The following is a 72,089-nucleotide window of genomic DNA, read 5'->3' as shown; positions in this document are numbered from 1 at the left end:
TTTCAAAGATAACTCAATATATATGTTATTCCTCTGCATAAACTGCCTGCCAGTTTGCGTTCAGGTCTCCAGGACAGTCCCACCACATTGCAGTCCTCCAGGACGCTGCTCTGAACCGACGGAGTCAGCTGCCTTTGCTTTGGCCGTGCCCCTCCCCACAGTGAGAGCTCCATGGGTGCTCGCCCCTGAGGAGATGATGCTCATTCTCACTCAGTGTTTTGAGGTGAGGTTCAGGGATATCCAAGAGGCCTGCTCACCTCTTCCCTCAAGCAGGTTGGGACCAAAAGCACTGACACAGAGTTAGTGGGGAAAAAGAAAGTTTAATTGCAGCCGTTCAGTAAATGCTGCCGGATCACTATCAGAAGCGACTGCCTCTGTGAGCCCTGAGCTGCACGAGAAGCATTGGACAGCGTTGTGGTTTGCACCAGAGCCCTCTGAAAAGGAGCTCTGTTTGTTTTTCGTTTTCCCTTTCCACAGAAGTTGTGCCAGCTCAAAGCTAGGGAAACAGTATTTTCTTTGGAAATGCCTCAGAGATAAACACGCTCTCAGAAGTGGCTGCAGATATGGCATCTTCCACACGCATCTCCGCAGCGGGCTGCAGGGGAGGTTTGAACAAGCAGCTGAGCGTCCTACAGCAGCACTCTGCTCCTGCTCCATCTTTGGGCAAAGCCTCAGCACCCCTGAGCAGAGCTGAAGCAGTCCTCGTCGGATGGGGCATACCACCCCTAGATGGGTGCTGGCTCCCTTGCTCCTGGCAGCAAATGCTCAATGGGGAGCAACGGACTCTTGTGAATCTGTATTAGAAGATTCCCTCCTCCTGGACTTGCCTCAGAGTAAAAGCGGTTTCACCACATCCAGCTCCCCACTAGCTCGACACAGCGGTGTGCAGGCTGCGCTCGTGGTCATTTCTCTGTCATCACAGGCTCTGCTGTGAGTTGTGCTGCTGTGACCAACACAATTCCCTGCTGAGTCAAGCTCCAGGGTATATTGGGCACCTTTACTTAAAGCACCAGTCCAGAACTGAGCAAAACCCACAGTTTACACCAACGACATGGGCAGAAGAGAGCAGCTGGGAAGAAGGTGCTTGGGTTCCTTCTAAGAGATCAACCAAGAAGGCATTTAAAACCACGCCTGATGACGTGTGACATGCTTGCATACGCTACAAAGGCTGGAACACTGATGCACCTGAGCTCACTGCTCTCTGCTCCATAGGTTTGGGTGTTGGAAACCCCAAAGAAACACACTGAGGAATTTTGGGACCTGGGGACGTGTCAGCACCTGTTTGTAAACGCAGCGAATCCAAAATTAGCTGGGAGAAGTGGAAGAATCATTTGTCAGCTCCTGGTCTCCTCAGCCATCTTTTAAAAAATGTCACAGATACATTGACACTTCTGCTGTTGATTTAAATAGCAGCCACCGTCCAGGATCGGCTGCTGGGCGAGGGGGCAACGTGTAGCTCCTGTCTCAGATGACTCACCAACATGCCTGAGAAACTCCCTTATACCACAGACTCCAGTAGCAACCTCACAACAAACAGTTGTCCGGGGCTTGCAGTCGTCCTTTCGGGGTTTAGGACATAATCCTGCCAGTGCTCAGGGAGTGGGGCGTGAGATGGCAGCGCTTCGCTGCTCTTCTCCTGCTGCCTCATGGCCACGTTGCTGGACCGGAATGCAGGTGACATGGAAACCCCTGCTTTGCCATAATATCCTCTGGCCCTGATAAACTGGTCAGTCTCTTGGTCCTGGCTTTTCATGAGTACACTAGTGATAGCAAAACCTCCTCCCCGGCTTTTCCAGCTGACCCCTGAACTCCTTGAACAAGAGGATGTTCACACCCACATTTAACTGGGTATTGCGCACTGTACTGGCTGGATGTCTCTGGATCATAACTATTGTGGAGCTTCACTGGAGAGTCTTGATGCACAAATGCATCCTCAAAACACTCTGAATTTGTAAAGCGGAAAAAGTCATACCCCAAAGAAGCTAGTGCAGCCGTCCAGTACCCCTGTCTGCAAAACAGGCTAGGAGGAGTTTCTGTTCCAGCTGACACTTTGGCAGCATGATCCGTCAAGCCTGCCTTTTTAACATGAAAATACAGAGCTCCTAGGAGTGACTTGGAAAATCATTTCCCCTCCACCTCTCCTATCATGCTGAGGGCAGGAGCCTTGATTGCAACACTCCCACCCCTACCCCGGGAGAATTGTAGCTCTACCTCCGAAATGCAAGTTAAGTGTTATGACTCTGCCACTACCCAGCTCTGGGGAGGACACTCCTAAACAAATACTTCTCTCATCTGGACCAAGAGAAACTCCAGAGCTTCCTATTACCTCATTGTGATCCGCACCATGACCCTCTGCAGCTGCATCAGACACACCTTCATCCTTCTCTAAAAGCAACGCTTGTGCCCGAGTCCGCACAGCTTCCCTTGCGAGACGTTTCTGTTCATACTGTTTCACCAGGATTAGTGGAGCTGCACATAACAGTGAAGGCAAGCTCTTTAATATGGGTTCACAGGAGCAGGCACTTAATTATTTAAGCTATCCCAGCATGATATTAGCACACCAAATATTTTCTCTTCATCTGTCAAGAGAACTTGACCAATATCCAGACATTTCTCAGCAACACTGGGAAAAAAACTGAGCTACAGATGATGTATAATTTTCAATACGACAGTGAAACTATTACATAAAGGACTTCAGAGCCAATACAAATCAACATCCTGTGAGGTTCTCCTGTATCTTCCAAATGAGATTGTGCTCTGGCCATGCCAGTTCCAAGGTTTGTTTTTTTTTTTTTTTTTGTTTGGGGGTTTGTTGTTGTTTTTCCTTGTAAGATAATAGTTACAGCAAGGGCTTACCTACATTTTAATGAGAAACAAATAATTTCGTTAAAAGCCAGTTGCTGGAATAAACATTTGCAAGTCCTAGAATATAACCACTAGGCCAAGCACCATGATCCTTCTTAACAAAAGAAAAAAGTGTAATCTTTTGTAGGTGACATTCATTTTATACTTAATTTTAATATTGAACTTTTCCTGCTGTAACTTCACTTGAGCCATCTTTCCTCCACTGCTTTTGAAGTTTCTAAACACACACTAACTCAAGCTAATAGAGATTGAAATTTACTCTGTGGAAGTTTTTAATGCTTTGAGGAAAGATAACGTGTGTTTATAGCTAAAGTCATGTCCTTATTCAGAACCCAATTCTTCAAGCACACAATTATGTAAATAGTCCTTGGCCAGGCAAAAAAATTGTCTTCAGGATTTGTAAGCTGCGAGCCGAGATTCCCAATCTGTCGGAGCTCTGCGAGGAGAGAGCCTGCTACAGGCAACAGAGCAGCAAATGGACACGTAAGAGCCAGCTCAGACTGGGCCTCGATGTTTGCCTGTATTTATTCCCCATTCAATGCTCACCATCTTTTTTGCACTGTTAAGGAGCAGTTGTCTCTGTTGGACAGCCGGCCACAGCAATTAGCATCACTCACTGTATCACCTAATGAGCAGGAACTGATGTCCTTGCTGCCCCGGGTCAGAGACACGTCCCGCCAACCCAGTACCCGAGGGCCACCAGTACCGGTGGCTTTGGGAGATGGCGGTCCACAGCCCAGGAGCCAGCCTTGCAGTACATGATATATAATTCATTGTTCTCTCGTACCCATGAGAGACCCAGGTCTGTGTATACATTCAGATGTAACTGCAACCCTTTCCTACTGCTATCTACCACACAATGTTTATCAGGGCTTACAGACCACTTCCTTTTTAAAACCCTTATTGAAATTTGCACAATAAACAATTTACCCAATTGGTTTTAGGAAACCCTCAGCCCTTTTCCTTTCAAGGCAAAAGAAAACAGATTTATTTATTATATAGAAGGAGGCTGGGCTCTGGAGAGGCTGGGGGAGGCAAGCAAGAGCTCTGGATGTGAGCATGGACACTAGGAGGGGAGGTACGTGCCCCATGAGACTGTGAGACCTCAAGAGACAAGGGTATATAGTGCCTACCCTCCAATCTAGACATCAAAAATCATCCAGATCACGGGTTAAAGCCCCATTGCTGAAGCGTGGCAGCAGCATAGGTTTCCTGCAGGTACCAGGGTCAGGAGTCACACAGACAGCATGGCCTTGGTCATTCCCCTCGCACAGCACTGCCACTAATCACGGATGGGGCTAGGCTTAGCATCACTGGCTTTTCTCCCAGCTGAATGCAGGGTCTATATATAGCTCCAGTTTGGATCATGAGAGAGGACCACAAAACTGTTGCTTCACCACCCACCTAGAAAGCCTCTGAGCTCCTGGAGCCCACTGGACCCAGGTTTGCTGCAGCCAGAAACAGTTCTGCCCTCAGTTGTGGTTTTGGTCCCTGGATTTTTGTTTTGTTTCCGAGGAAGCTGTGGAAGGCATCCTCAGGGACACAGGAGCTGCCAACAAATAGTCCCATACCAGATACGGGTGGCACAGCTGGGAGCACAGACACTTTCCCCTTATTGGGTTTGACTTGCAATTATCTTCAGCTTTTCCAGGTGCAAAACACTGTGTGAATGTTGCATCCCATAGGAATTTGACTGCCCAGTACATTAAGGATTTGAAGACCAGGTGCTACAAGCCAAGCAGGCAGTTGTTCTGAGTTCAGGGCATCACATGGGAGGCCAAGAGAGAAAGAAAGAAGTAAAATCTTATTTCTGAAGAGAGAAGGTACATCTTTAACACCATTCCTACAAAAAGAGGGGGACAAGAGAAGCAAGCTTGCTCCTTGGGAGAAGATACCCATCCAAACTAAGTTTTCAGAAAGCCACACAGCTATAAGAAGGATTGAGGTATACTGTTTCCAGCTGAGAGCTACTGAAATGAAACCCCCACCCCAGGTGAGCCAGGCAAGGGTCAGTAATGCAAGTGCAGTAGCAGGGGAAGCTTTGAGCCTAAAGCAACTCACAGGTACAGAGGACTCCCAAAGGAGAGCAACAGCTTCTCCTATTTTTTGATAAACCAAGCATTTCTGTCAGCCTGAAGCCTAAACAGTTTCCTCTCCCTTTTCTACCATGGAAAACCCTCTGTCAGGTTTTTTGGTGGGATTTTTAGTTTTTCCTTCTGAAGCTGCTTGTATTACAGGGCATTGTCATTGCCCAGGAGCAGTAGCTTTAATGCAAGATATAAATAATTTACTTTGTTTTTCTCTTTCTTTCTGAACTGTCATCATCTGCAAGGGGCAGAAGAGCCCGGATCCCCTTCCCACCCTGAGGAGGGCAGGCAGCTGGTTTGGGCAGTAGCTCCCAGACTGCCTGGAGATGTTGACCCTTTGCCCAGCTGCTCTCAGACCCCTGAGCAGTGGGAATACATTTGCTGGGGAAGTGCTGACCTTCCTGCACGGCAGGAATTCATGGCAGTGCTTTGAATGTGAGAAGTGCAGCAGCACTTGGTAAGAGATGCCACATTTATGATATACCTAACACTGACAGAGTGACTTTCTGTTAAAGAGCTCCACACTTTTAATGAACTTTACACCACTTGCAGATCTTGCATGAAATGCAGCCACATCTGGAGGTGAAGGAGTTAACCAGCCAGTACCGGACATGCTGCAGACAGAAGGGGAGAAGTCGGGGATGGATGCAGTGGCAACAGGCATCTATCAAGTGCAAAATCGTTAGTGCTTTCATAAAGTGCTTTCAAAAAAATGAAGAGTAGAGCACAGTTTTTTTGCTGGAGTGCTTGGGGTAGGAAGCATCACAGCTGGAGCTGGGATAGTTCAGTCTTGCAAAATTCTGTTTGTATTCTCTCAAGGCAATGAATACTTGCTGGGCAAGCCAAATGCAATTAATTCATGGTAAGAGCTGGCAAGTACAATTCCGTCCCCAGATTTCCACCCTTCCCCTCCATCCTGACACACACATTCTGCCTCCAAAAAATATATGCTCATCAGGAAAGAAAGCAAGGAGGAGTGCTGTGTCCTGGGCTCCAGCTCTGCCTCCAACACTGAGCTCCAATATTCAGCATTCCCAGAGCCAGTCATTTATTCTCCCTGCTTTGGCTGTGGTTAGCTTCTTTTGGGGAGGGGGTGGCAATTAAGTTCACAATTAATCACAATTTTAAAGCACTTCACTACTTTTCAGAACAGAGATGTTACAGATGGGGAAGTGTTAGAAGTGAGCAGTAAAATGCTGTGATTAAGCACCTGAAGGTCATGGATGTCCTCTACATGAAGGAGGGAAAGCTTCCTCCTCCTCCCTACCCCCATCTCTTCTTGATAGCACAAATTAAAAACAAAGCCAGCTGTTCAGTTGGGAGTGACTTTAGTTTAAATCTTTCGTTTTCTTGCTCAATAACCCTTTCATTATAAGCTTCCTGCTGGGAAAGTTTGTGAGCCAAGGCATGCTACTGAACACACAGCACACTGTCTGCGGAGGACAAGCGCCCAGTGAGCCCACATCCACATCTTTGTTGAATCGTTACAATTTCTAGATCTGATGAGGCAAATCAGAGGGTGTTGGTTCAAAAATAAAAATAAAAAGATTAAGATACAAGCTGTTCTCCATGAGAAACTAATCACATGCTGGAAAGTTCTCCAGCACTTTGAAGAGGAGGCAAGAAACCGAAGGAAGCAGCTTAGGGATTTGCGTGCAGCAGGCTGTTTCTTGCCCTGCACAGATTACATTCGGAACAACCTTTCTAATTGAAACAGTTTGTTCACCTATGAGCTAGCTCCAAAGTCCTTTGAGGTCTGTAGGAAATTCCCAAGGTCCTGGATGGGCTTTTGCTCAAGTTTTCTATTGTTTGCATGAAGGGAAAAATCTGAATATCGATATAAACCCAGCAATTTGGAGGCCTTGCTAGCAAACACTGGATCTGGACAAGGGAGGATGGAGAGAAATAAAACGTGATCAGAAAACTAGCATGGTCCACTGAAAGAGTGTTTACAACAGCTATCTATGGCTCTGGTCTAAGCCTGGAACATTTAAGTCACTTATATTTGGTACATAAATTGCGAAGTCGAAGAGCATCCCACATTGCCTCCGAAATGCCTTCTCTGAAGCACTGTCCTCAGAAGTGAAGTTAAAGTCATTCATTCAGTGGCTGGGTAACATGATTTTGAATTTATGGAAAACACTATTCAGTGCTACCTACCTACATAACGCCAGGGAAATTTGTTATCATGGTGCACAGAGCCCACACAAACCAGCTGTGGGCTGTGATCTGATGGAAACTGCATGAAGGGAAAGCCTGCTTGGTAACACCCACAAAATCCAAATACCCACTTGGGCTGGGAGCATTGAGCTTTCCACCTTTCAAGTACCTCTAGCTCAATTTTTACTTCTGCTGAACTGTAATTAAAGTCAACGATCTCTTGTAAGCTTCAGATCAGTCCATACAAGCTTTGTTTATACAGACTTGTCAGCAATTTAAGAAACCATACTTAACTGGGCTGACTACATCCCTGCGAGAACACAGCGGTCATTCTTTTCTCTTCAAAGACTTCTCAACCCAACACATTACTGAAACCAGAGAGCCCACACCAGTCCTCCTCCCCCAACTGCTTGAGCGTACATTACATTCAAACAGGTTCACCACCTTCATTCCCAAAGCTGTCACTTGCTCTCACTCATTTACTCATTTTTGGTACGTTTATTTGCCCAGTGCTAGAATATCCCGTGTCTGCAGACATAAGTGATTGCACAGCAGCCGAGGCTCTTCTCCCACATGCAGAGTGTGTTTAGGCTCTTTTGGGGTTTGCACAGCCCAGACCTCACAGGCAGCTGGACTCGGTTCTCTTAGTCATCGATCAATCTTTTGGAGCAGTGGCTGACAAATTTGTTTTAACAAAAGTATCTAAACAAAAAAATCCTACTGCTCTTTTACTGCAAGAGTGAAGGGCAAAAAACTCCCCCTCTTTTTTCCTACAATGAAACCTGAATACCAGGTCTGTTTCAAATGATAGACAACATAAATGCTATTATTACAGAATTTAGCATGCAAGTGGAAAAGGATACTGCCTTCTACCTCAGAGTGAGATTCCACTGTGCAGCTACAAAAACACACTGGGAAGGTGAAGTCAATGCCAAGTCCTAATGACTTTCAGTAGCACAGAAGTACACTCAGAGTTTTACTCCTACAGCAATGGTCTCTTGGGAGAGTATCACACCCCTTCGTCTAAGGCCCTCTAAGCTGAGCCTGAGCAAAACACCATTCCCAGGATTTCATCCAGTAATTTCTTTAATTTGCCCACAGCCTAAGCTAGAATATACCTTTTAAGATAAATCAAATCTATAAAAGTTTTAGAACAGTCTGCTTAATCTTGTGTCTTAAAGGCAGAACATTCATTAAACAAGCCAGTAATGTGCTAATTCAGGGGAATATCTTTTTTTCAAGAGGCTAGCGTCACAAAATAGTGTCACTAAATACTACCAGAAAAACAATCCAGTCATCTCTAAAGTTCAGCAGTGTTCATGATGACATTCCTATCCTGAGACTGCCACCGAGATGCTCTCATACAACCCAGTCATATGGAAATCATAGCCCTCGCAGAGCAGCTGTGTTTTTTGGAAGTGACTTCATATTTTTGGATGTTGTCTACCACATGGAATCTAACATCTTCAACAGCAAATAAAGCTCTTCCTTTCATCCCATGCCACGTTTCCTCCATGTAATAAAGGTGGTAGTTGTTTTTTAACTTGACAATGACTTTTTTTGCTGCCTTCCCTTAAAACACAGGGACTGTATCTCTGTATCTATAAATGCCTCTGCAAGCTTCTGGTATTTCTAACATAAATTGAGCTGAGATTTTACACAAGACTGGAAGGATTATTATTCCCACTTGCCTCACATCTGTGCTGATGTGGATCTACTGACTCACTCCAAAATAGTCACTCTTGCAAGTAAGTTCCTTTCCCAAAACTACATGTTTCATAATGACAGTTCCACCACATGTCTGTCTGGCAAACTACAAGGATTGTTGGCTACCATCTGCGGGAGAGGTCCAGACTGTATGGGACATGCCAAAACACACCCCTGGACCCTGCCCCGGGGGCCATGCGAACCAGCAGCTCAGGGGTTGCCGTCGGCCAACGCCTCCGCAGCCTCCTGTTGTTAAAGTGATGGTTGACAACCCTTGCAAGAGAGTAAAGAGAGACGACCCGCCAGGCTGCAGTGACATGGTGAAACGAAGGGCTGGGGTTCACCTTGTTCACTGAGGGAAGCTGGAAGGAACAAATGTGATCAAAAGCAGAATTTTGCTTTTCATTAGTGCCTCACTTTCCCCAGCTGTTCCCCGCAAGCGCAGTCCACGTGGAGGAAGCCCATTCAGACAGATGAGCCTAGGTACAACGCCAGCCTGTTGAGTCACAGCACAGTTCCCACAAACATCAGCCAAGGCAAAAGCTAACTCTCCAGTCATCCCTCCTGCCCTGCTTTGCGTGATAACCAAGTCCTTTCTCAGCCTTCCCCTCTTCAATAAACAGTGCTCAAGGCTCACTACAAACACCACAGACGGAGAGCTGTCCTTTTATCTGCTCGGGAACATACTTGACAAATAAAAACCAACCGTTTCCATTTGAAATAACAACCATGCGCACATACTGCTATAGCGTATCTGCCATTCTGTCTCACCAGTCAGCTGCTCACCCCTGGAAAGCAGCTGGATCTCCACAAGTGCCAAATGGACATGCACCAAACGTAGCTAATGAGGCGCAGGGAATGCTGCTCCGAGACCCTGCAGTCAGGATCTGCCCCAGCTTTTTTGATTTAAGAAGTTGTGCAAGTGACTCCCAGATCTATTGGCGTACGGCTCTTATCAGTTCAGTTCCTGCGGGTCCAGGTGACCATATTTACTCCCTGGCGTGCCAGGAATTGATAAAAGAGCATTTGACTTCAGCATTTTGGGGTAAACTCCAGACATAGACCAGGATGTTCAGCTGTTCCAGACTCAGCTCATTTTCCACCTTGTCCAGATCCCTCAGGCTAATGGCAAATTGCAGATTTCACAGAAGTGCCTGAGGATCCAGATGCTCAAAATGGCACCAGGTTCTTAAGGGGCTTTAGGAAAGAGCTTTTTTTAAATACCTAAAGGCCTTATATGTATTTTAAGGTACCCTTGAAAGTGGAAGGTATCTAGGTGTAAGTAATTAAGGTGCTCATCACCTTCGCTTCAAATGGACAGACCTAGAACATCAGTGTTTTCCCTCAAGATCTCCATTAAGTGCATTTGCTTTCCAGTTTCCTTACACTGAGAATACTGCTTAAGACCAATGTAAATCCAGCTTTATTAACCAAGTTATGAAGTTCTGCATAGAATGGTGGAAAGATGCAAAAGTGATAGTATATATACATTTAAAAAAAAATAATCATACATTAAACATATTTTCTATCTAGCTTAAAATTAAAGGCAGCAAGAGAGCAAGCTTCTTACCAAAGGATAACAACTCAGCAAGGTAAATAAAAGTATCTAACAGAGGCTAGGTGATGAGTCTCAGATACATTGCTTTCATATAACTGCTTGGAGGTTGAGTGCCTGACCTCAGAAGCCTTGGCTGGGGTTCCCACTGCAACGCCAGGTAACAACCTGATTTTGCAACAGTGCTGGCCCACACTAACTTCCCGGGCTTCTTCTTACCTGGGAAGGTGCCCTATGCAGTTGGCCAGAAGCTCACTAGTGTGGGCTTGTACGTCCCTCATCATTCTGCTCCACCCCATCAACCGCTAATTATTTTATGTAAAGCAGAACATTTTTCTTTAGCCTACACAGTAAGGTACTAAATTCAAAATAAGTGGACTAGCAAGACAGGCAAGGAAAAGCAGAACCACTGCTGCTAGGTCAGCTCAGGGCACTTGGACTGCTAACATGCTTGGGGAGCTGTGACAAGGACACCCACCCAATGGGTGCTGGAGCACTCAGCTTGCCAGAGGGAAGCAGCATCTGAGTCAGCCGGGATGCTCGTATAAGGGGAATCCCAAACACATATGCTCCAGCAATCACCCACCTCAGACAGGGGCTCAGGGAACGTTATGGGGTTGACATAAGATGGTTCAGCCCTTCCACAGACCTAACCCTGCAATGCTTTTGGAAGCTGCCCCGATTGTTTTGTTTTCTTGGGTATGACCTGTCTGGAATTGAAAATTTGCATACACATATAAATATATGTGCAAGCTGCTGCTAGCCAGGAGGGAAATAAACAAGGAAGTAGTCAGGAATTGGGAATAGCAGGGTGTCTTTTAGTTATTTAAGGTATTAGCTGAGCCAATGGGCATGCTTTTCCTGTTTTAAATAGACACAATAAGATAAAGGTCAGCAGGGGAATTGGTTACATTTCTCTTTCCCACGTATAGGTATGCTGCTGTGGAGGATGTAGTCCTGCCCAGAACACTTTAAAGATACAGAATAATTTGGAGATTTTAGAAGCATCACATTGGCTTCATCAGCTCAGAGCACAGTGTGCTATAGGTACCAATTCCCTGTGAAAGCCAGAAGAATTTGGGCATTCTGATACCCAAACGGCAAGACTAAATCCTGCTATGCAACTAAGGGATCCCATAGGAAAATTTACTTAGCATCAAAGCTAACTAATGCTTATCCTTATAAAAGAAAACATCACATTGTAGGGAAAATACATTTTCTAATCAGCTTTCTTATGCTTCAGCAGATAATTGAACTGGAAATCAATCTCGAAGTGCACTAAGAGCCTCAATAAATACCACCAAAAATGATAATTGCTTCAGCCAGGCAACAAGATATTCAGTGGTGCTCTTCCAGATCTATTAACATGCAAACCTGATACAGACACTAGGCCATGCACAGAACCCACCTTTATTTTAGTGGCTTAACATCTTAATTTGTAATTAAACCCATATTTTTTTCAGTATACTAAACAATTATAGAAGCAGCACTTTCAGACAAAAAAAAAAAAAATCACAATCTTACAAACCTGCATATCCTACTGAGATCAGTAAGAGCCTTCAGTTTAGTGGGAGTTCAGGCTGACTTGCAATTATATTTAGAATGCATTCTGGTTCATTAGAAACCAATTAAGATCCCTGGCAGCTGTAAATAATTCAGTTAATCAATTGCTAGCTTTAAAGTGCAAAGAAACTGATGCTTCTGATTATAAAAGTACTTTTAAAGATTATATCATTTCTTGAAGGGAGAATATTAAAGTTTGGGTTTTATATATACACACACACATACACATTCACACAGAGGCCTGTACATAAAAGCCCAAGGGAATTTGTTTCATGGAGAAATGTAGAAGGACCCTTACAATGGGTGTTCTGAGTGTTGCTTCCTTAGTCTTAAACATGAAATCTAAGACTGACCATGCAAAATATACAGCAGTCTGTCTGAGGTCTCAAGCACGTATCTTGTATCCAGGTTCCATTTTACAGTTTCCTTATTGCCTCCAGAATCATTACCCTGGAGAACATGCTGTTAACTCAGCAGAAGTCAGAACCCTGCTGTCAAGAGCTCAGGGAAAAGCTATTACAGAAGCCAAAGCGTAAGGTGTGATGTTATTTCAGTGTTCCTGTATAAGGAACTTAAAGCAATCCATTTGTTCTACTTTTGTTTTGGAAAGAGAGTAACGAAATACTACTCTCAGGATGCAAAATGAACAAGAGATCCATTCCCTCCCTTTATTGTAAAAAAAACACATCTTGCAAAATGTGTTTTAATGGCTTATTTCTGCTCCAGGGATTTCAAAACGTATACGGCTATCCTCCAAACCTTCCCTAAAAGACATGAAATATGACTGTTTTGTTTTAACTTAGAAAAAATATCCTCATTGTATGCAAATTCCTTCCCTGGCCTATGGGAAAAATACATTATAGTGACCACGAGTTGTGAAACCTTTATTGTACGAACCATGATGTGTGGTTTGAAAGACACCTCATTTCACCTTTCTGCTTGACCAGTTGAGCTATCACTGAAGGGCAGAGGCACAAGAAGTCGAACAGTGTTTGGTTCAGGAGTTACATGCATTAGCTTAGGCTTGGTTCAGCAGAGCATTAGCACCCTCGTTTAACCTTCAGCATCTCTGTATTCTTTGAATTTGCAACAATAGCAGAAAGTCATCCCAAAGTGCAGTCCTCAGAGTGACTTTTATCTGAACAAATGTATTCAATGGTATCCAAATAAAATATGTAGACCAGGGAATAAGGGGATTTGATACTGAGCTTAATTGCTATTCTTTGGATGCATTCAAATAAGACTAGTTTTTGGAAAGGCTGCTTTCTCAGCTCATTGTGATACTACCAAGAACCTCTGGCATCTGAACAAACAAAATGAGGGTTGAAGAGGAGTGAGCTGGCTTCGTGATGTGGCAATTTAAAGACTAATGGACTTCTAGTGACAAAATCTCCACGTTGTGCTATTATGTTAGCAATTATTGCAGAGGAAGTTTGTTTAGGATTTAGGCCCAGGTTCCCTAAGCGAGGCTTGTAAACAGTGTGGAAGTTGACTTTCCTGTTGGCGATAGAAAGATTGACAGCTAACAGCAACCTTTTGTGTAGCAATGACAACTGTGATTATTTCGCAGTTTCACTGCAATGTGATTAGATTGTAATTAGACTGTGGCTCTGCTGGATTTTTGGATTGCTTAATTGATGGCCCCAAACCAAATGACTTTCACTATGAGAAAAAAAAACCTGAAACTTGAATTCCCTGCCGGTGAATTGGTTTAACGCATTCTAGTGCAGTTTCATGCTTGTAGCAAATGAACTTTCTTTCTTTACGCACTTTGGATAAAACCCACAGAAAGCATGGAAAGATCCACTGACAGATTCTGGACCTGGGTCCAGGTGACTCTGCCAGAGGCATCTCTTACTAAAAAGTTCCTCAAATTTGGTTGAGAAATGTTTTTTTATTTTGATTTAGAGAATAGTACAAATTTCTTTCCTCAGTTCCATAAAACTGTCATGAAGATTAAACTCCTTTCATAATGAAAAAGTAGTTGTCAACAGATAGGCAACTGTGGGTACAACCTTGGTTTTATGGAAATCTGAAAGTTGTGTTATTATCACCAGTGAGACAAAGATATAATCTGGTGAATTCAGAATAAAGGAAGCGCTGTAGTTTCTTTATATTGTATATTTTTATAGGTGTGTTGCTCAGGCCACATTTCTAAATTTGGAGAATTAATATTTTCAGATCATCTACTTTAGTGAAGAAAAGAGTAAGCCATAACAGGATGATTGTTTATATGCACAAGGATAATATGTTAATTGAACAGATGTTAAATGCAAGCAACAAAACAAATAATGTCTGAAAAAATAACTTTGAGAAAAGCAAATGAGAATTGATTTCATCAATTAGGAACAAGTGTCTAATGGGAAGTGTAGCTAACGAGCTCATCTTGGAAATTTTTAAATATATCCAGAAACTTGAGCCACAAACTTATATTTGGCAAACACTATCAAAATGTTCCAACATCATGTGATAAGACTGAGTTATACAAACACAGCCCATGCATGAGAAAGTTGCCTATTTATGCTTCATATATCAAATAAGATGATGGAAACATGCCAGTATTTAAAAAGATCCTCTTAAAAAGTAAAGACTTTTCTTTCCATTCTCCGCAAGAAAGAGTAAGTTTAGATAAGATGGAGACAGGAGCTGAGTTCTCTTCTTGGACCCACTATCAAGGTCTCCATTCAAAAAACAACACAGCTTTTTATTTTCTCCCTTTCTAGCATCTAGGTATGCTCATTGACCACACAAAAGGAGGCCACTTTGTGGATGTACATGTTCATTTACAAACAGACTTAAAAATCCTCTAAAATGAACTAATGTTTTAGAATACTTTCCTCCTCCGTTAGGAGCCTGGAGCGTTTCTCTGCAGTTCAAGGCCATTCATTAGCAGCTGCCAGCTATGCTACAGGCCCCTCTCTAATCAGTCATTCCATCATCACTTTAGGACACTTGTAATGCTTGACAGGACTTTAATATAAAACTTCCCAAGGCAGTTGTCAGATGGCCATGAGTTCTGACCATGATATAATTCACATGTTCAGGAATGTAATTTCATGCTATGCGTGTTGCTGAACTGCAAGCTTTTCGTTCTGACTTCACGGTACTTAATCTCTTCCATGCCAAAAATTGCTTCAATAGCATCTTTTATGTTCAGCTGAACTGCTGCACTAGCCCAAGGGAAAACTTTGTTTCAAGGTGGATTTAAATTTTGCTGGGAAAAAAAATCTAATCAGACCATTTAATACAATTTACACTGTTGGTCCTTCTGCCTGTGATGTGCAGGGAATGCAGAACAGCTCTGCCCACCTCGCCCCTATCAACGACCGGCACACAGCATCTCTCTGCTGGAAATGAGGATTTCTTCTCCTCTCCTGTCTGTAATACTTGTTCTCCAGGGGCTCTTGAGCAACTGGCCTCCTGAACACCTTGCTGGTCTGCTGGAGCTGCATGGGCGTTGGAGCACTGGAGACGGCTGCTCACTGCTGCGCTGTGCCCTGCGCACCTACATGGGGAGAGACAGCCCTGCTCCAGGGAACTTGCAGTCTCACCAGCAAGGCAGATCAAAAAGCACCGTCTGTGGTGTGTTCCATAACACAAAGACTGGAAGGGCCTCACTCCAGGGCAGAAATTAAATATAAATCTCCAAGCACCACCACGCCCACAGAACAACCCTCCTACTACCACTTTTAAGCTGGAAAGGAAGTGAAGAGTGACTTCGCAGGGTGTCCTTCACATGGCTCCTTCTCAGACTTGTCCCTGTGACTAAACGATCCCTCTGCACAGCTAGCCCGTCCCAAAGCAGCTAAAATGAGTGGCTGAATGAGATGGAAATAGCGGTCGTCCCCCACAGATGGTGCGTCAACAGCAGGAGCTAACAGTGCCTGAGCCTGAACAACAGCCCTCTAACTCCTGGGAAAAACTGGCCATATTTTGCAACAGTTATTTGGAGAGCAAGCTGTGACTACTACTTCTCTCCCAAACATTTTTCTGTCTCATTTGCTCCAAACTGTTCTTCAGCCCAACTTGATGTCTGTGTCCTGTGTTCAGACTATAGCTTTCTGCAAAAGGGGCTGGCTTCCTAAATACCTGATGTTCAGGGCATGATGCTAGGGAGACCTGGGGAGAAGATTTTACTTCTTTCAAACGACAGATCTGTGCAAATGAGAGCTCTCTCAAAGTACTCTGCAGAGCTGATGCCAGCCACATTTGCAGAGTTCCAGCGTTTAACAAAGACTTCACTCTGGGGACAAGAGCATTGTCCAGCAAAGGAGGTGACAGAGACGTCAAATCTATATGCCAGATGTCGGTGTCGTAACTTGTGCCGAGACTCCTTTCTCTTTGTACACTTGGCCTCGCTGCCTGCAACGTGCATTTCCCAGCTGGAAAGACCTCGCACACTTCTAACACTGGGAAAACGAAAATTGCCCAAAGGGAAAAAGTACAAAAGGTTTGCCTCTGCTACAGGAAACTGAAACTGCCAACAGTCTGCTTTGCTGAACTGAGTAGGTCGGCAGAATTAGGGTGTAGCAAGGTATCAGCAGTGCGTGCACGGACAGAAATGGAGAGAAAGAATTTCCCAAGTCAGGTTATTTTCTCTCAAAACAACACAGAATAGAGAAATAAAAAGTCAGGGATCGGAGCTCTTTGCAGTCTGGAATTTCAGTCCATGAAAAATTCCAGGATTGTTCTCATTTTGTTACCTTCCCCAACTGGGATGCAAATCTCGGTCTCAGGAGTTTATCTATGCATGGATTTAGGTATAGAGCTTTTTTGTGTGTATAATATTTATTTCAGCAAGATCAAAATGTTTTGTGTCATCTTTCTCTTTTTGATTTTTTAAAAACAATGCAGTTGAAAATTAAATGTGTTAATACAATTATTACAATTTCCTGTAAAAATGAATAAGCAACAAAGTTGTTACATTTCTGTGAAATGTTTTGAGTTAATTAGATCATCATTTTCCAGTGGAAGACTACTCACTTGGGAGTTTCTGACCAGCTGTAATTCTAGCATTTGGAAATCTTTCACCCTAGGAAATTAAAGAATATCAGAACCATGAAAACATGGGAGCATGGTGACGTGCTTGTTGTGACACTGTAGGGATGCCCGTCAGTCGTGGGAGCACCGCCGTGCTGAAGTCTTACTTTCTCATTCTTCTCCTCGGTGTGAACGTCTTCATACCTCTTAACACAGAGTATTAGACATGTATGAACATAGAAGCAGTACACCCAGTGTGCAAACAATGAGAAAACAGATAAAACTCCAGCAGATGGCGCTCAAAAATACCCAAACCTCGCGTCCCCGGGTGGTCTAACGGGACCTCAGCGCTGCGCAGGCGGCGCCGGGGCAGCCGCGGCCGCGGGTCGCTGGGCGCTGCGGGGCCGGTACGCGGGCTGGGCCGGGCCGGGCCGGGCCGGGCCGGGCTGCGCCGGGCTGGGCTGCGCCGGGCTGGGCTGGCCCCGCCGTGCCAGCGTGCCCCTGCGCTGGGCCCGCACCGGGGGCAGGAGGCCACCAGAACCGCAGGACCCCTGCGCAAAGGTCGGCTCAGCAGCGGCAGGCAGCTGCTGCTCACCCGTGCAATGGGACACGGGCCGTGCCTGTCCCAGTTCCCCCCCAGCTCCCCCTTAGCACCCTGCTCTGTCATGCACAGCCATCCGTCGTACTTGCTGGTCACTCTCTATCTCAGTGTGAAGCTAACAGAAGAGACACATAAAGTTAACGGATGAAGAGGTCCGAGTCCTGTAAAAACACAGCAAAGTTTTGGAAAAGTGCTGAGATCCAGGGCAGTTGTAGAACACGACTTGCTGGGTAGGGGAACGTCTGTCCGCCAGCTCCTGTGCAGTTGTGTTGTTCAGTAATGGCCAGGTCTGGTGCCAGTTTTAAATTTCGTAGCTCTGGAAAGAGCTTGTTGTATTACAAAGGTGATTGAGTAGCAATTCTGCAACAGAAGCACAAATGGTTTTACCACCACCAGGGGAATGGTTTTTATTGACCATTTTGACCAAAGACCACAGTGAAAGTTGATACCATCCGACGGAGTCACCGGTTGGCGGCCCATGGGAAATGATCGAACGACCAGTTGCCCTGAAGTCCCACAAAGCCACCACCAGAAGCGCATTAGCAACACCACGCTGATTCATCAGCTGCTCCAGGGTGTCCGGCAGCACTCTGTGTGGAGCCAGATCTCCTGACTGTCACCTGCTTTATACAAAGCACAACAAAGCCCTTTATCTCGCCAGGGAACAGGTACATCATGAGCAGCAATGGTGAAGGCATTTCCAATGGGGGTGCCAATGTGCTTCAGTCCTTCTCTGGAGTACTTACCCCTGCTTTAACATTAGTATGAGCAAAACACACACATGCACATGGATTCTCCCTGATCTTTTTTGTCCCATCCTGAGCTCCAGGTTTGATGCTATCACTTCTGGTCACTTTACAGTCCAACTGCACTTTTCTGTGTCTGGAGATAAGTCCCTCTAGTCCTGCCTGGCATGATCAAGCAGACCAGGCTATGGTGAGGAAGAGGTGGCTGCTCAGAAAAGCCATCTTAGCCCCACTGATGTCAGCACACAGTGGGGCAGAACTTGAGCAAGTCAGTGAATGTGGTGTGAACGCTGTGCCCAGCACTGATGGTTTACATCTTATACAATACTGGGAGCTGGTGGCAGTTGAGGCTACGACGCCTGTCATGTCCCAGCTGCTGTGATGGAGCAACTGAAATATTTTACCAAGGGAAGAAAAGCTTGTTTTCTAGGTTGTTGGGGTTTTTTTAATTTTAAAAGGTAAATGAAGGTGTTGGTCCTATTACACTTAATCACTCATCTTGCAAGATCTGAAACGTTAGCAATAACTCTGCCGTCTTTCTGATCTTTGCACAGGAATGACATTATTCACTTCAACAGTTTTGCCTTTGGGCAAAAAGCGTAAGGGGTGACAGCTTCAAGCCTGGATTTCATTAAACTTAAGCTGTACCAGTTTTGTTCCAGATCAGGCAACAATTGATCCAGTCATTGGACTTTCTTATGAAAACCATTTATAGGGGAATGGCTAAGAGATCAGGATGTTTCTTTACAAATTTATTTTACAAGCCAGAGTGATGGCTGGAAAGGCCTTTGCATGTGTGATAGCAGAGGTCATTCTTTGAAGCACCATCAGTTGGCAGGCAAAGAATGAAATTTTCTTTGTCTCTATCTAGCTAAAAACAAAACAGAAGTGGCAACACAGATGGTCATACATAACATACCCCATCGATTCCAGGGGACTAAGCCTATTCACACAGACTGTGTATCTGACCCCAGCACCCTCAACTGAGGAGCTCCTGAGTTAACATGATGTGAAGTACAGTGGGATTTCAGCTCTTCCATTACATGGAAGATGAGGAAATATGATCATGGCTTGATTCAGAGGAGCAGACATCTCACCACAAGAAGCCAGAGCTAGCTTGTGGGATCAGACATTTCTTAACCATCAGACTGCAAAGGGAGTGGGGAGGTGGTGAACACTGGCTTACAAACAAACTTTCATTTCAGCTGCAGCCCCAACATGCCCAGCCCTTCCAGCAATTATTCTGGCTCTTGGCCATCAGTCCTGGGAAGAAGCTTCCTTTGGGGGAGTGCATTTTTATGGTGCAAGCATTAGAAGTATACATATCTCAGGCTATTTGCCCCTCCATGTAGTCAAAGAAGCATATGTGTGTTTGTATATATGATCTTTTCTCCTTTTTTTTTTTTTTTCTTTTTACCAATACAGAACACCTCAAGATATTAACAAATGGACTAGTGACTTTGGGTTTAAAAATGAGATGTCTGTCCTTCAGGAGGGCACAGCTATCTCCTACAGCTTTGAGATGAGGAGCAAGAGGACTAATATTCCAGATTAATACTCTGAGTACCTCAGAGAAGAACTGCCATATGAGAACCCAAACAGATTTTGTCACATGTGGTCTGGCAGAGGGGAAAGCAGGAATAAGGAGTCTTCCTGTCCTCCTCTCTGCACTCTGCCCAATGTCTATGAAGGATCTGGGGATGCCAGCTACCCAGATGGACAAGGGGCTGCTGGGGTAGTCTTGGGGAACGCACACTTCAGTTTGCACCATGTCACAAACTGAACCCAAGCGTAATTTAAGGGATGATTTGGGCTCCCCTAACTCACCATTTAATCTCCCAGGAGTTTGTTCTGCTAAATACTGAATTGAACTACCTTTCCCAGGGACAACGGTGCAGTATCAGGGGAAGGCTAGCTGCAAACCATTTCAAGCTGATAGCTTATGTTCCCTCACCAGTGCATTTCCCTCAGTGGTGAAAGTTGTTCAATGAAGCTTTTGTGTTCTTTTGGGGAATCTCAGCTAATTCACACACAGGCGTACTTTGTACTTTTTTTCTTTGTTAAGCAGCCATTGTACTATCCGCAGCACAGCGAGAGCGCAGGCGAAAGAACAAAGAGCAGCAGGCAGTGAGAATGTGACACCATCTCTTCCCATGCAGCTCTGTTGCTGCGGCTCGGCCGGCTGGATGTTATTTTAGTGGCTGTGCATCCCACCCATGCGTTTCTCTGGGCCCAGGAGCCGTGCTGCTGTGACGCCTTGTGAGCTCGAAGCTTATTCATGTTCAGGAATGGGAGGGTCAGGGCCATCGACACACACCGGCATCCTGCTGCCTATTATTTCCTGCCAGTGCTGGCGTCGCACCAAGCCCTAACATGACAGGTGGATGGAGTTCACAAGGAAATAATGTCATGGGCCAGTTTTCCAGGAAAGCTGTTAACTCTATTCACAAACTCGGGCCTTCAGATTGAAAGGGAATGTGGCTGAGAAGAGGTGGTGAAGGGCTGCTCTGGTATTACTTACTTTTTTTTTTTTTTTAAATAGATTATTCCCTGGCATCTCTTGCTGCAGTACAGAAGTCTTTACCTCTATATAGTGCCTACCTCTTCAAGAGTAGACTGTGGCTGAATGCCTTATAACTTACGAAACCACAGGGGCACTGCCTCTGCAAATCCCAAATGGCCATTTTAATTTCAGTCAGATTGCAAAAGATGGTAAGAAATTAAACTTCTGCCTTTTGCTGAGCTAACTGGTTCCTGGGAAACAGAAAAGGAGAAGAAATATGAGGCGAGATCTAAGACTGATGTTAACCTGGGGACTTCAGGCATTTTATAAGAATGAAACTGAGGATACAGCCAAGGATGTATCAGAGACAAGACTTGCATGTTTTTAAAAGTCTCTGTCTTTCAACAAGGCACTTGCGTAAAGCTTACTATCCCTCCATGACTTCATGCAGCGTCCAACATTTGCTGTTGTGTGTTCTTGTCTTTCTTTCCTCTTTTCCTCTGTTTTTAAAGTTTAATATGTTTTTTCTCTTACTCTAGAAAGCACAGAAGAGTTAAGAAGTGAAAGCAATCAGTCCAAAAAAAGTGTTTTTCAAAAATGCCATGTTTGCCACAAATGCAAATTTTTGGATGCACAAGTTAGGACAATAGGACTCCAACTGGCTGCTCACAAGAGGAAGGATTAGGTCCTCTGTCATGTTAATAGTGACATCAACAACCTGAATAAAAGCCAAAAATTCAAGTTGATTCTGCAGTTTAAGACCATTGTTCTCCCATGTGGTTTAGCCTGTAAGATTTAGTCTACACATAGAGTTTTGCCAGGATTTATATAATTTTTCACATCATACAATGCAATTCTTGATATGTTAATGTACTTTTACGTATAAAAGCCCTTTGTAATTGACAAAGATTTATACTGATATAGCTAAAACGTCCTACAACCTAAAGACATAAGAGGTATTGGAAATACATATGCAAAATGATGGCTGCCAATATTGTTCTGCTCTTCTTATTTTGGAGCCCACTGTAAAAACAAATTAGGTGAAACATGCTAGTAATATGCAACAACCTCCATCGCAGATATTAAAGGAGCGGTAGCGCTGGACTTCGACCCTCGATAAGCAAAGCTGAGGCAAGAAGATGGGATATTCCAGAGGGCTTGTTCCTGGCCTGACCCTTCCGGATCCTGATGAGACTCTCAGGCCTTTCTTCGTTCCATACTCTGAGCCTGGTTCTTACTCTGTAGAGCTGCAGTAGTATTGTACATTCGTTGTTTGGTAACAAGAGCTCTCCCAAGTGTCCAAGGCAGAGAAACTTAACTCTTGACACAAGTCCATGAAACTAACCTTTCTCTCTCTCTTTTTTTTTTAAACCTGGCAAATTATGGTATTAGAACCACAGTCACGTACAAAACATGACATGTTAAGTGACTGGGGAATCGTAAATTGGGCGTTTTGTCTTGAACAAATACTAAGCATTGTCATACCAAACTGATTATTATTTTAAAATACTGTCCCAGGCTATAACGGGCCTTGTGTACAATAGCAATACAGGGTGTAGTTACAGACACAATTTCCTGTGCTTAGGTTTTGAAATTATTATTTAAGATCCCCGTAACATTTGCCTGGTGCACCAGCGCAATTCCCCTATTAGATAATCTTCTATCCTTGTGAGGGCAATTTTGCTTGCGCAATGCTGCCAGAGCTTTCAGGAAGGGAGAGACAAGCAATTGTGACAATAAAATTTGCATCAGCTCCCACCCAACCTCTCCCAGAACCGAAATACCATTTGTCACATTCAAAGCCTTTTCACACCAGAAGGGAAGGTGTTTCTGAACTGGAAAGTCATTGTGATCTCCACAGGGTTGCATCCTCCAGGCTGACTTTTGCCTCTCAGGTTCCCATGAGAAACACCAAACAGCAATCATGGAGTTCCAAGTGGCTTTGTATCAAAGACTCGGTGGATTGCATGACCCAGCATCCAGGCATGAAACCCCAGATCAATCCAGATTAGGTCAGGGGGTTCAAAAACTGAAGCAGAAATTTTGCTGTTTGTAGCTGACCAGTTTGAGGGAGTTGACCCTTGTAAAAGTATTGTAAATGTGCCCTTGTAAAAAACATTTCCGATCTAATAATATCACCAGTTTCTGGAAAAATGAAGGTGCTAAGCCTGCCACACTGTAGTCACGTAGCACCTCTCCCAGAATGATTGTTTTTTAAGGGCTAAAAAGAATGTATTGTTCCTGTGTTGGAACCAGGGCAAGGGGTGCAGGGAGAGAGAGGATAGTAATGAAAATGTCTGTAATATGTAGATTTGCAGGAAGAAGAAACATGGACTGTGAAACTTGTGTTGGATGTCATCCTTGGTCATTCAGAAAAGATGCTACTGCTAGTTCAGATTGTCCCAAAATCAATGCACACAAATCATGGTGGAGCAGTCTGTGCCAGTTTCTCAGGCCATGTGGCAATTTAGTGATGAAACCTGTGAAAACATCTTCAACAGCATGAGGTCTCTGACTAAACTGTTCACAACCTCTGCCTTGCTCCTGCAAAACACCAGGACCAGGTGCTGGGACTCTTCCCCATAAAATTACTATTTTACTTCTCTGAATAAAGGACAAACAAGAGTGAATTCCTGTGCAGACTTTCACTCACTGCTTGGTATGAAGATGCTTGTGCATGTACCTTGTCTCACTAGGATACAGCCGATGCTACTGAGCTCAGCAGTGTGTGCCATGGCAGCCCCATGTTACCGAGAGGCCTCTCAGCCCATCAGTTAGCTGATATTACAGGACACCATGTTGTATGTGAAGCTTTGCTATGCTAGGGGATCATGCCTAGGGTCATTGTAATGCTGTCTGTCACTGCTTACATGCTGCGTGATGCCTACATGCCCCACAATTAGCAAGGCAGAGAGTGGTGTAAGGACTCTGCTGTGTCCTTGTATATGCAGTGCAAATGTAAAAGAGAGCAGAGATAAGGGAAAGGAAACAACCTCTAGTAGCAGCCGAGCGACTCTTACTCACTCTTATTTATCCTTCCTGAAAAATCTGCTCCCAAAAAATCCATTGCCTATGTTCCACTGAGTTTGGCCTTTTCTTTTGACTTGGAGCAGAGCCTCACCTTGCACCTCTACTTTCCTTCCACACGCCACACGCCAGCTCGCCTGTATCACAGCAATGGCGAAGGGAGGACCCATGTATGGGAAAGACTTCTGAAGAGGGCAACAGGCTGCTTCGGCTCTGGGCTCAGCCTGGGAATCATGGGGCTGAGCTGCTACACGTGTGTAGTGGAAATCACTGCATCTCTAGAGGCCTTGCAATTCTCTCCTCAGCAGCCCACAAAATTCCACTGAGGAAAAAGAAATGGGGAGGGGGAAGAAGGAGTCAGAAAAACTATTGTGTTCCTAGGGGAAAAAAAAATAAACAGCCCTATTTAGCTTATCCAGCTTTGCTAATGTCAATCACTTTTCTCATTTTAAACAGGAAAGACACCACTTTAGTCCACCTGTTCCATTATTTATCATGCTATGCATTTCCCATGAATTGTCACTCATGCAAAACCTGTACATCGTAAGGGGACACCCTAATATTTTTAATGACCTTAAGCAAAGTGATTGACATTAGACACCGGTGTCAGATGTTCTGGTGACGCAACATGTTCTCCTAGCAGCAGGAAAGCTTCCTGCCGTGATTAAGTTAGGGCTATGGAAGTGCTAAAATGTGTTGTCAGCTTTCCTCTGATGCAAGTGATTTTATTATAGCGTCTGGTAACCACGGAGTGTGGCAACGCAAATACTGACTCCAAACATCCCCTCCCATACATATAGCTTGCTCTATTTAAAACACGAAGTGCACTTTGCAAATCCGGGGATAAGTTATGGATGTAACAAGCTTAAACCACGGAGGGCAGAGGAAAAGGCGGCACCTAAGCCAGAATGCCTGGGTGATTTCAGCAGAAGCGTACGGCTTCGGCCTGACCTGCAGAAGGCTATCCCCTGCGGCACCTGTTTGGCAGGTGTGCTCTGCAGCGGCATCGCCACAGCCGTTGTGGATGCCAGAGGCTCCGGAGGGCAAAGAGGAGGCACGCTAGCAAAAATCACATCCGCCCTTTTGAGTCTGGAGAAAGCAATAAAAAAGAAAAAAAGAGAGAGAGAGGAGAAGAAAAGACAGAGGACTCCATGCAGCCCCTCTGCCTTCTGACACCCTCATACACACTGGGGTGGAAGTCTGTGACTTGGCTCAGCACTACTTGTCCTTAATGATATAGATGGAGCAATGTTCTGCTTTCCTTCAATTTGGGACCAGCCCTCAGTTATTCATTACCTGAGAAAAGTTGGAAGACCTCTGGAACACAAAACTTACAGAATCAAACATCTCAGACACAGGCAGGGTGCACCTGAGACCTGCTTTTCATAAAGATTCGTGATCCCAAAGCTCATTCAGCAAACACTTACTACACAGATGACTTTGCTTCCCCAAGTAATTATTAATAGTTGTGCTTAAAACTGACTGTGCCAGTAAGTGTCTGTAGAACTGACCGTTACGATTTTTCAATAACTGAGTTGTTAATCAAGCTGCAAGAGGAATACAAACCAATTCAAACCAAAATCCGTTGTCTATAGAGCTTTTTGGAAGAGATCAGCAGTACATATGTTGACAGTAATTGTCACAATTGTTTTTCTACAAAAATAGAATCATAAAGCAGTCAAAGTTGAAGATACAAGCTATCTTGATAGCAATAAAAAAAGATTTTCTAAAGGTCTAGCAGCACTGAATATTATTTTAATGAAATTTACTTTTTAATTTTATAGCAAAATAATCAAAAGTGCTAAACCTGACCAGTTTCATTTACAAAAAAAGTCTCATGTTTTAAGCTATAATCATACCTCGTTATTTAGGTTAGACAATATAATTACACATTTCTACCTATTTCTATTCAATAGTAAAACAAAATTAATATTAGTTGGTTTAAAAAAGGGGGAAAGTACCACAGATATTGGGGGGGAAAGTTACATAAAATATAAGAATCAGCTTATTGAGCAATTAGCAGTTTCTTTGTTGGTTGATTTTTGGTTTTTTGGGTGGTTGGTTGGGTTTTTTTTGAGCTACAATTTAAATCACAGACAATCTGGCCATAAGCTTGTAGTCACTTCAAATGCTATGACTTCTCCCTTGGTCAAGTGTCACAGTGTGTATTTTAAGGAGATCTCTGGCATTTCAAGGCAGTTCAAATTATTTTCTTAATTCTCACAAGTTCCCTTTCCAACATGATCAGCATGTTGGGGAACACAGTTATGATGACTGCAGTTATGACGACACTGTTTTCTGTGAAGGAAAAGTGTTTTTTCTTCAGTCTTGGAAAGAATACTACCAAGTCTGCAGTAATAAAAACAGTAAGAGCACTTGCAGAGTTTTTAAGTCTTTCTTAATCCATTCCATTTTCATTTCAGTTCATTTCCAACGTTAAATTAAAACCTGCAATCTCTCCTATTGATAAATAGTCAAGTTGACTTACAAAGGTTCTGTCTTCTGTCCAGCCTTCTCTTGGTTGTCTTTAACCAAACAAGGTTCGCTGATTTGCCACAAGCGCTGTCTGGCTCTCCCGCCTCTTTGCTTTCTTGTTTTGCTGCCTGATTTTCCAGCACACTGCACTAGAAGCCAGCAAAAGGAGTCCTGATGACAAGAGGACTAATCCAAACACTGAGATGATTGATCCATGGGAATTGAAGCTGTATGCCACAGCAGTAACCACAATGCCGGCTATGAGGATAACCACACCGAAGGGAATGGTACAGCGGTAACAGGAGAGTTCTGCTCCCCCTGTTGCTGCAGTCAGCTGGCATTCACTGACAAGAGGGATGGTGGTTATCACACAGTCATTGTTATTACTCTTCTCCGTGGTTACAGAATCAGGATGCTTTGGAGCACCCAGGATCTCTTTAATAGGTTCGTTTGTCATCTTGATTGTCTTGACTTAGTCAATTCTTAGGCTAGAGCAGGCTCTGCTGAACACGCATTGCACTGTGGAGAGAAGAGCATGAGTTCAACTAAGAAGCGTTACCGTTATGTGACAAATGGGTGACACAGAAGTATCCCACTTGGGATCACAAACAAGCAGGCACTCTGACCCCGCAAGGATTTATGCACAAGCTTAATTGTAACACTACTGATTGTGGTGGATCTGAATCAATTGTTACGGCAGTCATCAGCATGTGCATAAGTGCTAGAAAGAACAGAGTCACAGACCAAGACAGACACCAACCTTAAAGTGTTGTGGGCCAAATCCCACTTTAAGTTACATCCTAAAGTCAGTATTTCTGGATGCAATTTAGATTTCAATGGCATTACATCTTCTAACGAGGAGGCGAAGTTCACAGGCTGTTTTGGTTAAAAATTCTACTCTTGCTCACACACTTTTTCACACTGTTTCTTTATATATACATCTATACACACACATTACCCAGATTTGCTTCAACGCACATCACAATAACATGGGCAAGAACTGGGCCAGCAAAAAACTGAACAGTGAACCCTTTCTTAAGGCAAGTGCTACTTAGCGAAAAAATTCAAATGGTCATGACTAGGTATGGATGTGGGGGGAACGGGGACGAAGACAGTTCCCTGCACTCAGCAAACACCAGCTGAAAGCTGGTGAACCTACCGCTACAGCAACATCAATGCCAGACTGTCAGCCTGCCATTTAAATTAGCTTAATGCAAAAGTAATGGGTCCCTTATAAGTCCATGAAACCACATCCATGTTAGTGTGTGGGAGGGAGATTTACAGTCATATTCACTCAGTTACGGTAGGTTGCTTTCCTCCTGTCTCCATATCGTATAGTCACTCTCAGTCCTACAGACAGCATGCACAGTTTGATTGCATCTGCATTGAGGCAAAACAGCTTTGGGCTCCATGGAGCCCAGTGCAGAACTGGAGTCCACCTGATCAGGGCAAGATGAGCCCGTGGCTCTCCACTGCTACAGGCTGCCAGGACAGACCTCTGCCATCTCACTGGGACTCTGCTGGTGTGGGAGCTGCCCTGGCGTCTGCAGTGAGCCTCTGACCATGCCGCGGCTACCACGGCTGTGCTGCCTTGGACCAGACTGTGCGCTCAGTGCACCCCACCACATACACAGACGGGGACACTGGGGAACCACTGGGTTTTCCTGCTGGGAGTAGCTCACAGGACGACTCTACCACTCTCCGGTGCATGCTGTGGAGCTTTTGCTCCTATGAGCAGCATGGTATGCAGCTCAGAGAACAAGGAAGAGCGTTGGCAATGCAGTAATGCTTTTATCACTTTTATCACCTTCACATCTGTGACTAGGAAGTTAATTGCCAGATACTTGTATTCTCCTTTTCCTTTCCCACCACTCCCACTCTTGTTGCTAAGATATATTTGTCCATTGTGGAGAGCCCTTGGTTTTGTATCTCAGTACCTCATGTAACGGACTGTGTATTTTGCGAGAAAGAGGATTTCACTATTTTTAAACACACACAAACAGGCTATACTCTGTATCTAGTCAGACAGTTTGTATCTGAGTTTCCTTGAACCCTAATGAGAGAAGGAAAGTTCAGATCTGGTTTGACAAAGCTTTTGTTCTACTGCTCTAAGGAAGAGTGCTCAGCTCAATATTGTATCTTGCTGTACACAGCTACCTTCAGGGCTCAATCCTGCAAGAGGCTCAGCAGCTACAAGACAAAGTAGCCTTTCCCTCCCTAACGACAACACTGAGCACAACCCAACAGAGCGCACGCTGAGCACGCACACTGACAACACAAGAGGCAGTGGGCACAAACTGAAACACAGGAGGTTCTGTCTGAACATCAGGGAACGCTTTTTTACTGTGAGGGTGACTGAGCACTGGAACAGGTTGCCCAGGGAGGTTTTTGGAGTCTCCATCCTTGGAGATACTCAAAAGCCAGCTGGACAGTCCTGGGGCAGACTTCTTTAGGTGACCCTGCTTGAGTGGGATGGGGGGTGGACCAGACGACCTCCAGAGGTCCCTTCCAACCACAACCATTCCGTGATTCTGTGTGTTCCTGTGAAGGTACTTGGTATCTCCAAGGGCAGGCAGGGGATCTGATCAGTGCTTATCAAACAAAGCAAATACATCTGTGCTGACACCTTAGATATCCTAGGTTCTCCTAGGTTCTGTTGCTTTGTCCTTCAAATTCTAATGCATGATTAAGTACCTTTTATATCAGTTGAAAGAACCCAGGAAAGCTATGGGTTTGCTCTAGAGCACCATCGACCTGTCCCCACATGGATCTGAGCTCAAGTTCTGCATTTTCAATGATGACCTACATGGCAGTGAGACTCACACTGGTGCCATTATGTTGCTGCACTACTTATCCATAAAACATTACAGAAGTTCAGCACAATAGGGTAATGTGGTCCCCAAATGTCATATTTTTTTGATCTTACCATTAGCCAAATTCAATTTGTTCAATATTTTATTATTAAATTTGAGGGAGGAAAAAAATTAACCATTTTCCATATAAAAGGTCTCTTAGTTCCAAACGCATTGCAATAACTATTCCAAAGTGCAAATACTCTCTCTAATAGCCACAGAAATAAGGAAACTTCCCAATAACTTGAAAAGTCTTTGGATTGGGCTCATTATAAACATGCTTATTCTGAAAAATTTTAACATTCAATCAAAGTATATTTACTCCTGTCTGTAGAGTCCTTGTCCCTATGCTTCAGATACATCCCCTATAAGCATTAAATCTCCTAGACACCTTGTACAGAGATTTATGAAGAAAGATATATGAAGATATATTTATACAGTCAAAACTAACATGATTTTTTTTAAAAAAACTCCTAAACTACCAAAATTAAGTCAATGGCAAAATACCTGTTGACTTCTGAGAAGCACAGTTCTTGCCTGTAATAGGATGTAAGCAGACAGGCATTCATATAAAACAAATAAACAAACCTCTATTGAAATACCATAAGTTAAATAAACAACAGACCTATTTGAAGTGTGAGTAAAGGTATTCAGCCCTAGAAAACAGGGCACTAAATCCTCATTGCCAGCAAAGTCACTTCTGACTTATGCCAACAGGTGACTTGGTTCAAGTTTCAGGGTAAGAAATTTAGGCAAAGATACCCAGCAACACCAGCATCCTCTCACTAATCATACTAGAAGTGCTTTCTTAAGGAGCTACTTTGACTTGGAGGAAGAATGTGGCAATCTGTGGCAATCTGTGGCTAACACTGGATAAAGGAGAGAGGAATGTTTTATCCACTAATAAGTGTAAGTTGAGATTTACTGAAAAGACATGAAATCCATCAGCATGCACACCTACCGGGTCCATGAGAAATCCATCGTAACAAATCCCTTGGCTCGGTAAGCAGAGGAAGACTGCTTAAGGTGTCTCGTATGTCAATTCAAGGCAGAGTCACGCAGCAGTAAGAGCCGCTCCAGGCTTTGAAGTGTCAGATGTTGCTGAATGATGAATTGGAGGTGACAATATTCTAGCATGGAAGTTTCCTACAAGAAAAGTTGTTAGGTATTTATCAGCTTCTTAAGAACAAAACTCCTGCATGGAAAAGCTCCTGCTGTATGCTGATCCCTGCTCCTAACCTAACCGAAGCAGGAGATGTTCTCCCTCTGGCTCTCCTAGTGGTTTCTGCCTCTTTTCTTGGCAGCAGCCACCCATTTCTGGCCCTATGTAACATTTTCCTTTGACGATGTGACGTCTCGATGATGGGTGTCACAACCCAGGCAAGTCCCCCCAGAAAGAGCTAGGCAGGAAAAGGTAATGCACATGAATTTCTGTAGCTAAAAATCTCATTTAACTTCATTTCTATTGCTCACTTCACCTATGTGAATCAAAAAACCAAATCACAACTCAGAAGACTTGGGTTTTTGTCTCTCCTATGTCTCCAGTTTCTTTGAGCAAGTAACTTCGACTCCCTGTGCCTTGATTTTCCTAGCTGTCAACTGACAGTGACAACATTCTTTCCACTAAAAAACCCTTTAAAATCTATTCTGCTATAACAAACATCTAAGTAATATAATCCCAAAAACTCCTCTCAAAAAAAAAGGCAAACTGAGGCCAAGAACTCACTGTAATAAACATGATTCCATTATACTTACTATTCTTCATTTCTGTTACGTAATTTTTTTAAAACAAGATTCATAACTCAAATAGGGACAAGGCAGAATCTGCAGCAGAGCAGTGTGACAACTCTGCAGAAAGCAGGGTGATGGAAATTGCTATCAACTGCAGAAACAGCTGTGAAATCACCAAGCAGCTGGGTAAAACTTAGGAAGCAGCAGAGATTTATGCTGCTAATCTTATTCAACATTCCCTTTCTATATGTGCATGATTATGGAAGATCATTTCGACACTGAAGCAGGAGCTCCTAAGTGGGGATGAGAATAAGTTCACAAGAATAAGTTTGTATAATGATAAACTTTAAGGGCTTTTTATCTTTTAAAGTTATTTAGCCAATGCTAACATTTCACAAACACAAACTACAGGCACAAACTGCTGCTGTTCTTTGCTAGATGATCCTTGGAATAAGCCTGTGACATAGCTAAAGTATATTTAGCCGATTATTTAAGTTAGATAGTAATAAGGGTCTCCTTGCTTATCTCCTTGACTATATTCTTGTGCACACTACCTAGCAATTAGTTTGACTTTTTGAAAAGTTTGGAGGGAAATGCAGAAAAAAACCCCACACTTTAGATAAATAATCTAGATTACATTAAAACAAAAGCAGACCTCTCAAACTGTCTTGCAGTCAACTTCCACTCATATTCCCAGAGTGGTTACGTTTATTTGAGAAACTCTTCCTAGCACAATTGTGCCCCCTAAGCCACTCTGCTAGCATCATTCTTCGAAAGGATTAATTGCTCTCTCAGTAATTTATTTGTATTTGCCTTGACTACATACAGTTTCGGTAACTTTTTAAAATGAATGTCTTCATCAAAAAACCTGACTGACAGAGCAACTTTTTACAGACAGGATTTCTTCCTCCTCCTTCTCTCCCTCACCACAAAGCTGAGAAGCAGAAACACATGAAATCTATACATTCAGCTTCCAATATTTTAACTCAGATTCATTTCAGTGTGGTGCTCTCTCAGGAGACTTCCCACATACTGAATATCTCTGTGCAAGTGCAAAGAGTTGGTATTTCTCAGCCACTACAATCCTTTCCCCTTTTTTGCATTTTACTCAGAACCAGTGGGATACATTTAAGTTTTCTGCCTTCAGACTCTGGAACTGATTCTCTGTATCTTGCATACTACTTCAGACACCCTTTTTTGCTATATGTAAAATGCCAATAAATTGTTATGCCCATGTTTCACACTTGGTTTTGCATCGAAGTGACTATGGAAAACAGCATAAGGAGTCCTTCCGTACTGAAGGAGAGCCACAGTTCATTTGGAATTCAACAGACTACAGTAATCCTGAACACAATCCCGCAGCTCTTCCCCGTGTGAACACTCCTGGAAATACACAACTAGAATTTGTACTTACAAGACCCCAGGATCAGGCCCTGAACTACGGGGTAGGAGAAGAACACATTACACCCATGCCAACTGTCTGAGCCTCAGAAAGCCGATAAGTTTCCACCACCAAGTTTTTAGGTAATACAATTACCAGGTTCAAGCTCTCACACCTTCTTCGTTTTTCCGACGTCGTTGGCGGGTAGGATGGGAGCCAACCAAACACCTCCCCAAACAAACTTTGTTGTCCGCAAATTGCAAAACTTTCAAACGCGTCTGTTAAACGCCACACACACCTAGGGCAAACCACCGCGTGTCACGCCTATCCCCGAACACCTATGCAAGAGAGGAGAGACGCGAAGAGGCAAGGAAAGCTCTGTGCGCGCTTTCTGCCCTACAGCCCGGCGGCAGCGAAAAGGCGCAACTCGGCGGGGCACACGCCGATCTGCAACGCAGGAGCACCCCCGGCTGCCGGGACCCCGAAGCTTCCCGTTGTGCTGCTCCAGCCCCTGGGAAAAGCCCTGTGCCACGCGGGAGGGAGCGCTGCTGGCAACCGCCTCAGGACCCGCCGGCCGGAGCGGAGAGGCTCCCCGCAGAGCCCCGCAACCCAGCCCTCCCGCCGGCGCGGGCAGCCGGGCTCCGGGCGCTGCCGCGGCAGCAGCGGGGCCGCAGCCCCGCGGGCACCGAGAGCCGGCGGGCGCCGGGCTGCGGGTCCAGCGGCTGCGAGCCGAGCCGAGCCGAGCCGAGCCGTGCCACGCTGAACTGGACTGGGCTGGGCTGGGCTGGGCTGAGCTGAGCTGAGCCGTGCCGTGCCAGACCATGCTATGGTATGCTATGGTATGCTATGGTATGGTATGCCGTGCCGTGCTACACGGTGCCGAGCCGTGCCTTACCTCCCGACTGCCGGACGGGACTGCGGCGGACACTAGCCCGGAGCAAGCATAAGAGGGGGATGCAGCTCGCTGCACAAGGGACTGTAAACAAAGTTCTTGGTGAGAGCGAAACAATTAAGGGACCGGAGCAAATTCAGCGGCGGGAGCTGCCGCGGGCGGGGCAGCACTCACCGGGGAAGGGCCCGCTCTGCTTTGGGAGGGCGGCCGGGAGGAAGGCTGTCCTTGAGGGGCCAGGCTGGGCAGGGCAAGCAGGGAGCCTGCCCTGCCCTCCGCGGTTTCGCTCGCCCGGGCGGGCGGTGCTGGCGCTGCGCGGTTCACACGCCCGTTTCAGGGATGCGCACGCCGGGGGACACGCGTGTCTCCTGCTTCGCCAGGTCACGCACCGTGGTGAGGCTCTGCATCACACCCTGGCCGTGCGCGGTTAAACGCGGGGCCTGGGAGAGCGTTTTCCAGCCCTCTCCGCCCTCCCGCGCAGCCCCCCGCGGGGCGGCCGTCCGCCCCACCGCTGTCGACACGTCGCGGTTCGGGCAGGGCGGACGGAGGGCTCCCCCCCGGTCCTGAGCCCTTCGGGGATGTCACAAGTGGCAGTGCTGCGAAAGCACAGCCCACGCTGAAATCCAGATGAACTCCTAGCTGCTCAGGAATTACAAGAGGAGGAACGGAGTTTTGGATGACATCCTTAGAGGATAAAGTTTTATGTATCATCTAGAAATATTTTAACTGGCTTTTCTATGCTTTAATCGCTCATTTCAGTGGAACAGCAAATACCACAGGAGTTTGGAGTGGATGGGTACGGGTATGTGTTATTTTTTACCGTGATTTGTGTCTTTTCAGACAAAAAGCAGACAAATTTTGCTTTTAAGGCTTGTAAAAGGACATGTTTGAAATTTGCGGTTAAGCTTACCCAAAGTTTATATTTAAAAGGCACTATTTTATCAATGATTGATAAAAGAGCAGTGCACCAGATGTATTTAATCAGCCACTCCGTCTCTGAAAGCATGCATGTACTTTTGACTCCCTTTCCAGGATGAAATCCTGGCCTCACAGAAATTAATAGCAAAACTTCCATCAACTTCAGAGGGGCCAGGATTTTGCCCTGTGTATCATTATGAACTCCCCAGGGATGGAGATCTTGCCAAGGGTTCATCTCCCCCAGCCGAATCAGCCAGGGGGTTCTGGAAGAGCTCCACAGCTTTATACAAGAAACTGGCATTTTTTTCCCCATTTGCTAGTGTTCCCTCCAAATACACTGGCGTTTCAGCAGAAATGACAAGCAAACCGGATCTGAGGAGAACTGTCATTAGAGAGGACCTCTTGGGCCCTTAACTCCAGTCCTTCCTAATACAGGCAGCCGTGCCAGGTAGTATCCGTATTAAACTTGCCGAGTTCCACCTCAAACCAACTGGGTTTCCTGCTCCTCCTGTTGGAAGGCTATGAGCCTCATTCTGCCGATATCTAGGAACCTCAACCTTGTTTCTAGCTGCATGTATTCATAGGCAATTATAAACACATATATTCATAGGCAATTAGATAAACAAGCCTTGGTCTGAAATAGATCTTCCTTCTTTTGGCGATTAACCCTCTAATGTCCTAGGAGGTAGAAATCAGACTCTCTCAGTCTTATTTTCAATCATCATTTTTTCAGATGTGGCCTTACCAGCATTCTGCATGGAAGTGCAAGTATTTTCCTGTCTCTACCAGAAATACTATTTCATAATTATCCTCTGATTGTTCAGTATATCTGGATTTTTCTCCAGTATCAGTTCCATTTATCACTTTATATCAGAAATTCTTGCTGTTAGCACATATCTGCATGACCTAAATTTCACCCCATTCCTATTACATCAATTCCCCTCTAGTCCTTCCAGCGTAGTATCTGGTCCTCCTACGTTGATACAGGACCTCCCTCCCATGCTTACACCCTCAACAGTTTCACTAGTACATTCTTACTTTTCCATGCCAAGTTTATTACTGAAAGTATTACATAAAATACTGAAAGTATTACATAAAATAACTCCCAATACTGATTTATGTGGAACTAATCTGAAGAACACATAAACAAGCATTGAAGCTGGGCTTAGAATTCGTGTTTCTGTACAAATAAATGCCCTAACAATAGGCTAGAAAGTCATGCTCTCTTCTAGACCTAGTGCAACTGTAACTCCTTTTTGTGAAGCAGAAAAGCTGCGATGGAAAATGATGGGAATGACGTCTCCCTCTCCTGCTGAGACATTAGTGGGCTCTCTCCTAGAAGGGTGGGTTTGTAGCTCTCGGGCACATAAGGGTCGAATACAACTTGGGCACCACCCCTCTGGCCTTTTAAAAAAGGGATGACTGACTACCTCTGCCTTTTAAGGTCCTGCTGTGTTCTGAGCATGACTCTCCAAGGATGTAAGCAAAGAAGCACCAAACATACCCGAAACAGCATGTTTGGCACCTGTAGAAATTCAGTGCAAACAGCTGAGGAAACTTCAGGACTGAGCAACAGCTGCAGTGAGGGGTTACAGGTTCACAATTTTGGACTGCCATGCTTAAATGCTACATAGCTCCCCTTTAGGCCTGCCCTAAATGACAAAATCTCCTCCCTGTGGCCTTAACACAGCTGCTTCAGAGGAGGTGCAGCCCCAGTGGCTGGGACAATAAGCAAGAAGCCTGTGTGATTCTGGAACCCATGCAGCCTATTGAGAGAGCAGAGTTTTACTCCTAAATTGAGCAATGCTGTTGCTCTGCCTACTAAGACACACTTGCAATACTTCATGGCTTCCTTTGAGTTTCTAACAGTCTCCTGGGCCTTAACAGCACAGCAAACAGTGACTCATTAATCTGGCAAAGTATAACCATTGGGGGCTCCCTATTCGATTAGTTTTTCTTGCCTTTTCCCTAACCCTCCACTGAATTTTCCTTTATTTCATCCCTAAGCCCACACACAGACACAACATGCCAGTTGATTACATTTACTGGAACTTTTAGAAAGCACTCTTTCAACATGTTTAATAGGTTGTAAATTGTCCTTATCATGTCATGCAGTGTATGTGTTTTGTGATCGGGAATGGAGTCCTTAACAAAGCCAGTTAAACCAGAGAACCAAATAATTTCACATAAAATGCTGTAGCTCCCCTCTCATTAAAACAGTTTACAGCACAAGGGAGTTCAGCCCTGTTGGTTGATAGCTATGCAAACCACCCACTCTGTGTGTAATCAGGCTCATGAAATGGATGGGCTTATAATGATAGTGAGAAACTTCTTTGGTGACTAGGAATATGGAAAGGAATTTTCTTTGAACTCCATTAGATCCTACCAGTACTTTGGTCAACATCAGTTATCCTGCTCTGCATTTGAACTTTGTTATTGCCCTACTCGACTTTCACTTAATCTTCCTGCAGTGCTGAAGAAGACAGGACATCTGGAACTGAAAACAGTTATTCTTATCTCCTACTGCTTTCATAATTACATGAAGTTCACATTTGAAGAGCTGCATTCCTTATGTGGACATGTGCTTTTAATTAACAGAGGGATGCACCACACCACCAGAAGCCAAATCCTGAGTCTTGCACAAGTCAGTTACAGAACCTCTGAATCTTTAGCCAACATGGCAGCTTTCTGGCTGAGCTAGGAGGAAGCCTGGTAAATAAACACAAGACAATGTAATTTCACCATAACACTGCTTTTTGTTAGAGACTATTGCAGTAGGATCCAGCAGATTCAGCTGAGATTTAAGTCAGGGTAGGAATGGTCTCTTCCATGGCTCTGCAGCGGGCTTTTCTTGTTTTTCCACCTGCACTGAGTACCCCAGAGAATTTACAGGGCACAAATAAATGAAGAGAAATGCAAACAAAGAGCTGAAAAAGTGAATTGTCCAAGCTCACCTAGCAGATGATGTCAAGAGACATTTTGTATCTTGCTTCCCTGCTCTGCCAGTAGGTATGGCACAAAGAGCACACATTGGTCCCTCTTCAAATGGTCCGCCTAATGAATATGGAACATTTTGGCCAGTTGTAATTGACTCTCCAGCAGTAGAAAGAAAACGACGCGCTTTCAGCTAACCTACACAGGCCATCAGTTGAATTACTTCCTTTAACACAGGCTTCTCTGTAGGCTCTAGACAGCTTGGGAAAATTGGTGAGAAGGGAAAGAAAGTGTCATGGAGAAATCACCACTTGCCAGTGGTGTTCAATGGCTGTTGATGCACAGATATACAGGTTTATGGTCAGAAGAAGCCTTCAGATTATCTTAGTTGACATCCTGCATAACACAAAGCATTCAGTTCTACATTCAGTCCAAGATCTGTACTATGAAACCAGAATTCTCTGCTCATGTGAAGTATATCTTTCAGAAAACCATCCAATCAAGAGATGGAGAATTTGTCTTGCCAATTCATTCAAATGTTACTATCTTCACTGTTAAAAAACTATGGTTTATTTCTAATTTTTCTTATTTCTTCATGAGAATTTTAAATCTTTTGGCTTTTACCCTGTCTGATGAGTCTTTGTCCTATTCCACTACAATCCTTGGGACTAAACTTACACACAAGATCTACCTAAAATACTGCATATAGCTAAAATACCCAGATTTTCTCCTACGTAATAGATGACTTCTGTGAAATTAACAGTAAGTCAAGTGTCTGACCTAAAGGGTAGTTAAGACAGAAAAGAAAGAATTATTGCAGTAAGACCCGTTCTCACTATTCCCACAAAGGAGAGCTTTTCATATATATTATCTGCTTTAGCATCACATGCTAAAGGAAATGTTTAGAAATATTCCTACATCCATGTAAACAGGTTAGGAAAGTAGAGGGTGTGGTAGCGACAACCATTTGCCAAATCAAGTCAAGATCTAAATAGCCTTGCTTATCTTTTGAATGAGTCATTTTAGGTCATGCAGATAATAGTGCAATCCCTTCTTTCCTAAAACAAGTTTTAAAATTACCCCTCTTTCCTCAAGGCTGGGTAAAGAGGTTGCACCTCACAATCTCCAGTTTATTTGCACGGGGAGTGCATTACTTTCCATAAAAGCTGTGGCTAAAAGGTGTAAATCACAAGTAAACATGGCTAAATGAAAGAGATGTGTCCTGACACCAGGAGTCCAGCATATTAAAACTCTTTACCAAAGATAAAAAATATTTGGCATTAGAAGGCAGGAAATCAGCAGAACTCCAGTTATTCTCTGAATCCTCTTCTATTTGGGTGGAGCTCTGCTGAAACTAGATACTCAATACAGATATAGTCATAGTTTGGGGTTAAATTCAACTCTATGAAGAAGGCTGATACAAGCCAGTGTTTAATGGCCACTTAAGACCTCTTCTGACAGCTCAAACAGTGCACGTCTTGTGCTAGTTCTTTGCAAAAGACATGATTGTCACTCTGGGTGCCCCTTCCTGCCTGTATACTTAGGCAGGAATATAAAATATATAAAATATATAAAGATCTCAGTGTGGCAGACAGGCTAGATTTTCTGCATGTTCTAAGAGTGTTGAAAAAACAGATTTCCCTTTAACTCACACAGGAGAGGAGAACAGACAGCCTTACACATGCATGTCTGTCATGGGAGATGCTATTGTTACTTTTCATCTTTCTGGATGAAAAACTCACTTCCTGCAAGCTGCAAAAGTCATGAAACAATTTGTAAGAAAGACTTTTACATAATGCAGTAAATAAAACAACAGTAGCAGAAGATTATAATTGGTTTGGCTGTGTATAATAGAAATACGAATGTGCATTCTGTATAAATGGTGTGTCAGGACTATTCAGCACTTTTGCAAAGTTTTTGGAATGCACTGAGTAAAATGGAATTACAATAATATATAAATGTCTGCACAGCAGTTGAATCCATCAAAATCCCACATCTTTTGTTCATCGTCAAGAATTTCTCAAAGTGCACCAGTGCCACACAGAGACAGATCCAGGAAAACACAATATAGCTGGTAGCACTCTCTCACATATGGATACCCATATCCAAAACAAACACTGAATATCATCTGGGGCCTGAAAACATCAATGTAGTATTCACTGCTGTTTTCATTTCTGGCCACATATGATTTCCTGATGGAGGAGTTCTCCAATTTACTGGTTTGATTCCAGACCATAGAATTCAATGGATTACTGGGCATTGATTTCAGTGGCGGAAAGGTTAGGTGCTAGGGTGGAATTAATACAAATTATTTCCACTCTAAAAAACAGGTGGGCAATTTAGGTGCATTAATCCCATTGATAGTCCAGATCAGCAACTTTCCTTGAGGTATCTTTTCCTACTGAAAGCGGCAGCAGCTAAATACCTAAGAAATACTAAGTATGTGGGTCAAGTTGTGGGCACTTTTGAAACTCCCCCTCATTGCCCTAGAATAGTAACCCTCTATTTTCATTCAGTTAGTATTTAGGTCCCTGATCCATGTGTTGGACTGGATCGTGCTGTATCTAGGCTGCCTTTGGTAGCTGCGCTCAAGCTTGGGTTCATGTTCCCAGAACCAGCTGCCCTGAAGCATTTGCTATCCCACTGCCTGTCGGGGCAGAGCTCTAGGAAGTTAGTCCCCGCTGTGTCTGAACTCACCCCAGACTACAGCCACACTATCTAGTAGTGCAGATATCAAAGGGTTTGGGTTCAAAGTTTAGCTCCTATCCGTAAGCTAAGGGCAATACGTGGACATACAAGTGATAAATAATAACACTTACATAAACATACATGAAACTAAAAAATAAAGTCTCCTTTCAGAACTGTTTGTGCTTTCTTAGTAATCACCACTCCTTATTTACCAAGAAAAAAGGTCACACAGTAATGCCTTTTTTGAAAGTTTTGGTCCCTAGAGTAGCCTTGCAAGATAAATCTCCCTTTTTCCGTGAGAGTGCTGGGGGGAGGAGGGAGTGGCCGGGCAGCTGTAGCCAACGTACAACTCAGATGCCATGTAGACAGCCATATAATGCAAACCATTTACTGTAGAACAATAGGCAACGTTGAGCTGTGATCACTTTAGTCCTTTTGCACAAACAAGGCTCCTTAAGAGATCATGTAATCTCACAGGCTCATTTACAGGCACGTGTCCTTGCTGCATGTTAAACTTCAACCTTTGACTCACAACTCCTCCTTTTTCACACTGGGTGAAAGTCACCTCTGTACAAACGAGCCACAACTCTTTCAGTCTCATGTGAGTTCTATCTCAGAGCATGAATGGGATATAAAAGTGAGAAAGAAATCTGATAAAATTGCTGCAAAAGTAAAACTACTGTTTAAAGAAATATTTCTGCAAGATAAACTAAATCAGTCTCACTTACAGACCATCACCTCATATTCCATTTTAAAGACCAGATCTTCAGCTGAGTGAGCAGCACAGCTCCACTGAAGTCAACTTAGCTTAGCCAAGAATCTACTCATAAAGGTTCAGCCATAAGAAATGTATTGTCATCATGTTTTGGAGAACCAGCTGAGCTGACTGAAAGCACGCTATTGTAATTCACAAAGAACACAAATAAGCCAAAATATTTTATACATACTGTATAAATATTAATAAAAAAAGGTCATAACACATGTAAGCATACTACAAAAATAAAACAAAAGAACTGGAATGTTTGCCTAGCAGTTTCACTGGGGAGGTGAGAGCAGGTAATGTATGATTTCCATGATTAGTGACATTATTTTAGAAAGATGCTACAGGTCAAATTCTGACATCAAATTTACATGCTGGGGCGAGGATCGTGAGATACCATCCTGCCTTCTGCCACAACTCTCTCTCCAAAAGTTTTCTGGGCTGTGAAGGATGATGCTCAGCCTGTATGTCCAAACCAGAGTCAGCCAGAAATCCTCACGCTCTGCTTGCAAACCAATTGACTGGAACTGGAAGGGACAGCTGACATAAGTGAACTCTTTGTCAAAGAAGTCAGCCACTTGGCAGGGAAGCTAGAAAAAGCCAAATTTTGCCAGCCTTGCACAGAGGTTACCACCAAGTACATTGGGCTAGTGTTGTCAGGCAGGCTCTTTGTCAGTCAGTAGGTTTGATGATGTCCCAGAGCTCAGAGCTGCTTGCATTTTGTTCTGAGGACACAGTGTTCAGCAGGAAAATCTCCCAGGAATTAGCAGAATAAAGCTGTAATGAAAACAGATTTACAACTCTAGGGAGAAAACCTGCCCTAGCCACTCACGTTTTGATGACCTGAAGGCTTTGGCTGTCTGTGCCAGGGTCACACACTAGCATATTGTTATAGGTGGTGTCGTTCAGCAGGAGCCTAAGTAAGGTGTGAGGTGTGTCCCCGTCAGTGGATTCCTCCTGCCCGGGAGCTCAGCCCCGTGACAAAGCTTTCTGTCCCCTTCCACCCTGCCCACCCCACCCCACCATGGGCTGGGGCCTGCTGCCCGCTCCGCCAGGCTGGCTGGGCCTCCGTGGGTGCCCGCATGTGTCAAACACGCCTGCCAACCAGCTGGACGGCGTTTATGTGTTCTTTATATATTCTCCTATGAACAGGCCATAAGGGCCTGCTTTTTAAAATGTGGAAATATATACATATATAAATACATGTGCCCATTGAGACTACCGAAATCCCTGTCCTTGGGGCATACCCAACGGGCACGGCCCTGACCAACACACCGACAGAACCGGGCCCTGCTCTGGCACCAGACAGCCGACACGCACATTTAAAGGCCGCCTCCCCCACGCACCGCTGAGAAACTGAGACCCTATCACGAAACCGGAGAACACACGGACAAGCCGTGCTGGGCAAAGAGATGGGCCCGGACACCTGCCGGCGGGTTCACAGCCACGTAAACCCGCGTCCTCCGCCCCCCACCCCGCAGCGGGCAGCGCCCCGAGGGCGCGCACCCGGCGGGACGGCCCGGCGGCTCGCCGCTGCCCCGCGGCCCTGTCATGGCGGCGCGGCGGCCCCGGGGCGCGGCGGGGGCCGGGCGGCCGGCGGGGAGGGGCGGCCGCGGCCATTGGCTGGGCCCGGCGCGGCCGCCAATGCCCCGCGCCCGGCCACCGCCTCCCGCTGGCGCGGAGAATGGAGGCGCCGCCGCCGCGGGGCTTCTCCGAGGAGCAGTTTCGGGCCGCCTGCCGGGAGCTGGACCAGCCGGCGCCGGCTGCGGGGGGGCCCTGGCAGCTCCTGGTGGAGAGCATGGGCGTGAGGATCTACCGGCTGTACGACGAGGTGGGCGGGCGGGAGGGTCCCCCGCGCTGGGGGGCGGCCGTGCCTCGGGCCCTCCCGCCCGGGGCTGAGCCCCGCGTGGGGGAGCGCCCCCGGGGCGGGGAGCCGGGGGAGCGCGGCTGAGGAGCGGGGCGGGAGCGGGCGGGGGACGCCCGGCTGCCGGGGGCAGGGGAGCGCCGGCACGTCCCCGTCCAGAGCCGCCGGTTCCCCGCACAGGTCAGGCTGAGGTCCCTTGCCCGTCCAGGCGCTACCGGCCTCGGCTCAGTTTCTCCAGGCTCCCAGCAAGCAGCTTTCGGGGTAATGCTATTAACTGCTGATGGAGAAAGCTGCTCTGCTGCGGTAAACACCGCTCTTACAAACTGCTGGGGGAACCTGCAAACTGTGAGGCCCTTAAAGCTTGTTAACAGCTGGTGGCTGGAGAGATTCCTGGTGGAAGGTGCTCTCGGCGGCAGGAGCAGTCGTGGGTCTAACGAGGTGTTTGCTCTGCGTGTCCCGCCCGCTTCTCTCCCGAGCCCCCTCTGAGGGATGTGTGTGGTGAAGGAGAGACCTGGCCCTGCACGCCGGCCCCTGAGCACTTCCCATGTTAGAGCATCCTTCTGATCTGCAGACTCCTGCTTCCCTTCCTTCTCCCTCTCTCCAAAACTCCCTTCAAACTGATTTTTCACCTTTCTCCCCCTAAAATCGGGAGGTAGTTCAGAAACGGTTGGAATGAAATTCCCCCCTTTTGGGGGGACTTGCTTCTCTTGAGAAGTTCAAAAGTTTAGGCTTCCAGAACTGACTTGTAAGTGATTAACATAATGAATGTTTCCATTCTGATGCAGGTTCATGATTTAATAATGACTTTTGAATCATATAAATATGCTATTTCTTTAGCTCTGTGATCACAGTTACCTCTCAACTCCTTATAAAGCTGGACTTCATGCTGTGCTTTGCATGAAAATTTTGTGTTTGTATTCTGAAAAATCATTTCAGGCATGGTCATGTTAGGAAAAAAATAGCAAATAAAGCAAACACATAGGTCTGTGTGAAAGGCAAGACAGGGTAGGGAAAGTCTTTTTAAAAAAAAAAAAGTCACTGCATACACCTCAGAATTTTTTGGTGGTAAACAGTCCCCGTTTCCAGCATGGGCATGGTAACTGGCAATAGCAAGACAAGCTTATCAGCAAAGGTGAGCCTGTGGTGTCTGCCAGGTGTCTATGCAGGAATTAGATATGCTGATGAAGTAGAGGGTACTAGGGGTGTTGCTTCTGGAGTGGATGAAATGGAAACTTTAGGGCTGGAGCTCATCACAGACCTGTAAATGCATCACACGGTGAACGAAGGCAAAGTAACATCAGAAAGTAGGAGGCCGGATTTAGCCAAAGAAATGGGTCCAGGTGTCCATGAGACTGGCATTGGGGCAGCCTGTGTTGCTGTGGCATTGCTGCTGTTGTATAAATTGAAGCTGGCTGGATGGAAAGTAGCTCAGGCTTCTCCTTCTCATGCTTTTATATAGAAGGACTATTGAGCCAACTGAAAAACATTGAGGTGTCTTTTTTTTGTTGGTTTTTTTTGCATCTTGTACAATGACCCTAATTTAGGGTAGATGGACAGACTAGGTAGGACGCAAGGGACCTTTTCAAGTCCAGTCTTCTGATTCTGCTGGGAAATAAGTCTCTTGTTTGTTTTGTCTTTCAGTTGCTTCAAATTGCCACATGAGAAGAAGAACCAAGTCTAGGAGAAAGGTTTTTGCTTAAAGTTGTTACTGGAAAAATTGGCTTTTAACACTTATTGAACTGCAAGTCCAGCAATTATATGTCCTGTTGCCGTCTCTTTCCACCTTCTCCACAGGCGACACAAATAGATCTGGGCTTTCTTGCTCTGTGCTGTATTCCAACCCGCTGTTGACTCTCCTGCTGATAAGCCTCTGAAAACCTGACACATTTCACTCTTGTTTTAACTTTCTTATTGTAAATGGCTGATTTTATTGAATGTCTTTGTCTGTCTTACCTCCTGCAAGATGTACTGTTCACTTTTCAGATCATGATTTGTTATTTCATACTGTTATCCAAATACTATCTTTTTTTTTGGTAGAAGATATTTAATGATGAGGAAAGATACCACAATTTGTCTAGCAGTGGAACAAATGGATTGGTAGAGAAGAACAGCATAATTTCTTGATCTCTCTTGAGCTACAGTATAAGAACTTGAAGGCTACAGATGTAAGAATGACTGAACTGAGACTATGAACCGGTTGGGAGCCTACCTTTGAATGTAAGGTAGAATCCCATCTGCTAAGTCAGGAGATTAGGTACTGCAGCACTTGCACTCTGTATTTAATGGCTTCTGAATTATGTGACAGTAAATGACATCACTACAGCTGTATTTTAACCTCTGATGGAGGTTCTGTCTACAGCACAAATGCTTTAAAGACCTATATTGTATGCGTATCTTTTGATAATCCTCAATTAAAAAGTGTTGCAGGCACTTCCAGCTGCCTATTGGGTGGAACATAAAAGCTTTAGAAACAAGCAATACAATGTAGTAGTTTGTGGTCCTAAAGCTTTTACTCTGTTTGGAAGTGTGAAACTGTAGTCTGTCCTCACTAAGGTACAAAGCACACAATTCTATGCAAAATCTTTGAGTTAAGCTCTGATAGCTTAAATGAGAACATTACTGCATGACATTCTTTTGTCAAACTGATTAAGAGGACGCTAAAGAATGCAAAGAAACGGTGAGCGTGCTGATGAACTTTGCGCGTTGACTGCAGAATTAAAGTTTTGGATGAGCTTGGTTTGTTACCTCTCAAGATGCAGTCATAACCGAAGTCCAGGAAACAAATACAAAGACTTCTGTTCTTCAGTGGAAGAGCAGCCCAATGACATGAGGAAGTAAAGCTTTTTTTCTGAATTACTAGAAGAGCGAGGAGAATTGTGGTTTGCTGTTCTCCTGCCTTATGTGATACTTAATGTAAATATACATGTGTGCAAGATAATCCACATAGCATTTCTGACTAGTGACCTGGAATGAAATAGTGTTTAAGCTAAACCAACTATTTTTGAAGTACCAATGTAGTGCTTTGGCATATGCTGTTGGGTCTCGGCTCAATTTCAGGTGTGATATTTTCAAAGTCAGTTTTTCTTGTGAAAAGAAAAACGTTGATGCCTTTTACAAAGATGACCTGAGTGCATGGGGCTACACAGGTGCTGAACAGTTCAGCTTTGAAGCCAGGGATTGAGGCTTCAGTGAAGCCACAGTGAGGATGAATGAGTAGCTTAAGCTTCTTGGTCCCATTGTTATCTTCTGATACATTGAATCTTCATCTTCTAGGGTTGATTTGTGAAGGGGAGGGGAAGAAATAAAATCAACCATTCACTAACAGAATCTTGTATAATCCTTCCCTCCCTTTCCTTGGGAATGCTTGAATTTGACTCCTACACTGTATATTCAAAATACTCTCATTGTTTTAATTTAGTCCTGAACTGGTACTAACAATAGAACAAACATTGCTCTATAGGCACAGATGGAGTTTCCATATGTTGAGAGAAACAGTAAAAGCGTTAACATGGGAGATATCCTGCACCCCACCCCTTCAGTGCAGACAGCTTTCAGAAAGAAAATAGCTGATAAATATTCAAGGCAGATATAATAGTGCATTGTATATAAGCATGAACATTATAAAGCATTCTTCTATCACAGCCTGAAGTATAAGCATACCTGACTTGCTGGAAAGCTTATTCGAGATAGTGCAGTACTTAGTAACCTGGAAATGGCTCAGATTCTTACACACATTATGTAAGGTTTTGGAGGACTTGCCGCAACAATTTAGCGATTCTGGTAAGCTTCAGTGTGGGCAGGATTTAGTCCACACTGACCACTGGAGATGAAAAGGGGCTTGTGTGTGTGAAGAAACATGCTCCCTTTGGAACTTCTTATGAAGTAAAAGGGTACTGGTGTAAGGGAAGGACAACCATTGTGCTAGGCAGGTCAGTGTGTCTGGATTTAAACTTTCATGTATAGATGAAGAAGTTGAGAGGTTAAAGACTGAATCTTGCATTGTTTTTTGACCACTTGCTTTCACAGCTCTTGAGCAAATTGGTATGTGCCCCACCTAACTTCCTTCAGCTGTTCTCCCTGCTGCAGAGTACTTCCCTTTCCTGTGTGACTTTTCCTCTCCCCATTCTGTTTCCACAGCAATCAGGACTTTATGAGTATAAAATCTTCGGTGGTCTTGCTGACTGTCCCCCAAAACTGTGTGTGGATGTCTATATGGATTTAGATTTCAGAAAACAATGGGATCAGTATGTTAAAGGTAAGCTCATCTAGGCAGTTTAAAAGCAAGCTTTATGTCCATATTGACTCTTCCTACTAAAACTTTGTTCAAAGGTATTTTAAAGTTGCTGCATCCAAAGACTTTCAGCCAGACTTAAGTATCTTTTGGGATAATGTTGCACTCTGCAAATATACAAGTAAACACTGATGTGGAACAGCTAAGGTCTAATCACCATATAGGTTCCTTCTGGAATGAATACTTTCCACATTGGTTAAAGCACGTAATTGGCATCACTTATTATGCTGGAGCTTGCAGCTTCTAGTGGTTGTAACTCCTAGGTTAAACTTTAGTAGATGTTCCGGGGAGAAACAGAGATGGTACCTTTTGTGCATCTTTGCATATTGCAGCAGAGCAGTGTAATGGCTTGCACCAGTTTGATGCGTGATGGAATGTCTTTTAGGAAAAGTATCGGTTGTTCTTTGCACCTTTTACAATCAGAAATGATTGAAACTATTGAAAGAATAGTTGGTGACTTTGGGCTTTTACAGAGAGGAATAACTAATTTAGTTGTGTTTAATGTTGTCTTTGAAAGAGGGAGTTGAACCTGGATATCCATATGATGGTAAAACATGTTAAGTCAGTAGTGACAAGGCAAGGATTCAGCTGATGTAGGCATCCAGTAATCCATTTATATTAAAGATGAGGAGCCCTTCCCTTTTAAGCCCGTGCTTAAAATCAGTTCAGGCCAATAAAACTGAAACATGGTCAAAGTGTTTTGCTGAACAAAGAACAGTGTTAAAAACCAAAGAATTGTTAAATGTTGTGCTTGTTAAGTCTAGGACAGCTCTATGGTGAATGATTACTGGTAATGCCTTTGGCTGTATTGGTACAGAGAACCACATATTTGACTCATGTCAGTACTTGGTCAAGCTTAAGAAGCTATGCCTTCATTAGTGTTATTTGTCAAAATGGGCAATAGCTTTCTTGTAGCAAAGGCCACTTTGCCATTAATGAAACAAAAAGCTGGAGTGAGATTCAACTTTATCAGATTGGATGTAAAAAATACTATGTTATCTTAAGTTACTTCAGTAGTCTTTGATTTAAGTGCATTTAGGAGAACTGAATCCTTCTTAAACAAACACTTTTTTTTTTTTTGTAATGCCTTCTTAGAGAAAAGAAAGGAAGCAGTTGGGGGAAGCTACACCCTTAAACTAAAAACTAGATAATGTTGCAGAGCTGATGTTTATATCCTTGCTGATCATGATATGTTCATCTGTGAATTTAGACTTGTGCTGGTACTTCAAGTCCAGTGTTTCGCAGAAGTTAACTCTTGAAGGGCATAAACATAATGTTAACACTTTCCTTTTAGCTTAAAAATTGATATAAGCCACCCCATTCTTTAGAACTGTACATATGATGAAATAGGGCTAGCCAACATTTTCAATGTAAACTATATAAGCTTGGTTTTTCTCCTTTCATGTTTAGGGAGAAAAACCAGAAAACTTCCATTCAGAGCTATCTTGCTATTTGTTTTACCGTTTGTATTCCCTGTTGCTCTTACAGCTATGCAATAATGGCAGTCCAAAGAAGAGTTCTCTGCTGAACTGCTGGCTGGCATTGAAATAAAAACGTGACCAGAGTAGAAGTAGCTGCCTTTTTAGTTGAAAAGGTAACTGCTCCTGCACTAAGCTTAAGAGGAGCTAATCTCTATCCTCTAGTTCTGTTCAGCAAAACTCTTTATGAAGGCCTGACTGGAGGCAGATACGGACAGGATTCCTGTGAGTACTTCAGAGGGTCGTGCTTTGAGCTGTTCTTGCCAAGGGTTTGCCTGAGGCCTCAAACTTTGGTATCAGTCTGCTGCTGTTGTTGCATTGCTGTTAGCACCCTGGCTGTTTCCAAAGCAGGCTCCTGGATGTCCACAAGATGTGGACATCCTGAGGCCTGGACTGTGCTGCAGCTGCCAATTCAGCAGGGAAGCTGTGACTAAACTGTAGGGTAGTGACTGAGGTATCACCTGTTTCTGTGGCATGCTACAAAATGGTTGGGTCTGAGCAATATTGAAACTTGCTACTCCTGATTGCAACACCATCCTGACTGAGATAGTACTTCCCAACAATTTAACAGTAATAATTGACTGCTAAAGTAGCAAACACAGCTGTGCCTATTATGAATAAAATGGACTTGTGATCTATTGTAGTAATGCTAAGTGAAATCTGGTTATTGATTAAAATGCACTGTGTTCTGCTTTGATCAAAAGCCATCCACTAGTATTGACAGACTAAAGTGAATACAGGTGGGACACAACTTACCTATTGTGTGTTTTTTCTGTGTTTGCAAAGATACAAAGGTAGATGAGTTAGTAGCTAGGAATTGCATCGAGGTCTTTAAAATAGCGTCTTAATGCCTTTGAAAAAGGAAAGCTCTGCAGTTAGAAATGAAAGTAAAGCCAATAAACCAATGCTCCAGTGACCTCTGGTGGATAGCATAATGCTGTAGCTTATTACAACACTGGGAGTATTGTGCATCCAATACTGCTCCAACCTGGAGAAGAGGAGAAGCTGTTTTTGTGGGTGGCAGCTGATTTGCAGGGCATACTAACAGAAGCCTAGTTTGGAACATGTTATATAGGGAAAGAATCTCCCATCGGTGGCACTCTTCTTGCCTTAGCAATGAGATTATCCGTCTGTTCTAGCCATATTTTCAAAACCACTGAAAGTGATGTGGCAGACTGTGTGCATTAGTTGTGAAGGATATAGCAGCTCAGGCAGAAGTCTGCTTTAAAGGAGGAAAAGACCATTCTGTTAATGTGAACCACCTTTCTGGATCACACCCTTTTTAACTGCACCCACATAGTGACCAGTCCCTGAGCAGACAGGAACTTACCCTGGCTTAGCCCCATGGCTTGTCAGGTCCATTACCCTGGTAATGGCAGTTACTACCTGAAGGGAAGAAGCCATACAGTAGACAGTTTATCAAACTCAATTATGTAGTTAGATTTTAACTACTTTTTCTCCTTCATGCCACACTACTACCTGACTGAGTCACTGCCATGTTTTAGGGACTATTCTTAGATTTTTTTTTTCCTATTCAGCTGCCTTCTGATTGAGTTTCCAGGCAGAGTGAAAGTGGTATAATGAAGGCTCATAAACTGCTCAAGCTTATTGTTCACTGTTGCCTGTATATACTGCTGTGAAATTCCTAATAGCTTTTCCAAACTTAATTAATCCCTCACATAAGACCTCTTTGGGTATTAGAGAGCAGTACTCATCCTAGTTCCGTGTTAACCCAGAATCATTTACAAGGATAATGACATGCTCGTGAAAAAGCATACCGTACTTTTGGCTCAGAATTATACAGAATATGCATAGACGAGGGAAAAGCGTTGAGATGGAAAGGCTTTGAATGAGCTAACTGTCTGAAAAGGAATTTGACTCTGCCTCCCCCCAGAATTGTTCTGGTTTGTGTTTTGGGGTTTTTTGGGGGGTTTGGGTGGTTTTTTTCATCAGTGAATTCAATAGCAGCAGAAAAACAGGCCACCTATTTTTGTGTATTTGGTTCCTGAACAACCCTGCTACAGAACTTTTTTTAATGTCTTCTACTGCTACAACTTTACATACATATCAATTTTGACATAAGGGTTGCATGTAAAATGTATTCATGTCAGAAATCTGAGGAGTTCTTGATGCCATGTGTGGTTCTGTTGCAGTAGAAATTAAAAATACCTAACAGTCTTCCTTTTTCAACTGTAGAACTGTATGAGAAAACATATGATGGTGAAAAAGTAATCTATTGGGAAGTGAAGTACCCTTTTCCTCTCTCAAACAGAGATGTATCCTTTCAAGCTTTTTGTTCCTCTTGCAGTTTTTGTCACCTGGTCATCCAGGGATCCCAACAATGTACTGATTCTACTGCTCTGCTGCACTTGATCTAAGATCTTGCAGTCCCCATGTTACATGAATATGTATAGCATGAAGAAGAGTGTGGGTGCCTCTTCCCACACACAACTGAAGCTTGCATAGCTGAATTATTACTCTGCAGGATTGAATCCTGTAGAAGCATAAGAAATAACTTGAAGGGGCTTGTATTTGTGATGGAATTCACTTGTCAATTCATCATATGTCAAACTGACACTGTTTTGACATGCCTCCTCAACTTGGAATACAGTATGTCTATATTCGTGAATGTCGAGAGATGGATGTTGATGGGCGGAAGATCTGGGTTGTGTTAGCTCAAAGTGTGTCTGTTCCTCAGTGCGCTGAAAAGCCTGGTATTACCAGAGTTAAAAGCTATAAACAAAGTCTGGCAATTGAAAGTGATGGCAAGACTGGATCTAAAGGTAAGAGGTCAAGAAAGTGTGATCACAAGTCATGTAGCCAAAGAATGTGTGTATTAGCAAAACGCACAAAGAGGGAGACTGGAAATTTTAAGCTAAAACCAATTACTATAAAGTGGATGTACTGAGCACTAGAAATGCTTTAAAATGAATGAAACTTTTGGAAACGTCCAGTGCAGTGTGCTACTGTTAAGAATCTTTTATTTAACAGTTGGGCTGGGTAGTTAAGAACAGACTACTGACCACTTCATTCTAGAGATTAGTCCTTTAAAGACAATCTTATTTTAGGCTGCCTAAAATGGTTTGCAATAGTCTAAATTAATATTATGGCGCGCTCAGCTTCCCCGAGGTTAACTGGGAATGGCTGTACTTATTTCACATTCCCAGTACAAGTTGACTTTTTTGTGAAGAATTTAGAGCAGAACTGTTGTACCTGGTGCTTCAGTCATGCACGCAGACAGCTTCTGTCATATGGTGTTAGAGCTAATACTCAGACTATGGCTGGATAACTTTCTGGTAACTTCTCTCTCATCTCTAGTCTATATGTACTATTTTGATAATCCTGGTGGCATGATTCCATCATGGCTGGTCAATTGGGCTGCCAAGGTAAGTAAAGGTTGACAGCACAATTGTCTTTGGCTAATCCTTTTCAAACAACGTACTCACTGCATCCATACCTGTCTTCTGTATGTTGGGTAGAATTATTTTTTTTCTGAAACTATTGTATTGACCTTTCTAGCTCTTATGCAGTCCCATTTTTAGAGTCTTGCTATCGTCTGCTCTCGTGGCAGTTGTCTTAAATTTTTTTTTTTATTCCTATAAAATTCCTTTGGTTAGTCAACCAGGCAGGTAAATTTGTGCAACAAAACCAACAAATCTATGTTCCAGAGCGTATGCAAATAGCCTTAACACAAGCAGACTTCAATAATGCAGTCTGTTCATGAAGGATTAAAGGAATAGTCTGCTGCTTTGTACAAGACCTTAGAATTGTCCTGTATTTGCTTGAAGGCCTTGATCTATATAGTGGGAATTCTCATCTTGCTTATAGTTTTTTCTTGATTACATTATGTAAGAATGACTTTTCCACTTTTCTCTTTACAGAGTGGTGTGCCGACTTTCTTGAAGGATATGCAAAAAGCTTGCCGTAATTATTCTAAGAGCACATAGGTCAAAGTTGATCTGAATTGTTTAATTCCTAGAGCTCTGCACTTACAGGAGTGGCTATTATATATTACACTGGATAAAATCTACCTCTAATATTGGAAAGAATTTTATTTTAGCTGGTTTATGCCTTGAATTTTGTTAGATCTTTGTTTCCATCTCCAACTGAAGAGCTAGCCACTGACAAGGTAACACAAACATCAGCTGTATCCCTTTGAAAGTACTTAAGTTTAGCCTTGTCCCCCATGCTTTGCTTATGCTGACTGTCATGTGTCAGCTAGAGGAGTTCTGTTGATTGAAATATTACATCCTTGGACAAGAGACAACGATCTTGTTAGGAAAAATGTCTGAACTTGGACTGAAAATTCTCTGCATGTGTTATGCCTGGATCTGCTTTTGTGGCCTTTCAGGGTGGCTTCCTACTGAATTTGAATAATGAAACTTAGATTGCTTAGGAGGAAACACTTTGGCTACCCAAGTTTGTCGTTCTTAAACTCTGTCTGCTATAAACCTAAAAAATGCCGAGGGCCGTATAGGTAAATTACTAGAAGTCTGCAGTAGGAACTGGAACTCTGTGTTACTAAGCTTCCTTGTGATGGCTTTAAGTCCAGATATAAAAGGACTTTTGCCTAAAGCCTTGCATTCACATCTCAATACCCCTGTATGAAAAGTAAAAACCATTAGCTGTGTCCAACTAGGAAAAAAAGGAGGAGTTGGCTTCCATGTCTGATTTAAGGGGAGCAAGGTGTATCTTCAGAGTCAGTAGCCTTATCTATAAAGCAGCTTGGATACCAACTTTAAATTGGAAGTGATTTTAAACTGGATGCCTGCAACTGAATGTGAATGAGCTTGATGTAAAACTTGGGCTTGCTTGCATTTTAAAATTTCATGCTGATGTAAAGAATGAAACTGTAATTTTGGATGGTAATCCACTAAAAGCACAACTGAGCAGGAAATTAAATTTCCAGCACCTTTGTGAGGGATAAGGGATGGGGTGGGAGGATGGAGAGCATAAAAGTTTGGAGGGCCTCAATCTCAGGGATTTAAAATATTCTGCATCGTTACTAAATCTAATCCTGTTACTGAACAAATCTTGTAATGGGGTAGCTTTGTCTTGTTAAAAAAGAAATGGTTGAAGTGATTGCCTTTATACTTTGTGTGAATATTTGTTTCCAATAAATCATTATTCTATCCATGCAGTGCTCTTGTTCCATCTCTCATGTTTAAGAGTAGCCATGCTGGGCAGGTTACAAATGACAGGCTGATATTATGGGCTGTTTTATTTTTAAAGGCTTTTGAAAGAATAACTTGGATTCATGAGAACTAAGTAGGATTCCATGTGTTGTGAAGAGCTTGCTGCCAACAGTTTACGCATCGTTCAAGTGTCTTTGACTTGGAGACCATTACTGAATTGAATATTACAGTGCTAGAAAACTTTCAATTAATTTTAAATGTAGCTGTCACTTTTTCACTTTTTTTTTTCCCAGCAGATAAAGAACAGACTTAGAGAGAATAGTTCTGAAGCATAATTCTCTTTAACGTTCCATAATTTTTGTACACATGTGCTTACTGGAACTAGAGCCAAATTTTTATTTATGTGTACTGAAAATGAATTATGGCCATCATACCAAGAACATGATAGTGTTTTACCTGACTATATAAATTCTCAAATTTCTATTTTTGGCAGTGTTTAAAAAAATTACCTTGAGAATTCAGAAAGCATTTTAGCAGTGTGCTAAGTATGTAGGAATTCAAATGTCATAAGCAGTCACAAGAACACCAGAATTGCTTTTGAACAACAGGATGTGGATGCAAGTCATGTCCTGAAGCAAAGCAGCAAAGTTGGACTAGGTAGACTGTTCAAAAAGAAGATAGACGAGCAAAACAAACTATTCTAGACTTGATATAACAGAATTTAAAAAGGGGACTAGCTGAGGATGAATATTGCTGGAACAATGATGGGAACTAACTGATTTCCAATTCCTTCTGAACAAAACTGACCTCTGTACCACAGTAGCATAAAACATATTTGTAATTGTAAACCTACCTTAAAACTTAAGAGTTTCAAGGTGTACAAGAAATGTGTACCTAGTGAGCTGAGTATGTGCTTAGAGATGAATCATGTACAGATGAGAATTTTTTTAATCCTTTTTCTCCAACCAACCCATAATTTTGTTTAGTCTTTAACGAAATGAAAGCAGGAGAAAGGGGGGAAAGCATTTTATATTAATAACTTTGTGATTGCATCTCTGTCATTATAGTTATCTGTCATCAAGACATAGTATACATTTATCTGCAGTGGGCTGAAACAGTAAGACTGAGCATTGAAGAGGCTGAATGGCTCCATTGTCAATCTTGCTGAAAACTTGATTTCCTACAGACCCCACACTGAGGGTATAGAATACACGGCCTTTGCTTATGTATCTTTATTAAAACCATTGCACAGGCAGTTTCTTGTGCTGTAGACAACTTTCCAAATTAAAACATTTGATTGAACAGTAGCTACTGAAAACAGCTTTTCCTCTATTTGCAAGCATCTAACCAATGATGTGAGATAAATGCAACATCAGATCTGTTAAATTTAGGTCCCCGTGGGCTTTCATAGTGACATAAATATGCAGTGACACTTCAGTTTATTTAAGTATGTGTTACTACACTTATCTTGTATTACTAGGGAAGAAAAAGCAGTTCCAGCTTTGTGTGATGTGGCTTCTTGTCTAAATGGGAGATTATGACCAGAAGGAAAGTGTTGGTATTTTTCAGTCTTTGGATGTGAAGGCACTCATAAAGCATTTTAGAGCTTTATTCATGACTGATGAAATATTGATCTTGTATAAATTATACATGCATCATGAACTTTTCTGGATAGCTTGAACAGGAATTTACCTGCTGTGAAAGTTGTAAGTCATTACGCATTATGAGTTCTGGTGCACAGGATTAAAAAAAATGGACCCTCCCTTCCCGTGCTCTTTGTTAATGTAGTACCTGAAAGTTAGCTTTCTCTTTCCACTAGCTTGCCTAAAAATGGAGCTCAAAGCTTGTTCTTTTAGAGTGATCTGTTGTAAACATAGGGTGGTTTGAATAAAAAGAATGAAGCATTTCTGTTAGATGATGATTGAGCCTCTCTTCTATATCCCACCCCCATTAACAGGTTAGTAGGTATCACACTCTACAGATTAGTAGGGACTAATGAAGTTTTCCTAACAGCCAAATAGAACTAGAAAAATACTGTAGTTTCTGGGAATAAACAGGCATCTGATCCAAAGTGCAATAATCAGACTTTCCATAAATCATAAGGAACTTTGGATCTATTCTCGTATTGAACTTTTGTTTTAAAATTGCCAGCTCTTAGAAAAACATATTTTTGCATGCTGTTCTTCACATAAAGAAGTGGTTCTTTTTGGGGATGACCGGGCACCCATCCCCTGTTTCCATAAGGAGTGATGTTGTAACAAAGTGAATATAAACCATTCTTCCACATTGTGTTCTAGTCATTCAAATCCATTCTTTCCATGTGATCTCTGTAAAGCTATTGTATTTGAGTTGGAAGGTAAAGTAAAGGAAAGATTCTGAGTAACCCAAAGTCAACATAGTAAATGATGTTAGATACGCAATCATTATAGTGCTGCCTCTCAGAAGATGATGTGTAAAGGGAAACACAAGTTGTCTTTGCTCAGGAAACATCTGGTTGATGCTTCATTTCTCAAGCAGGTCATTGGCTGTTTTTATAATTTAGTGGAACAAAAATGTGGGAAGATAGGGGGATAGACTTCTGATATTAATGCACACTAGTAAATGGTATATCTTCCCACCAACACTTTTGCTTTCCATTATGTTAGTTTTCTGTGTATATAGAACATTTTCAAATGGGATCTAATGGTATTTAAATTACACTTAGCTGAGAGTAATCTCTCCTTGAGCATGCATTCGCCTTCCTCTAGACAGGAGGATAATTCATAACCAAATTTACTGCCCCACTGTAGTCCTCTGATCAGAGGAGACTACTAGACTTTCAGAGAGAAAACTTTGTTTTTCACTCATCTCTTAAATGTTAAAGATATTAGAAACTTCTGTACAAAAACAGAAAGGAAAGGTTACGACAGGAGATAAGTTGTTATAAATCTAGATGGACTATATGGAAGATAAATGCTTTTTGAGGAGCAATAACAAGAACAAATCTATACAGCAAGATGAGTTTTGCTGAATTTTTTTCATACCACTCTGGCTTATAACTGCAGACTTAGGAGGAATCCTGACCAATAAGGTAAATAAAGCTGGTATTTAAGCATCCTACTAATTACTCTCTGCAGCTGCCAATTAACATGTTAATTAGGTTTGCATATGAACCCATATGCACACATAAAGAGAATGTAATCTTTCTCTGTTAGTTCAGTATTCCCTGTTCTTTGAGAACTTGACCATAAATGATTATTCTCATGTGGAATCTGAATTACAAAAGTATCCTGGAGTCCTGCTATGAGTCAGGAGCATTTTAAATGGGAACAACTCCCCACTGGAAACCTTCATTTTCAAAGTGAGAAGAACTGCATCCTGTGAATAAATGTTTCAGTGGAACATGCCATAATAAGCACTTATGTTGAAGGGCCTTGAATATAGGTATTAATTTTAGCCTTGTGAAAAATTTCCTGCATCCCAGCTGTGCAACTAGTTAAACTGAAAGCTGTTCCTACATTGTAAGCACAAGTACCTGTAACATTAAGATTTAAGTGAGTTTGCCTTTGTCTGTCCTCACTAGATTTCACGCAGATTTTTAGATTTTTCTAAGGCCTATTTCATCACTGGAGGTAGGAGAAGTTCTATTATGGGCTTTGTGACACTGGAAGAGCCAGTTTTTGTCTGCCCCAAGCTTAATTCTCTTATTATTCTCCATCTATGGAAGAAACTCCTGAGAATGAATAATTTTAAGAGATTCTGTTATTCCTAGAATGGCAAGGTTTGGATTGTAGCAGTTCTTCTATAATATGTAAGGCCAAGCATTACCTATGTGCTGTACCTACTCTCAGTAGATGCCTGCTGTTAAGTTACAAGGCTCACTGCATTTCTGCCTAAGCATATCTTGAAAGGTTATAAGTCTTTCCCTATTTCACCTAGAGTTGTGGGGGTTTTGGCTTTTAATATTCCTAGTGCATATACATATCTTCCAAAGCATGATAGAAATTGTGTGTAATTGACTGTAAATGGATGTTTCATATTCAGCTGCAACTTGGACTTATGGTTTAAGAATGGGTTTTAAACATTTTTATTAAGACCAGGCTGCTGCTGTTCATTTTAAAAGTTAATGCATTTTCTCAGCGTGGAAGTCATATAATTGATTTGTACATTTGAGTGGAGAGCATGATCCCACAAGAAGCCAAAATTGCCTGGCCAACCCATTTACCCTGTGAAAGGCTCATATGATTCTGTTCACCTATTCAAATAAAAACAAACAGTAGGAACATTTCTTCAGCAGGAAATTACTCTGACACTAAAAGGGTCTATTGTCTCAGAGTGTGAGGTGGGTATGTGAAAGAGTACATTGCCTTCCACTCATTTTTTTCTTGTAACAGAATAATCTGACCCTTGATAACATTTAAGGCATGGTTCTAGGAACCATGAAGTTGAGAGTGTTATCACTGAATAATGAGCTTGCTTAATTCACTACAATGACAGGCAGGCATGTCAGTAATTTAGAAAAAGAACTTTAAAATCAATTTGGAACAAGTTAGAGAATAAAAATAAACAAGTAATCTGAGGACCCTTTGAGGTCTTTCAGCAAAGACAGGCTGCCAGATCACCAAATGCAATTACAGGCATCACATAATATGAATCATTCCCTTTCATAAAGTATGTTTCACAAGTATGTGTTTAACCCATCTTCTCTTTCAGACTAGTAATTCTGTATGCTTAATATCTTTGCTAGTAAGTTTATTGTGAAAATACAACCAGTAGAGTACTAATATTTTGCTCTGCATCATTGTTGTGATCAGTAGATATCGGACTATTTTATGAAAATATAAGGGAAGGTTTTTTTCACAGTGATGATAATCAGCAATGAAACAAGTTTCTCTGAGAGAGTGTGAAATCTCCATTTTTGGAGATACTCAAAGCTCAGCTGGACAAGGCCCTAGGCAATTTATCTGACCTTGAAATTAGAGCCAACTTCAAATTTGGTGCTGCACTGGGCTGCGGGTTGGACCAGATGATGGGATGATCCCGTATGTCCCTTCCAAGCTGAATTATGATATGATTTTTAATAATAATAAATCCAGGAGATTACAGTGTGAATCCTTCTGAGAAGGCAGCATTATTTTCTTTCCAAATGCTGTTATTTAACAGACCAACTTGAATGAGCTAAATTCCTATGATATACAATGAGATGCACAAGTATATGAAAGTCCTATAATTAAGATCTGTATTAGAAACAAGTACATACACATTTTTGACAAGATGCTTGTTGTAGGCTTGCATTATTGCTTTAGTTTATTATTTTAACTAAAATTATTGGTAGGAGTTTGGTGAGAAATCTGGGAAATTTAAATGAAAGCAGACTTTCTGTATCTTTGCTAGTGAAGCTTAATATCATAATAAATACACTATTGAGTGAAAACGTGATGACTGCTTTTGGAAAAGGACAGCAACAGCAGACAAACTGAGGCTGTGCTGCACACTCAGAAAAAAGTTATTGATGCCGGTTATTGTTCATTTCCTGTTGCATCCAGCAGCTCTAGATCATATTTGAAAGGTTAAAGCTGGGAAAGGCTCAGCCGGGTAAGGTTGAGATATAATAAAAAGAGAAGATGAAATGCAGGTTTAGAATATCTAAGCATTCCACAATGATTCTCTAGTTTTACCTTAACTATCATGGCACAGTATTTTTAAAGACAACATGCTGAGCCAAATAGCACTCACAAAATTTTAGCTTTATACATGGTGAGAATCTCTTTATGTCAGACAGGAATATATACTCAATCATATTTAATTAAAATTAAATTAATATTCAAAGATATTTGGTGTTAGTAAGTAGAGTCTTCTTCACCAGACCTGGTGCTCATTACCAGCCTAATTCAATATTTAGCTACAGAAGATTAAGAAATCTTTGTGGTGATTCTACAGTGGACTTTCCTCTACCTGGTCCAATGATGGATATTTCCAATCAACGTTTACTGGTGAATACAATGTCCTTTACTGTCACATGCCTTTCCCTTTCCCTTCCCCCTTCAATATTGTGTCAACATTTGGGATGAGCCCAAATCCTAATGTGTGATCTGACCTTTTGACATCTTAGCCCAGCGAGCTACCAACTTAGCCATGCTTCCTGCTCTGGAGAGTAAAGCACAAATATCACTCTCAAGGATCTTCTGCTGCCCACCTACTATTTTTATGCCTGTCAGTGCTTGTGCATTTTACTGTGTTATAGAAATCTTGGATGTATTTTCATTCCCAAAATATGTATGTGGATCTACGTATCTGGATTTATGTGGGAATAAGAATTATGCCTTTTGGAATTGGTAACTGTTGAAACTAAGAAAAATGAGGGGGCAAAATACAAACTGGACTGAAAAGACAGTACTGAATATGAAATTATGTTAGCGTAAAGCAACATTCTGAAAACAGAATATGTTTTTGTTTAAATTGATGTGATAAAGTATATATAAGCACTATATTTTATAATGAAACCTTTAATCAGATTTCAATTAAAAAAACAGCGTAATTTTTCAGGTACATTTGTCCCTTTTTTCATTAAGCAGAGACATATTTTGAAATTGTGACACTTTTGGCTTGCTGTGCCAACTAATCAAAGAAAAAAAATGTTTGCTAGAGTCCCAGTAAATACTGTCTTCTGACTTAAAACTGCAAATCTGTATTAGTTAAGCACTGTTGCACTAATGGAAACACCAAGCTCTTAGAGCATTCTGCCCTAGATAAGACGGCTTCAACTTTTGCAGTTTCCTGTTTTCCCCTAATATTTTGAAAGGTGAAAAAAAATAATCTGCATTGTTCCACCCTTGCCTTGCACAGAGGCTCCAATTCAAACACTCTTTTGTTTGGGAGTAAGAGTAAGCTCATTGCCTACAGTAGCAAATGAGGAGGAAAACAAAAAAGGTTCCTTTTTTAACTCTTCAGAATAGCAGTATCAGTAATATGCCTTCAGTAGTTTCCACAGCAGAGAGATCAAATGAATGAAACATCAGCGAGCTAGGATAGTGCAGTCTATTTTTGGTAGTGAAGCAAGCATCCACAAAGCTCATCTCGTTCGCTGGGGATATTAGAGGAAATTGCAAATACTGTAGAAGGCTATTCTAATGTCACATGCTTTTAGGTGGGTTAAAAGGACAATATTGAGCCTTCAACTTTGGATTTGTCGGTTGCTGTTTATCAAGCAAGGTTGTGTTTTTGTCTACAACACCTACGTTGTCCCACAAACAACAATTTTGTTTCAAGTATTAATGAAGTCTGTAATGTGGTAAAGTACACAAATAAGCAGTGGAATAAGTTCAAATTTTTCACTCAGTTTTAAAACATACTGAAAAGAATGTTTGTTAGGTTAGTTTCAAATGCAAATACAAAATATTTAAGCTTTTCCCACCTCATTTTCCTTCCACTTTTCAATTTCTTCTTATTAAAAATAAAACGGAGCTAGAGAAAGATGCAAAGAGAGGGATAGCAGCAAGGAAAATAAATGTGCAGGTTTGGGGGGAAAACTGGGACAATTCTCCAACTGTCATGGAAAAATAAGGAAAATAGTATCTTTTCTTTTGTGAAACAAATTCAACTTTTTTCAACTACTAACAGCCTTTTCCGCTGCTGAAAAGCAGCTAATACTCTGGACAAAACAAAGACAAAGTATTAAATCTGCAGAAACAAATAACTCCCTCACAGCTGTATGGCACAAGCAGCAGTGGAAAGTCACCCCCCCACACACTGTTTAAGAATTTTAACATTGGCTTTGCTCCATAGCGTTACTACCCTCTCAGCAGAGCCTTTAGAAGAATCCTGCCTCTGTTCCCCATTGACCTGTATGGATTCTGCCTGTGTTAAGAGTTGCTGTACAGGGCAGCACAGTCCAGGTACAAAAATGTTAATCTCTTCAAACTGTGTATGAGTAAGAGACTAAACTCCCATCTTGAAGCCAGCAATCTTGAAGTAAGGCAACCCAGTCTGCCATATGACTTCAAATACTATGTTGTTTCATTTGTATTGGAAGGCCACAGTTTGGGAAACCAAAGGGGCCCTGCAGGATAGAAATAAATATATTTATTATTATCCTAACTTTTGCTTCAACAGAGTTATCTAGAGAGCTAACCGCATCTGCACAGGAAATAAGATCTTTAGTAAATGGACTTAAGACAGCAGATACTGATTACTTGAGGTAGCTGAGAAACAAAACCAATGTGTTCTGATCCAGTGGATGATATTGCTAAATTGGCAGCCTCATTGTCTTACAGAATGACCTTGCATACGCAGTGTGGTGAGTCAACTGGCAGAGGTTGCAAGTGCAGGATTACCGACTCTGAAACGTGGCAGAGGGGAAGGAAAACAAAAATACCTACACACAGAAAGGCATGCATGTGAAGTAAATGAGGGCAAAGCAGCACCTGGAAAAGGGCAGTAAATAGAGCTTAACAGTGAGGAAAGACTACAGGAAACTGGGTACCCAGACACAGTAGAACCCGGAAGGCGTATCAAAGCATTAGGAAAGGGCCACAGGTACAGTGTAACAAACAAGGGCACCACTGGGCACATGCTGCTTACTGATCTGTGCAGGCTACAACATCAGGGATTTGGGGAAACAGAAGCAATGTGGACACAGTATAATTTTTTTTTTATCTGAGAAGTCACATCAGCATTTGGTTTCCTTTTTCCTGATACTTTCCTGATGTTTCACGTGGGGTTGGAAAAAGACCAGAAAAATTGAAAAAAAAGTGATTTGGTTTAAAAAAACATAAGCATTTTGCTAATTCATGTTATTCAGAGGCTAAAGTACAGCCCTAAGACTTTTGTCTGTGAAAAAACATAGGATGTGGCCATTACTTGAAGAAAACACTGAGGCAAATTCTGAGTTGGGAGTATCAGTTCCTAGGAAGGACCCTCACTGAGGCCTACTTGAGAATTCACTCACTCACATACACAGAGGTAAATTCTGGTGCAGATAGCATACAGAAATTTTACCCTGCAGTTTCACTGTCTCAGTGAATCAGAAACCTGTATTTATACTCTCCTTACAGAAACACACATGCGCACACACAAAACACGTGTTTCTGTCATCTGATAGTAGGCATCTTAGAAAATCGGTTTTCTAGCTTCTTAACCATGAAGACTGCAAATACACTTGAAAACCAAGTAAATAGTAAGATTTGGCAACTGAAAGTTTTAAATCTCCCCCAAATCATGAAACTCAGCAAAATGATAAGCTGTCAACCTTGTTCTTAGATATATTAATTACAGTCTCCAACTGCCTGCTGTAAACACAGGGTGAAGTCCTACGCTAAGACAGTGGGAGTTTTGCTTTGCCTTCCACCTACCCGATCTCTTTTCAGTTCCTGTTCACTTCCAACGTGACAAAAGAAATTTCTTTTTATCTTCTGAATTTTTCCTGGTCACCATGTGAACAAGGAAGCACTCAGTTTCATGCTTTCATTTACTACTAATAAAAACACAATGGATGAAATGCCATTTAGTCTTTTAAACTTCTAGCTGGTAATATCTTTTGGATTATTAGTCAAAACTCCCTAGATTAACATAAAATACTCCTCCTGCTCCTCCACAAATTCACCAAATACTTTATATTTCTTTAAGCAAATGAGGAATTTGACTGATTTCTTTTTTCTAGTAGCTGTCCTTGTTAGGTCTGACTTATATATGCATGTTTGCAGATCCCAAAATCTGGAGCTATACCTGGTTGTCTATGACTTCATTTCTTGTTATCTCCACTCAGCCATAAATGCTGATGTCTTCTCAGTCCCACACTCTTCCTTTTTTCAAAAAGTGACACAGCAGTCACCTAGAGGAGTCTACCCACCAGCCTCTCTGGTACACTCATAACCAAAGACTTGGACTTTCTAGTATTTCACCTACGCGTTTTCTGCTTCAGTACTTATGTTTACTAAATCCTTACAGTGCCTTAGCATTAGGCACTCTTCTAAGCCAGTCCCACAGGGCAAAATGAACAGTGCTTAGAAACTTGTCACATTATCCAAATCCCTTTCCAGTATGCACAGGAGAGATTACAAAAAAAGTGGCATCTTGCCCCTCTGAAGTGAATCACTGATAGTGAAAAAAGGGGAAGGATCTACAAATAAATTCTCCTCAGGAGATATGTTTCCAATCAACTTATTAGGACTGTAAATTATTCTCTCATACTGAGCAAATTGTGTTTTTAAACATTCTGCGAGTCTATCGCTTATTTAAAACAGCACCTGTGAGGAGTTACCAGATTTTTTTGGTGACTCCTAGTGGTGATGATTGTATAAAACAGAATTCCTGGGAAATGGAAATCATGGACTGTAGCATCACGGAGCAGGCTGGGGCCATTTTGCTCTGAATTTAGTGAGAGTGTTTGCTTCTTGCTTTGTAAAATTATGGCTGTGAAACCTCACACAAATTATGTACAATGACAGGAAACCTTCTTGAAAAGTTCTGTAGATATTTTGTCCCCTCTGCAAGAAGCCACCCTGAATGACAAATGAGCTGCTAGATAGTATGACTTTTCCCTGCAGTGCTGCAAAAGGCAACATCCTAAAATATTTTTTTCTCCCTACTGAGCACTCTGTTTTGCAATCTCATAATGTATGGTACAGCTGAACATTAGGCAGTTTCAAAGAGGCCCATTCTAAAACAGATAAAGAAAATGCAAAATCCCCAACACTGTATCTGCAATTGGCTGCTACTGCTTTCATTTACAAAAGCAGGTTATAATGTACATTCAATTTGCATATAATTAATTGTGATCTAAGAATTTTTTAAAAATAATTCAACTGTTTTATTAAAATTAAGGCCCCAAACAAATCTGCTTAGGTCATGGACATTTAATGACAGAAATCTTTCAAAATGTCTGGACTTCTGGAGACAAATCTTTAAAAGGATAGCACTAGCTAGATTAAAAGCTTAGAAAATTTTGCTAATCCATTTAGGGTTAGAAATCTAGCCTTTAGATTCAGCAGGGCTGAATGGGATTATTTACTCAATTCTATTACTAGTTTACTATCTCCCTGTAAGGGTCACTTAATATTTGTGCGCTTCTCCTTACACTATCTTTCATATGGGTCTAATTACTGTGCAGAAGATTGATGGTTTCAAGGAACACTGAAATTCCCCACTGGAACACATTACTGATGTACATCAAATTGGGATGCACAAAAAATTGAGAAGAGAATTTATTCCTCTTTGAGGATATTATTTGTAGTAATAAATCTACTTCTGCAAGATAAAAAAAAGCAAGTAAGGAAAGAAAAAGTGGGACAAAAAGTAAATATAGCAGTAAATTTGGGCTGTTTATCTGCTTTTTCTGTCTGAAATCAACAGGAACAGTGAACTGGAACTGGGCTGTGCTTTTTCCCCTCATTGGCTTGTAAATACGATTCATTTGATTCAAATCTTCATCAGTAAATGCAACAGCACTCTATCAGAAGTCAAGATACCGTCTCTCTAGCTTCACAGTATGTAAATGCATTAATAGTATCTTCATCACAGCCAGGAAAACAGATTAAAATATTGTTTCCTGCCTCCTGGGAACTGACAAATAATAATTGCAGCCAGCCATATCTCACACCTCTGTAGACAGGATAAACATTTTAGCAACGTCAGTAGATCACTCATGCTGATCAGCTAGCAATGAACTAACCAGAGTAATAAACACCGCTGTGCTATTTTGTGTTCTTAGAAAAGGGTTGGTACGTTTTGTCTTACCAGGGGCAAAGAACATTTTACAATGTTCTTTGAACATAGAAATTTCATGAAACTAAGCTTTGTCTGATCAATATTTAGTGTGAAAGGGCATGGAATAAGTTTAATCAGATCTATAAAAGGCAATTAGCAGATTGGAAGGAGAAATAATAAAGATTTATTCAAAATTATAGATGTTGTAACCAAATAGGAATACACTGACACGCAATCATTTTAATGTTATTTATTTAGCTAGCTGTTTAACAAAAACACCTAAATCTTTAAAGCGCAATGCAAAGTCCCTCTGAGCCTTGAACTTACAGATCAGATCCTCAAGTTCTTTTTCTAAGTAACAAATAGAAAGATATAAAAATCTGCAATGCAGAGCAATGTCTGTTTTAGGTGAAGACTGCTCTATTGCATATTGTCATGACTTGGCATAGAAAAATGCCCTCTTATTACTCTCCCAAGTCTTCCAAACTATTCTTTCAGCAAAACTGTTTTTAAACTGAGGTGCTGGCCTGAACTAACCTCTCCTTTAGTGAGATCACTCCGAAGCAACCTGAAACCTTAGCACATTAGGGAAAATATTACTTTGCTTCATTACAGAGGCTGCTTGAAACTGCACCATCATGGTGAGGGTGTTTTCAAGAGGAGCTGGAATTAACATTTTGAAACAAATTCTGATCCTTAAAATCTCAAAGAGTAATAAATACAATTCACAGGAAGTAATGTCAACATTACAAAATTTCTCATGGAGTAAAATACCAACCAACCTGAGCAGGAAGATCAGCATACAGATATTTCACTTAGATTTTATAAAATAAAAACATAGCATCTTAAAAGTAGACCAAGAATAATTTTAAGCATTGTCCAAAATAACACTCATGGAAGTTTCTTACAGTTTGCAGTTTCTCACTGAGACTTACCAAGGTATAATATTACCAGTATCTCAGACTGAAGCCTTTTCTCATGCATGAATAGGTGTTGGCTCAAGAGATGGATTCTGGCACTAACATTTTCATTTGAGAAGAATAGGGTCTGGAAAGATCTAGATTATTCTCTCTCGCTTTCTCAAATATATATAAAAATAACATTATATGTCACCACATAGCTCATGGAAAAATGTATAAGGGTTTGCCTCTAAAGAGCTTTACACTGTAAGGACCCTATTTGTGAAAAGTCAGAGGGAGGAAAGGAACTAGTGTAAAATTAAAGTGACTTACTGGTTCTGTTCATAAAATATTGGTTCTGCCTGAAGGAGCATGGAGTAACAAAATGCAAAGAACAGGATAGAATCCTCATTATGGCTGATGTGAAATGAGAGGATATGACTTAATAGTCAGCAGTAATTGCAACTAAAACCTGCTTTCATTAGTTTATCTTGACGTGTTTTCATAGAATCACAAAATCATTTAGGTTGGAAAAGACCATTAAGATCATCAAGTCCAACTGTTAACCTAACACTGCCAAGTCCACCACTAAACCATGTCCCCAAGCATCATATCCACACGTCTTCTAAATACCTCCAGGGATGGTGACTCAACCACTTCCCTGGGAAGCCTGTTCCAATGCTTGACAACCCTTGCAGTGAAGAATTTTTTCCTAATATCCAATCTACACCTTCGCCAGCGCAACTTGAGGCCGTTTCCTCTTGTCCTATGGCTTATTACTTGGGAGAAGAGACCAATGACCACCTCACTACAACCTCCTTTCAGGTAGTTGTAGGGAGCAATAAGGTCTCCCCTGAGCCTCCTTTTCTCCAGGCTAAACAACCCCAGTTCCCTCAGCTGCTCCTCATCAGACTTGTTCTCCAGACCCTTCACCAGCTTCGTTACCCTTCTTTGGACACTTTCATAAACAGTCAAATATCATTATTTAAATTTTAAAGACAGAACACAAGATAATGTGATCCACTCAGTCAACAGCAGAAGAAGTGAAACTCAGGTTTTCTGGATCAGTCACTACAAAACCCTGCAAGACACTCTGACTTTATCATAAAATAAACTGTGTATGGTCAAATCTACAACCCTCCTTTGGGTGAACCTTCACTCAAGGTAGTTCATCCAAGTCCACCCACACAAACCTTTATTAAGCAAAGCTTTGCCTCAGCAAAGAAGTCTGCTTGGTCCACAATCAAGAGGTGTTTTGGTGAAAGCAAGAGACAAAAATCTATCTTTGATAAGAAGGCTTGGATATTCCTTAAATCGTAGCTCTGCATCTTTCAAGTGAACACATCTATCATCTCAGTATCAGCACATTACTAACACAGGCTTCTGCAGCAAAAACATGCGAGTGTTTAACAGTTCGCAGACTGTTTCACATCTGTTTTGGGCAATAAGAACAGGGACTCTTGTACAGTTACATCAGTTTACACCTGATGAAAAATCTCCATGCAAGACTAACTGAAACTACGTTTTTGTACACTGTGCCATTGACATTAATCACATTTATCTGATATTCAGTGCAATTGCATGACGGCAGATTTGGCTAAATGTGATATGCATAAAGATGTTAGATTTTGCTGGTGTCTGAACTAACAATATCTACAGTTTTCTTGGCAGACACATAAAGAACTTAATTAGCTTGCCCTTGCAGGGAAGTATGCTGTATGAAGCATGAGAAATGGCTTCTGTGGTCAGCTCAGATAAACTTCAGACTGTAGACCAAAACAAACTCAGAAAAGAAATGTGGTTCTATTTTGCACTTCTTTTACATTTCCCAGCCCAGATGACTTATGACACAGAGTTGATGATTTCACTGGGTAGTGTAATATGATAGTGCCATCTAGTGCTAGGCAGTAGACTCAGTCTCTGTCATACAACTGAAATGTAGTATTTTAGTATGACATGTGGGAGCATTAGATAAAAAGATTACATTTCCTATCAGTTGATCTATGAAGCTTAGGATACAGTTGAATGACATGGTGACTTTTGGTCTGGCCCTGTGATCTGTCCTCTATTTATATGGAGCGAAATAAGATTGTAACAATGAAAAAGATCCAAAATCGGACAAGAGGCATGGTAGAAACTATGCTGAAAAAGTGAAGACTATGATCTTCAGAGGCAACATCAGAAGAGTGGAGTTGCTCAATGAGCCAATAATCCCCAGCCAGGATAGGGCTGTCTTTCTCTCTATTAAATAAAAACCCCAGAACTCTCAGGTGGCCTACAGATGGTTTCCCATAAAGGTTTTCCTAAGATCATATGGTAAAAATTTGTCAACATTAGAGACTAAGGCAATTTCTTGGTCAAAATTTAGACCCTTGACTCATAATGAAAAGAATACAATTAAAGTTTTGCTATTTGCTTTATGAGACCAACTTCTGGATGCTGATAAGACACTTGGAGGGAAATGATGCTGAACCACAAAAAAAGGCTGCCAAAGGAAAAACATATTTTAACTCTACAGGCTCTGAGCACTGTTAGGTAGTGTGTGACTAAAATAACTTTAGCTGTCCTCACTGAGTATCTCATGTTTGTTGACAGCTATAACTGTTACTGGTGCAGTAGTGGGAAAGTTGAAATTAGAAAAAAACATTCATGCGGAAATAGTTCAAAACTTGATCCCAAACTTATCAGAGTCCATGAGACTCTTGATTTGAATTTTGGGCCAGCACTTCAAAATGTGTAAAGAGACTTTCAAGTATAGCTTATAAGTAGCATGAACAGTGCAGAGTTAAAATATTTGCAGGAAAAGACTCACGCAAAAGTCTGTCTGCATTTCTCTCACTTAAAACTCATTATTATTTCTCCAAATAGAGATACTGCTCAGGAACTGGAAAGGTTAGGATAATTATTCACTCAGTTTGGGCAGTATTGGGAAAAGTCCCTCAGCTATAATCTTCTTTTTTATAGTATATTCCACAGCAAGTTGATAAACAGAATGTAAGCAGTCAGTATGAGATTCATTCAATACCCACTGAAATCTTTAAAAGTCTTCTATTTACTTCAGTAGTCATCTGATTAAGCCCTAAAGGTAAAATTATAAGTTTAAATTGAAATATAAAGTTTTTAAAGGATTCAAAGCTTGTTTTTTTCAAACATGTCTCAAAGTAAAAATAAAGCAAATGACATTCTCTCTCAACCCTTTATTTTGGGTCAAACCTGTAAGTTCTTATTTATGCTTTCCTTTTCACTGAAGCAACTGAACAGTATCTTCATGGTTTGTCCCACTGAGATTAAGTAGTTTAACAAATCCGATAGCATATCAAAACATGCTATTGTAAAATTGCTTTCTTTTATTGACAAAGGATGAAATGTCACACCAGCTGCTGCCAAGTGCAGTCATTCATGTTTTCAAAAGAAGCTTGTGACAGCCTCTTTATATAATCAATTTTACATAATTTAGGTAGCTGTCTTCATTTTTCCATTTGGTGAAAGTATATTATAAGAAGTCATTCTTTTCCAGTTAATAGAATTACATAGTTTGCAACTCGAGTAGGAGTAATACTTCAGAGTAATTTCTAGGAGAGCACACAGAAAAGCAGTCCATTGTGATTCTTTTGTGATAGTTCAAAGAGAATCCTTTTCTATTTCTAGCCACTTCTACCTTGCAATATGCAAGAACCCTACAATAATATCTAGCAAAATATACTTCAGTCCAACTTCATCCTATAGTGAATGGAATGCTAAAAACGGTAAGATCCAAGTCAAATTTGTAACATTTGTTTCTTGAATTTAATAAAAATACCAAATAGGAGTGCTGGTGAGATCTGCAACAGCCCTCTAGTGTTATAAGAAGCAGATAACAGATCAAATCTTCATTTCCTTTTGCCCTGCATTGGACTAACATTTTATAACGTTTATAAAACAACAAAAACAGTGGAATGTTGTCATTTTGCACTGTTGAGTGTAAGAACAACCCGGAACCAATCCCCAAATGGTATGCTTTGTAAAAATGGGAATGTGCCTACAGTTTGGGGCATCCTTTAGTCTTTTTCCTCCCCAACAGCCAAAGCTGTGGCTTTCCCATTCAGCCTGCATGTCATCCTTACTGCTGCAATGATTCCAGGAGCTAGTCGTTACCTTTCCGTTTTATCGTCATAGGACATAGCAGTGATGTACCTATAAACAATCTTCTTGAGCAAAGGCCTGCAAGCTTGGTCGTTTCCTCGCTTTTCTGGTCCGTCTCCCATCTTTATATATATTCAAGTCATCATTCAGGCTCTTCTGAGACAATGCTTTCCACTTTCTAGGATCAGTATCAGTTCATTTCTTCCAGCATCTGCCCAAGATGGACGACCAATAACATAGGCTAGGAATGAGCTTTTTACTACTGGAATTCCTTGTGCAGTACAAACCCACACAGTCAATAACTCAAACCAGGCTTACAAATCTCCTGGCTCAGCAGATAATACATCTCCCCTCAGGCTACCAAAGAGTGAAAAAGGCATCTAAAAACCTGCCCGTTAGCTAGTTATTTTCTTTGCAATGTACATAACCCAAAACCAATGGCAAATGTAGTTATTTCCCACTGAAGAGAAACTATTTGCTTTTCCTAACTTATGGTCAAAACAGGCTTGATATGCATTAATAGAAGAGTATTGCTTTCAAGTCAAACAATTTCCTATTGTTGCAAACACAGCCAAATAACAGAGGTAGCAATCCTGGGAGCTGTTAATGATGGATCTGGAACTGTTTTTTTCTGTAACCTTAATGATAGGTATGATAGAAAAAGAGAGGCTGCTGAAGCATGTGGGAAACAGCCCTCTTCACAAATCAGACAGTGAAAATCAGCTTCTAGAAGAAACTGAGACAGACTACTTCGCAGGATTAAAGGAAGGGCCATTCCATCAAGGAAACAGAAAACAAATCTTCAGTTTCTGAATAAACAGCACTACTATACTGATCCATGGGACCTTTTCCTACATCCTCTTTGCAGAGACCAACATCTTTCTTCTACAATGTGAATGATGCCATATAAACTAGGTGACACAACGGTAACTGGAAAAGCTGATCCAAAAGAAGAACATCGGCAGAAATGGATTAAGCTTGAGAAGACAGTTAAGCAAGGACTTAACTACAAAAATGAAATTGCTGGTCTAAAGTGTGAAAAACAGCCAGCAAGATCATAATTACTGATTCTAAGCACAGTAAGTCCTACCAACCAAATATGCAAATATGTCCCTATCTGAGCCTGAAAAAAGTGGGGCACATTACGATGGTAGGATGGCTTTCCTTCAGATTATATCAAAATGATAGACGGGAATGATTTGTGGCATGGGAAAGTTTTCTCTTGTCTCAAGGGAAAGAGCTACTAAAAAGGCAGCCTTGGATTGTCTCAGGGGTAAAGGTTTTCCTGATTGAGATTATTTATAGAGAATTAGTTTTTATGGTGAGTGTTTTATTATTTTCTTTTTCTCTTGAAAATTCCATCCGTTCCTTGTTATTCATTTCAGATGTTCCACATGAATGAAGCATATCAAGGTGTCCTTTGTAGAAAAAATCCAGCAGCAACTCAGTAAACTCACCATCACCGTAAGTAAATTCAATAATCAGAAAATCACTAACATTTGTCAAAAATGTTTTGTCTTTTCCCTGCTAATCAGCTAAATGCATTGGAATAAATGGTGTACTTTAAAGTGAATCATCCACATCACAGAATGTATATATGTATTATGTATGGTGTGATGAATTTCTCTCCAACCAGATCAGAACACTCGTGAGCAGTCTGCATATTTAAAATATTTCCTGAGTTGTTTCTGGCAGGCAGGACACTTTGCATGGGAAACTGATTGCTACTTAGTTTTTATTGTACTTGCAGAACTGTCTTTTTCACAGCGGCTGATTAACATTATTATCTTTTACCAGGATTAGTATACCACACTGTCTTCTATACTATTAGCAGTTATATTATACTCAGCATGATTATAATACCAGTTTCTGGTATTATAACCATGCTGGAGTTTTTTATTCTTCTAGATTTCTCATTAGTGATTCTAAGGAAAATAGCACATTCCTTGTTTGATTAGAATATCCCATGCTTATTCTTTCATTGATAGAAAAGGATGTTTTAAATCAACCTTTAAAACGGAATCAATCTAAGAATGTTTGTATTTATGAAATCCTAAGCCACTTTAGGATGATAATTAAATGACTTAAAATTCAGATAAAAAAAGATACAACCACATGTCACTAAAATTTCAGGACATATGCTTAGAGGGATATACTGATAGATTATGTCCTTGCCCATCTTCCAAACTGTTCTTC

The 72,089-nt window shown here is 42.0% G+C and overlaps 2 protein-coding genes across 3 annotated transcripts; one reads left to right on the top strand and one right to left on the bottom strand.

Moving 5' to 3' along the window:
• Nucleotides 1-26,321: 26,321 nt before the first annotated feature.
• Nucleotides 26,322-26,726, bottom strand: TMEM100 (transmembrane protein 100). The gene has a single exon (XM_072881588.1). The coding sequence runs from the start codon at nucleotides 26,724-26,726 to the stop codon at nucleotides 26,322-26,324; it is 405 nt and encodes a 134-aa protein (XP_072737689.1).
• Nucleotides 26,727-42,106: 15,380 nt separating this feature from the next.
• On the top strand, nucleotides 42,107-53,157 carry PCTP (phosphatidylcholine transfer protein). 2 transcript variants are annotated; one of them, XM_072880998.1, is made up of 6 exons: nucleotides 42,107-42,253; nucleotides 46,424-46,541; nucleotides 50,252-50,331; nucleotides 50,667-50,838; nucleotides 51,374-51,441; nucleotides 51,937-53,157. In XM_072880998.1, exons 1-6 carry the CDS (start codon nucleotides 42,107-42,109, stop codon nucleotides 52,000-52,002), a joined length of 651 nt encoding a protein of 216 aa, XP_072737099.1. In that variant the 3' UTR covers nucleotides 52,003-53,157. The 2 variants fall into 2 exon arrangements, with proteins under 2 accessions (XP_072737099.1, XP_072737100.1); XM_072880999.1 differs by lacking the exon at nucleotides 51,374-51,441.
• The last annotated feature ends 18,932 nt before the right edge of the window (nucleotides 53,158-72,089 follow it).

This window comes from Ciconia boyciana, chromosome 16 (genome assembly GCF_034638445.1).
Source record: "Ciconia boyciana chromosome 16, ASM3463844v1, whole genome shotgun sequence".
Taxonomy (NCBI): domain Eukaryota; kingdom Metazoa; phylum Chordata; class Aves; order Ciconiiformes; family Ciconiidae; genus Ciconia; species Ciconia boyciana.
This window is presented reverse-complemented; position numbering and strand designations above follow the sequence as displayed.

Excerpts from the sequence above, each read along its gene's own strand:
- PCTP (XM_072880998.1), top strand. The coding sequence starts at position 42,107 with ATGGAGGCGCCGCCGCCGCGGGGCTTCTCCGAGGAGCAGTTTCGGGCC. Across the intron at positions 42,254-46,423 it reads TCTACCGGCTGTACGACGAG|CAATCAGGACTTTATGAGTA; the intron begins GTGGGCGGGCGG and ends CTGTTTCCACAG. Across the intron at positions 51,442-51,936 it reads TGGTCAATTGGGCTGCCAAG|AGTGGTGTGCCGACTTTCTT; the intron begins GTAAGTAAAGGT and ends TTCTCTTTACAG.
- TMEM100 (XM_072881588.1), bottom strand. The coding sequence starts at position 26,726 with ATGACAAACGAACCTATTAAAGAGATCCTGGGTGCTCCAAAGCATCCT.